Raw genomic sequence first — 72,089 nt, forward strand, 5'->3', positions numbered from 1 at the left:
CCAATTCCTCACAAGTCGGTTATGTCGGGTAAGAGAGAGAAATGTTAGTGAACTACAATGCAATGTAACTAATTCTTCCTGGTTTCAACGATTGAAACTTTAAACGTAAGGATCAAAGTTGGAGAGGAAATTGTTTTAAGTACTTCACAGAATACGTTAAGTCTGAACTGTGTCAAATTTGCAATAGTTAATATTGTCTGTTATTTGATTGAATAATGCTTGGTTTCACGCGCATGGACCTGCTATTATTCATAGGAATGTTATGTTGTGCAAATGGTAAGAAGGGTTATTTATGTGTTGTAGTAATTGTCAATCTATGTTCTGTACTACTGTTTCTGAATCTTTCTACTTTTCCTTCGTTCAGGTTGCGTTCACTGTTTGTTCAGTGAACGCTCTCTGTTCACATATTTGCGTTCACCGTGCGCTCGCCTTCATTGTTCAGAAAAGGATCAGTTTGCACTCTTTGTTCCGATAACTTTGTGTTCACCTTGAGTTCAGCGTTCATTTATCGTTCAGTTTTCATTGTCATTTGGAACTCCGAAATCTTTTTGAAGGTGAGGATTTACAAGTTTTTTTTTAGTTACTAAGATTTCTTGATTGAAGAATCATTATTTCATGTCAAAAATTATATATAGGATATCTATATTTTTATTATTTGAACTTAGCTGTTGATTTTTTAAAATTAAATTTCACTGGAAAATAAATGTTGTAGTAAGCACATTAAGTACCTACATGTATGTACATGTAGAATGATATGAAATATAAAATTTAAATAAGGACAATGTTCAAATACTTCAAGCACTGCAACGTTTTGCTGTTAATTAAAGACGACAAATCGTCAATTGATACATTAAACCTAAGTCTATTATTTAACCAAGTGCAGCACAAATACAAAAAATACTTATGACACGTACTTTCTTTAAGTTATACACAAATACATGTGAGAACTAGTTGTGAGAATCATAAACAGTACTGTGAATATTCAGTTAATTAAATATCTTTAGAGCTAATTAAATTGATAGTGTGTCATTTAAAATCATTTAAATTGTTTAAAATGTAAAATTACATTTCCGATGTCTTTGTCCTAGATAAAATAATAAACAGTTAATGTACGTTATTTCTAAATAAATGTACATGTACTTGTTCATCGATGGGCGTGGTTTTAAAAATTCATGCGGGCGGAAAAAATACAGACAGAAGAAGACCTTGTAGCACGTGGATTTCTGGGATCAAAATCATGTAAATATGATAAATAATCAAAACATTTCGATTTCCTTACGATAGTTAATCAATTGGCTTGCATGCTAATTTTAAGCACCTTATGCAAACTATCACGTAAGCCGCTCGGTTGATCAATCATGAAATCAAAAAATTAAACATATGAGAACTTAAACAGTTATACCTTAACTACATTATACATGTATATACAGCTCAACACACTTTCTAAACTCACACGGGTATTCGCACAAATTAAAGTGACATTTTTCTTGCAATAAAACTTAAAATTATCGAGTTTCAGTACAAGACACAGCCGTTATATTACTAAATATTTCATCTTAAAGGTGCATATTCTTTACTATCATTATCTTTAGTTTTAAACGTCAATATTCGTAAAAAGAATTTGTTTATGAATTGTTTAATGTTAAATGTGTATGATTCTATCATAAGTTTTTACAAATTAATTAATTGGACTTTTTTGATACTATTTGGTTGAAATGTTGAAATTGACTTCTTACAGATGAGTACTTTTCTAGGTATTTTGCACATTTTCCATACCTGCCTTGGTTTTGTCGAAATGCAGCGCCAAAAATGGCAAAACTGCATAAAGAAAACATGTAAAAGGATAGGATAATAAAGTGTTGTTTATCTTTCAACATAATTAATTGTGATTATTGAAAAGAAAATTATTTTACATTTATGGTCTGAAAATTTTAAATTTTGCGTTGGAAAGTATATTTCGAGATTCCGGATTTCAGGAAGTTAACCTGAAAATGCCATCTTTTTAACACGGAAAACAGTCGAACGGATGAAAAATACATACATCATCTTCCGCCTTACTGTCATATTTACGTGCAGAAAATACAGAAGTTAAATGAATTGCATTGTTTTCCTATTAAGGCAAGGCAAAAGTATGCTTTAACATGAACGGATGCAGGCGCGTAGCATCGTTTTTGGAAGTGGGGGGGCCAACCTGAGAAAATTTTTTTTTACTTATCTGAAAAAGTTGACAAGCAAAAAAAAAAAAAAAAGCGAAAAATTAAAACTTGCCCGAAGTCGAAAATCCTATTTCGTGGGGGGGGGTGGTATTGGCTAACTTTTTTCAAGACCAACTATCTTTCAATTCAAACTTTTTGGGGTAAATTTTCTTTATAAAACTACCCTTTGCTGAAATGTGGGGGAGCCAACCTTCCTTTCAGTAAACATTTTCTATAGTAAAGGTCATGTCGGGAGAAAAAGTGGGGGGGCCTGGCCCCCCCTGGCCCCCCTGATACTACGCCCCTGGGATGCAAAGATGGTTGCATTTGACGAGAAACTATTATTACGGGTGAATTATGTTTAAAGTAATGGAATATGATCAATTAAAATTAAGCTATAAATCATTTCTGAAATTTATTTTGTTGTTACACAAGTTACACAATTTTGCATCATAACAATGTGACTTTAATTTGTGCAAAAAACCATGTGAGTTTAAAAAGTTTGTTGAGCTGTATATATTTTATTATTTATATATGTAAAGACTATTATTAAAAAAAAATTTCCTTCATCGTAAAGAGCTATAATGATAATAACCATTATTTATCCAGGATAACACAATTAGCATAAAGCTAGTTTTCATTGTGGTCCTGCATTAAGGATAAATAACACAAACAAACTTTTTTCAGAAATCAGCATTATTTCTCAAAGATTTACATTTAAATTGACAACCTGAATAATGTTGACCAAGTAGAGTGGGAGAATTTTATAAGATTTTGTCATAAAGTTAAAAAATTGTGCAAAATTTTGTATGGAATTATATAGAAGGCAAAACAAAATCTCAAATCTAAGCACCAAGGAAAACCTACGATTTCTTTATATTTCAGGGATTTATTATTTATATCAATATAAATCCGAATCAGTCAAAAAATATATATCAACCCGCGCATCCATTTTTTGTTTGTGGTAAGTACCCTTAAAACATATTTACAATCATATATGGACATATAGAATTAGCATCTTAATATAAACACAAGGTACAAAAGTAAAAACACATACATATATAAACATGAAGAAACATATTTTTTAAAGGGGCTTGGGGGTTGTGGTCATTTTTAGACTATTTTGACTTCCTTTAGAAGAAGAGCTCCATATAAGGATATACAAAAGTGATCAAATTTTAAAAGTAAAATGTATGAATTTTTCTTTGCCAAATAATAGTTTACAGCTTAAGATATCATATCTAAAAATATAAGTAATAATAGTATCTGTTGGTTAAGTTGTGGTTAATTTGTTGACCCCCAGTCTCCTTAAGAATACAAACATAAAATGGTACACTCAAAGATTGGAAAAGAAATCCATTTAAATACTGAGTCTGTTAAAATACTCAGTGAGATACACAAATTTAAAAATATCCACTGACCTAGAAATTAGAACATTTTGTGACAGTTTGTTCCTAAATGAACGTTTGTAATTTTCCGTTTTGGCTCTTGGTAAAAATAATATATTTGACATAAAATCATTCGACGTGATTTGGCGACGACTGACATCTCTTGTATATATTGAAAAACATTCAAAAGATCTTGCATTTGATTGTTTAAAACCTTCAATAGAAAAGTGGCCTGTCTAAACATGAAATAATCCTTGATTTGCATCCAGTTTAAACAGGAAAATAAAAGGCTGGTAGGAGTTAAAATATCTCGAATATTTAAGAGTATCCTAGCTGCCCTCTTTTGAAGTTTAAATAACTTTTCTTAATACATTTAATTTTGCACAAAACAGTGGAACAGTAAGTAAAATGAGGAAATACAATATTAAAAACCTTAATTAATGCATTTGGTGGCAAAAAATAACACTCTCTTTAGCACAGCCAGTTTTCTTTCAATTTTCTTTGAAAAAAAATCGACATGTACATTGTAAGAAAAGGTATTATAAATCAAAAAAAACACCAAGTAATTTGGTCTGCTTCACAATTTCAATGTGCACACCACTAAAATTTATGATAAGATTTCTACATTTTTGCAATATTTTAGATGTGACAATAAGCATGCACTGTGTTTTTTTTTTCGAAATTTCTACCGAGTTTATTTTTAATCATCCATTGAATACCCAACTCGGGATCTTCCTGACGTTTTATCTCACCAAAGCTTGGTTCACTTGGCCCTAGAGTATACCAATGTATTGACTAACACTTTGTGTTTCATTTTAAACATCAAGATAATATAGAGACTTAATAATTTCATTTACTATTAACAATTTTCTCTTAAAAGTTAATGTCTTGGAAACCAGTCCTTATTGACTGGCAATAATGTAGAATGCTAAGGTAAACAGGCATATTGTAGTAATTTTAGAGAAGGAAATTAATATGAGCGTACCCACTGATCTTAAAAAAAATTCTTTATAATCCTCAGAAACATTTCTATCATTTACTCTTTGCATATTTAACATCAAAGTTTGAGCTCTATATCTAATATCATAAAATAACTGTAAAAACTACTGTTTTGTACACTTTTTCTAAATATGATACAATCGAGGCATTTTGTGACGACATAATGCGTTGATTAGTCAGAAATTACCTTTTTTAATAGATATGAAAACACTAAAAACTCTAAATAGTATTTAATATATTGTAAACTTAAACAAAGCAGTATCAGTTTTTCAGAACCCCCCAAAATATAATAAGAAACATAAATTAATAATTTTACTTAATGTGCATGTATCGTCTTCCTTAAAACAATTTTGTAAAAAAGAAAGTTTCACACTGTAATTATTTATTTGATGATTTTCTATTTATTATATATTTATATTATAGCACCTTTGGCGTTCTGTTCGCTTTCTGCGTTTGCTCACCGTTCACTGTTAATGCCTAGGTCACATTTCCCGGCCGGTAGCCGTAGACCGGTGGTAATCGTTGGTAATCCGTGATGTTAACGAAGCCCTAACATCGGTTCACATCGGCCTAGTAGTCCTTACAGAATCAATCACATTATATAGCGATGGGTATTCGATGGGCAACCAATGTCTTTTATGATAAAAATGTCGTGGTTGCCGGCCGGACTTTCAAAGGCCCAGCGAAGCATTGCTAATAATAAAACGATGTTCCAGGATAATCGGCCGATGTATTTTACATCGCTCACACATTGGTGAACATCGTTCGATCATCGGTTGATTACGGGCCAATGTTTGGTCGAACATCGACCGATGATCGGCCGTTATCTGTTGGACACCACTCAACCCTCCGATGACCTCAGATTCAACGGATATTGGACGATGCTCGGTCATACATCGGCCGATCCGTGAAAGATGTGTTAATGATGGATTGCCGATGAGGAGCGATGTGAGGCATCGTTGGAGACATCGCTGAATTTTAACTACGAATTATGTCCTACCGATGACCCCACGGATTCGCAGAATTATCTCAGTCACCTTCCGATCACTAGTGGTGCCCGGCCGGCAACCACGCCATTTTCATCAAAAACGCATCGGTTTCTCATCGTATGCCCCATCGCTGGATAATGTGACTGATACTTAACACATTGTTCAACTAATTGCGTTCAGTTTTCAAAGATCGTTCACTCACCATTCTCTCACTGTTCGTTCAGCGTTCGTTCAGCGTTGAAGCTGGAAAGTAGAACTTTTCAGGGACTGTATTTTCAAGGAAATGTGAAAGAATAACAGAAATATAAAGAAATCAAAACCCAGACAAAATGATGCTAAAATATGAAGTTATCCTAAGTCCTTTTTGGAAATTATTTAGAACTGAACATCAGAGTCTATTTAACGTTCTCTTAACAACAAACTTATCCTCTCCCAATTTTCTAAATAAATTTAGCTCCATCCTGGTCGCTTTTCCTGCTTATAGCTTTATTTCTTTAATCAATTTTGAAATCTTTTCAGATTTTTCTATTCCTTTACTGATTTTTTTTAATTAAGTGACGATTTAAAATGCAGACAATAAAATATACTACCTGCGATGCCAGGTATGCCGAGTTTAATTATTGGAGTTTTAATTTTTCTTTACATGAAAATTAAAATGAAAAAAAAAGAGATATTTCTTCCATTTTAGGACAGACAGTGCGTATATCAGCAGAATTTCTAAATGGAAGGCTGATATTTAAATGGAGCAATATCTCGACAATTCCTAACGATATAGTCATTACAAAGAATTCTAAATCCACTGACTGGATACGGGTTGATGATGACCAATACACAGTGGAGGATGTACTACAGTATAAGTCAGTCAAGATTCAAGTACGGGAATTTAACAACACAGACTTCAGCAAAGGTTACCTAGACTTCGTCAAGACATGCAACAGTAATTATACTTTCAAAAAAGATAATTAAAATTAAATATTTGTTTTTTTAAAAGAAACGTAGTATCTAGAAAGTTTAAGATATGACCAAATTTCACAAAGGACTTTTCCAGATAAACCAAAATAAAAATTCCTAATTAAAAGATAAGCCAATGTAAATCATCCTTTATTATTTGTAGTAGTTAGTAGGTGTACCTGATTTCTCTCTCAATTTTTTATCAGCTATTATGAGCTACGAAAACACTGGTCAACATTCAAAAAACACATTTATTTCATCTTCGGAGTACATTTAAGTCTACGAGAAGGGTTGGGGCCTAATTTGTAGAGGAAATGTTAACTATGACATCGTACTACTAACCTATGGATTCTAAAACACACATAAAGATGAAATTATATGAAAGATAAATCAACACTGACGAGGCGTATTGAAATAACGAATAGTATTCAAGATGAAAAGACCACTAAACAACACAAAATCGGCGCAGACAAACACGGACATCTAAAACATCAGACGTGGGATCCGGTGCCATGGAGTAGTGAGCATTCCCTGCCGACCGGTCACACCCGCCGTGTGCTCCTTGTCATTATTCAAAAAAAAAAAACAACGGAAAAATCCGCCCTCAATTCATTGTATAGAAAACAGACAAACGATTAAAATGAAAATAGTCAGTCAGCATTTGACTCAACGATAAATTGTATTTGCTGACAAGGTAATTGTTCCAACCATAAAAAGTACGAAATAATGATTTAAACGAGACTGAATAACAATTAAATTGAAACGAAACTTATCAAAATTTGCTGTTTAATGATCAGTTAAATCCCGTATAGCACGATATAAACAAATCACTGATCGTCATGCACTTGCCGATATGGTGTCAAATTGTAAATGTTGACGTTTTTTGTATACAGTGAAAGGCAGCGCAAGTAGTTTTTTTTTTCACAACGAAAAAATTATTTAATAAAACTTAAGGACTAACGGTTTGAGACGTTTCTTTTCGAAATAAACCACATTTTTATGTTTTAAAAACCTACAATCGAAGAACAGATTTAAACGAAAAAGAAATCAGTAAATTATGTTTTTTCTACCTTTCTAAGAAATCAGAAAGAATCACATTTTTCTCTTTTTTATTTTTGTGTCATTTTGTATTTTGATTTGACTTCTTTATATGTGTGCCATATGTGAACATCAGAAAAAATAAAGATAAAATATACACATATGATGTATATCAAGGAACTAAGGAAGTAATGGCCAAGGGTAAAAATTTTAAAACTGGGTCAAACTCCAAGATAGAGGTCAAAGGTCTTGCTATCAAATGAAATGTCTTGTCATAAAAATTAAATATATAATTAAGTATACAAAGCACTAGCCCTACCCTGTGAAAAGTACGGACAAGATTTGCTTATTAAAAGTAGGTTAAACTTCAAGGTCAAGGCTCAAATGATCAATATTCTTGGTATTCAATGGTGGCCCTTTCCTCAAGTATCACATTTTTGAAGTATGAAAACCCTATCCCTTACAGTTCAAAAGTTATGACCAAGGTTAAAATTTTTCAAAAGTAAGAAAGGTTTTTTCAAAAGTAAGGAAATCTCTAAGGTCAAAGTCAAAAGGTCAAAATTGTTTGTAAAAATGAAACGTCTTTCAGCAAAGAATACATATAAGAAGTATAAAAGTCCTAGAATTTACTGTTCAAAAGATTTAGCCAAAGGAAAAGTTTGGAATTTTTGTGTGAAAGGAAATTAAACTCCAAGGTCATGGTCAAAAGGTCAAATTTGGTGGTAATTAAAGAAAGGTCTTGTCACATAGAATATGCATGTGAAATATGAAAGTTATAGCTCCACTTAATCAAAAGTTATAGGCAAGGTTAAAGTATTGTGGACAATCAGACAGACAGAGAGACAGAAAGGCAGACGAACGGACACGATAAAAACTATATACTCCCGCAACATCGTTTACAGGGGCACAAAAAGTCAGAAGAATAGAAAACAAAATCGAAAATAAAAAAGCCAATACCAATTTAAGGATATCCGATCCTCAGTCAGGAAGGATAACTCCATAAATTAATATTTAATTCGAAATGTATCAAAATGAAGCTTGAAAATGATTTTTTTTCATGCAACAGTTTTCATTTTATTTATCTTTATAAGATTCAAGGTTTTTGGAAGTTATAGAAAAGGTCTTATAAAAGTTGACATTTGTACCCTATAAAAGGAAAAAAATAATAATACAGTTTTAGAGAAATAAGATTTTCTTGAATCAAGCCTTGGATACCAATGCTTATTAGCATGATATGAAATAAGAAGTGAATTTTGGTGTCTTGCAATAATAACAAAAGCTTTTTACACTATATATCATAGAATACATGACAGAAATATAAGGCAAAAAAAAAACAAAAAAAAAAAAAAAAACAAATAAGCATAAAAATCAGGACAATTTCTCTGAATGCCTGGATACCTATAGTTTTTTTTAACCTAAAATATATTTGTTAATCAAGTTGCAATTGGAAAATGCATGGCTGATATTTTTAATTCGCTTTTTCTGCAAAAATTTAGGAGATTTGACATTTTTCCTTATATAATATGATTAACTTTAATTTTTAACTTTAAAGAAATACTGTGGGTAAATTTACATAACTTTTATGGATTTAGAGATACTTTTATGAGTATTTTAGATTACTTAACTGCTAATTTTATAAACCTGAGGATCGGACTACCTTAAGCTAAATTGTTTATCTTAATATGGTGATATCATATAATAGACCTTATATAGTGAGATAATTTTATGCAAAAAACAAAGGTTTTCTCTTTTGAATTAGAAGAAGAGATCAAATGATTTGAAACGCTATTTTTTTTATTCTTACATGTAATTCAAGAAAGAAAGTGCAATATCTTCTTTTAATTTTACATAATTTTGATACATAAATCCTTATTATCTGATACGTTCGTGCACGAATAGATTTGTTGGTAAGTACGTTGAAGGATAATGTGAGGTTATTACCGATGTGCACGGGCAAGGAATCAAACATTAACATGTAAACATAAACACTTTTGCAAACCTATTTTTGTATTCATTTAAAACAGACTTTGACCAAAAACTTAAAATAGAAATGACATATATTTAGATAGTGAACAGTACTTAACCTCAAAAGTCCATTACACAATACACATTTGAAGCAGAGCAAACACGGACCTCCAAAACATCAGAGCCGGAATCAGGTTCCCCTGCTGACCGAAAACACTTGCTGTGGCCTTCATCTCTCAACATTTAGATATATCGACGACATATTAATAGTAACAAAGATTATTTATATTCTTATGTCGTTAAGATATATCACAAAGAGCTTGAAATAAAAGATAACATAGAGTCTGGCACATCTGTTTAATATTAGAAAATTTTACTAGAAAAGGACGTTAATGATAATCTAACAACCCAAAGTTTGATAAAGGTGATAATTTTTACCTTTCAATGCTCAACTTCTCTTACTTATGCAGTAATAGACCTTCACCACCTGCAGACAGGGTCCATGTCTCAGTTGATTTGATAAATTTAAGTGTGTTCTTCATATGAACAATTTTAAAAACTAGGTAGGTTATTGATAAACAAGTTTATCAAACAAGAATATCAATAGTCTCATTTAAAGGCACCATTGCGTATGTTCTATGGTTATTACAATGACCTTAACGGCAAACAATTTATCATTCAGCCAAATGCTGACTGACGTTTTCATATTAATGGAACAAGAGTTATTTACATATTGAATTGTCGATTTCCCGACCATGACAAAGAGGTGGATGTGAGAATTCGGCAGGTAATGCTCACTATTCCATGGCATCTGATCCCATCTCTAATGTTTTAGAGGCCCATGATTGCTCTCCTCCTAAATTCTTAGTTTGAATACTGTGAGGGTGTGGGTTATACACCCTGATGAACTTACAAAAATCAAAAGAAGAACTTTAAAATTTTAACAAAATTTAATAACAAAATTAAAGAACAAAGTAAACAGAAATTTTATCAAAGAAAATTAACCAAAAAAAAAAAATGTACAAAATAGAATAAATTGAAAATGTCTTTGTTAATTGGTCCTGGTCCACGTCAGTCAGTGCGCATGGCCCTTGGTATGAATAGGTCCCGTTTGTCCTGGTCCTTCCGTAAGTGCGGAAATCCTTTAAGAATAGATTTTTACAGTTTCCTTTTTGTATGGCTGCACGGAACAATGTTAATTAATAACGGGCTGCGTGGCACACTGGGTTCCTCTCGGGTTCCAGAGACAATGGTCCGACGCCAGGCTCAACACTTTGAAATGTCTTTCAATGAAACTAAATATTCAGAATTATTTCCAAATTCACAATAGTTATAATTCTCAAACTTTCACAATGTTTCGTTCATATAATAACTTTAACTCAGATAATGAAATGTTCAGTGAGGGTCACCGCCCGATGATATACTAGTAACTCACAGAACTGGTTTTAGAGATATGTCGTATGGGCCGCCATAGTTCACTCACACGCTACGGTCTCTGTCACACACCATAACATGGAAATGGCTACTCTCAAATAAAGAATTTCAGTACCCGACAGTTTACATACTCTGTAACATTCTGTAGAGAGACTTTAGGCATGAAAATAAGGCATAAGACCCATGTGGTTTTCTACGGACAGGCCCCCTGGTAGCACTAGACGAACACGTCTATCGGCTGATGTTTTTCCCGGGTACTACCCAGAGCACGCTTTAACCTTACTATTTAAAGTAAAACTAGGGGCTCCCCACAGGGCTGCTATGTTACTATGGGAACTAAAGGAATTAAGGGCTCCCCACAGGATTATTAAACAAGTTACCGGAAGGGTGAACCAAGGGGATTTATTTACAATATAATGTAGAATTTCAGTTTGTTACAAATACTATGCAATATCTCTTATATATTTCATTGAACAACATTATTTCTTTTAAAGTACTGCAATTCTTGAACCGAAACCGCAGTTGAACAGCAAATAACCGCACAAATATTTACCAAACAGACATGTAAATGCAAAAAATACAATCTACAGAGCATCGCAGCATTTTTCCTATACTCAGATGGGTTTTTAAAAATATTTTTATATTTAACCTTGAAATTTAACGTGGTTATTTCAAGAATCTACATTTATAATTTATCTTAATACTGCAAGTGTAACGGCTAAAACCAGTGACTGCGACATAAAGTGACGAGTCGAAATAGAAAATATATCCGTCCTTAAATATTTAGTTAACATCCATAATTACATGCATCATATATAGGTAAGATTTTTATAAAGAAATCCATCCTAAAAAAGAATGTCTTTTATTACAAAAGAATCTGATGTTGCCACTGGGCATCTAATTTGTACTGCAGATTGAATCGTTGTATCCTATAACCGATTACAAAAAAAAAAAAAAAAAAAAAAAAGAAAAAAAAACAAAAAAAACTTTAAATAAAATTGTATTCAGCTTTGTAAGACTACTGTTTTTGAGTTCATTGACGTAATAAAAAAATTAGGAGAATATTGATTCTTTCAGATACTTTGTTTTTAATGTAGGGTAAAATACTATTAAGAAATTAATTAACGAGAAAGATTCATGCTGAATTGTCAAAAGATTGTGTTACGTTCATTGCTTTTTAGTTGCAGTAAAAACAGTACATTCAATGGAAGGAGAATCAAAAAACATTTCAATGACTGCTGATTATTTTCCGATAACTGGATTTTACTTTATATTTCATGAATATAACGGTTCAGTGTCAGTTATAATACAGATAGATAATGCCTTTCCAAAGGAGACTGAAAAGTATATATACCATAGCCGACCTTTCAATTCTGTAAACATACTGTTTGAAGTGAGAAATATAACATTGGAAGATGCTGGATATTATGTTGGAAGTCCTTCACGGAGAAGAGATACTGTTTGGAGAAATTCTTGGACAGAAAGCGGAGTTGTTCTCACTGTTTCTGGTAAACCTGTTAAACATCTGATGAAATAGAAATACAAATGTGGTTACCTTTCTTGGGTTTAAAGTAAACGAACATATAACGAAGGAATTCATATTTCTTTAATGTGCTAAATGCACAAGGGAAATAATCTTTTTTACAGAGATTAATTTTGAAACATTAAAAACTATATAGGTTGAATTTTATCGCATTGACTTCAAATAAATATATTAATGTACTACTGCATAAATGTATAAACGAATATGAGGAAATATATTTATACAAAATTTTCTCTTTACCTCATTAAATAAAACAAAATCAATAATTTATTTAGGAAAGCCATTGAAACCTATGATGACAGGAAACAGTAATGTAAAGGTGGGGTATACCGCCTTCTTGAAATGTGAAAGTAGATCTACGTCTGCTCCGTCCTATTACAAGAAGTTCCCGCCATTATCGTATTCATGGTTTGTCAACAACACAAGACTAGAAAGAGAGGTCAGAGAGACTTACAGTTTTATAGTCACCAAAGACGTTAAATACAATCGATATAGCTGTCAGGCAAAAGAGAATCTAGAATCAGAAAGAAGTAAGGAAACTCGAATAAACCCCTTACGTAAGTAGGAATTATTTTAAAAATAAAGTTCGCGTTTTGTGAATGTTGCAGGATAACCTCCATCGAGAAATGTTGTTTGAAAGATAAAAGCCGAGGCTTACCCGAGGTTTTTATATTTCAATCAGCATTTCAAAACAGAGGAGATTATCCTGCATCAATCACGACAACAAGGATTTATTTCTATTCATTTTATTCTACTAAGAGCTCTAAAATACAGCTGATCGTATCCTCTATAGGGAAACGAATAAGGTGACATTGTCTTGTTTTGCTGACGGGAAATGTGTTGATTAACTGCGCATGGAATGCAGACTATTTGGGCTTTTGTTGCATTAAAAATAGCCTTTTATTCATTACAAAGATCTATTTGCGGTATATTGCATATCTTTGCACCCACAAAAGTCAAATTTTGAAAGATTCTTAAAATGTGTTGAATTGTATAAATTGTTTGATAAATATGAATTAACAAAACATATTATAATTTCAAAGTAGGTTATTGACAATTTTTGTTTATATGACGTCACAAACTAGTCTGAATTTGCATTATTATTTTTTAGAAAAAGAATTTAAAGAGCGCAGGTCTGCTCAGGAACAATATTTGTATATTTAATTGATATTATCAATCTTCACATTATATCAAAATATTGACCCTAAGCATACCTGCACTCGGTGATTTTTACTCAAAATATCGACGCAATATTTAAATTTTCTGTAGAAACCATGGAATTTTTAAATTTACGCTACCTTTCTTATGTCATTTCAAACATATGACGACATTGCTAATGAAAATATTCAGTGTTTGAAGTCAGCATGAATCCCCCTGTTTCAGAACATAAATAAATATTACTCCTTTAAAATTTGATTTTGGGGGCAAATATTGGGTATTATCGAATAAAGTCCTTTGTTCCTAACATATTTTGATAAATTCTTTAAAATGAGTATGTAATAACGAACTCATTTTTCTAATCTTTATTAATTAATGATTGCTTAAATAAGGACTAAATTAACGTTGTTTAAATTGTGTAGGGGGTCCGTGGAACAGCTCCACTTAGCTATAAAAACCGTCATTCATCACCAACTTTATGCAATTTACAGTGTTAAGACTGCAGAAGACAACACATCGATGTGGTCTAAACAAGTACATAATTCTCGAGTCAAATATGTATTTGTATATGTATATGTAATTAACATTGAAATTTTCATTTAATAGTGTTTACATTGTATTTGAATTTATTTTATAGATATTTAATACATTGAGCATAGGGGGTGTCGCCGCGGTACAACGGAACGTCATAAAATGTTTTTTTTTTTAGAATGAAAAAGACAAACGCATTAAAAAAGCACTTAATCTTGCAATTTGCAAAGGCACAATTCTCATCATTTTCTAGTCTATTAATTGAAAATTAAATGACGGCATTGGTATTTGTGATCATAAACATTTTTGTTTAACTCTTTTGAATTGAACAAAGGGATTATCCAAATGGGAAAAAACGGCTCGGCCAGTTGTAATGCATTTGTTGCTTCAAAATATGGGAATTATTACAATCGGCAGTAAGGTAAATTAATCTGACTTATAGAAAAAAGAATTTAAATAAGAGACATCTTAATAGATGGTTTCAGCAATTTTGGGCGGGTGATTGTCACTGAATGATCAGCAGAGGACAAAAAGACCAAAAGATAGGCGATCGGACGGGAACGTTCTATGTCGTCTGACGTAAAAAAAAAGACAGACGTGTAGAGTGACATGTATATGTGAATTTCTAAGTTTGTCTTTGCTACCGTTCAAAAATTTTGACATAGGGCATAACTATGAAACCAGTGAGTGTATAATTGTACCAAGAACTCTTAAAGAAAGTGGAATTGGTGAAAGTGTTTGCTAATCACAAATATTTTTTGATGAAAGGAAGGGGGAAACGCTTTTAAAAAAGTATTACGGTGCGTATCCTTCATGTGACGTCAACGGTTAAATTTAGGTGCGGCGACTACCATAAACGTACATTGTTTAAAATCCGATTTTTTTGGAAAGTATAAATCATATTCCTTTAAATTTTTCAGGTCTGATTTGAAATAAATAAAGCTTGCATCATGCATAATTTTGTAGCTTTACATGGATTTGTAGCAATTTTATCAAAGCTGTGACATTACTTTTGGATCAACTCTTGTATTATGTTTTCAATTTCATTAAATTTGATCCTATTAGGGATTGAAGACCTTAATTTTACATTGAAAATGACAGTTTAAATTGTAATTTTTAATCTTGTTTACCTACAAATTATGCCCCAAAACACCTTATTTGACCAAGCTAAACTTATAAAGCATCATTAACCCCTTCACTTCCGTACCGGTCAAATTGACCGGTGGCGCGTTAAAACACGACTTCGCGAAAATAAGATCTCCGTATCTATTTTATGGTAGCACGAAGGTATATAAACCATATATCATCTTTTTGGAAATTTTCTCTACTTTTAGAATATCGAAAAATATTATGTCTTGATTGCCGGTATTTAATCGATTTTACGTTGTGAAGACAAACGTGACTTTTTGAAAATGGCGTTATTTTTCAAAGCAATTGCCGATTTTCCAGACGATTGACATTTTTTTCCTGATTAACTTTATAAAGAAAGCATGGTATATTCTTAAAGCATATTTTCTCTACTTTTAAAATATGTAAAAATTATTGTTATTACTTTAAAGTGTATTTCAAAAACAAGAATGTTCTTGCACATATGTGTTTTTTCTCGATTTTATTCGAAATGTTTAAACAAAGCTCAGTTTTACGTTTATTTCTATGTTGAAATAGGGAAAACAAAATAAAGCTGGTAAAAGTAGAGACAATTTCCTTTCCAACAAGCCCTTACAGGCTTTCTTACGCTCAGTATTTTCTTAATTACGGTAATTTGAATTTGTGACCTTCGCATAGTTTAAATTATTGAAAAATCGGTCAATATTTACATGTAACGTCAAGGTCGATATGGTTGCGTACGTATTACTCGAAACAACAAATTCTTTTAGAAGACTTTTTTTACCATTTAAATATGTTTTTTTTACTGAAATAAATGCATAATACAAAAAAAAAAAAAAGATTTCAAAAACAAATATATACTATCCTTCTGCCTTTTTGTGTGAAGTGAAATGTTAATTTATTCATCTACATGTAATGATGTACAGATGTGTATTTCATGTAGTGATATACAATGTTGAAAAAAATTGTAGATTCCCTAAACGTCGATCTTTACTAAAAAAAATCAGATTTTTAATAGTGTTGTACTGTATACTTGGTTTGCAATTTAATTAGATCCATATAATATTGGCACGAAATTTAAACAATAGATAGTTTTCGATGGCCCCAAATTTAGCAAAAGTTGCCTCCCGTTGGTCGCCATATTGGAGGTCGACACGGTGAGTTTTCCTCTTTGTCTTACCAAGTTTAAGAAAATATAGCAGAAATATTTGGTGGAAAATTTTTATTAAATAATTTTTTCTTAATAAAGGAGGCTTCCAAAAATTTATATACTTCAGAAAAATAATGATTCTTGATTCAAAATCGCAAATATTAAAATTTAAAATTGGTTGAACAATGAAGGGATATGAGCATTTGGACCTCCAGTATGGCGGCCAACGGGAAGTAACTCTTGGTCAATCGAAAACTATCTATACAAAAACTCGCATTTATAAATAAATACGACTCATCACTGTATGAGTTGATACGAATTGAAATAGCCACGTGTTTCCGCTATGGTAGCAGTAAACAAACAACATGATGGTGATCCGAAATCTGAACGTCAATTTTCATGATTATTTCACGACGAAGATCATCACATCAATGAATCAAATAATGCGGACATGCCTTTGGTATTAGCAGGTGAGAATACGTAAATATTAAATGAAAAGTTTAAGTTTAAAACGCAATTAGTTCACGTTCAAAAGAAAACTAAATGTACACATGTACTAGATCTTCATATTTCAGTGTGCGTATTTCGTATTGTTCAGCCAATTTTGTGTTGCTTTTGAACTTCAATGCTTTTGACAATCACTCGAATGTTCAAAGTTGCCATAATAATGGATAGCCTAGTTGTTTTCAGTATGTGTGTACCAGTGTGTACATGTCCCACTTTCACATTGAATTTTTAGGGTGCTGGCACCATATGCAACAATACTTTCATCTGTGAATACCCACTTGCTATGCCCACCATGAACTACGAAGGCCAATTAATATGTAAAGCCTTCATTGAACAGGTAAATTTTTGTTTTGGTATTGAAAATTTCTGTATTTCTAAAATTTCCAAAAATAAAGTCAAATTTCATTTGTGTCATTCTCATGATATTGCATTCATACAAGTTTATAAATATTTGATTTATATTTTGAAAAATAAGTGTTTGAAACACATAATACTTTTGATGCTTGATTATTCATACAAACACATTATTTAAACACATATATCTATTTGAATAAATCCCAAGATATGGAACAAGCTGTTTTCATAGACTGCTGTTGTATTTCCAATCTGCATAAAGTATGTGGTTAGAATTTCCATTTTCTCAATTTTTCAGACACTTTCCAGTTATCGTACATAACATACGAGGGTTGTCCCATAAAATCGTGGACAAAGCGTTTTTCTCGAAAAGTAATGGGCGCACTAAACTGAAATTTTCAGTAAATGTTTATTCATCATATTTAAGTGAATCATAATGTTTTTGATAGTATATATTCAAAAATAAATATTTTATTCTGCTTGGATGTGCACAAGGTACGGTCCTACGGCGCACGGTAAAAATAGCAAGGTTATATTAGAGAAGACATAAGAATTAATTCGTAATAAAAGTTTTCAATTCATAAGATTAGGATGAAAATTATCCTAATTCCAATCCTTAATCAATTCTGTCGTCTTTTTAAAAAATTCAAGGCATTTGGTTAATTTTTGGCAGTTTCTCGAGCATTTGAAATGGGAAAGTAATAAACACAATACACGAAAAATGACGACTTTTTATGACGTTACGGCGCACCGGAGAGCAGTTCAGATAGATTAGGATGTTGTAATGACGCCTTAAGAGACTTTAAATGAATACAGAAGAGAGAAAATATGAAAAATATCACCAGATCTTTAGTATATAAATGAAATGAAAGTTTTCTTAGTGAAGTCTTCGAATTCGTGGTCGGGTCTCCAGATATTACAAAACATATGGACAGACTGCCATTTGTAATAGCAAAGGACGCTGTCACTGTCGACCGTCGATGTGAGATTCTCTTTTAGTTGATTGATGGTGAGAATACTGTCTGTAACTTGCTAATAAATATTTAGAAGATCGCATGAGTGTGCCTTATTGGTTTCTTAACTGGTTAAAGATACTCACATATGTAAATCAATAAAATTTCTAAATTTAAGTGGGGCTTATCCAACTTTAAGTTTAGCAAAGATGAAACGTGACGCTGTTTTAGACACTTTGACGTTATCATCCGTGCGCCGTAGGGCGATACAGTACATAACATAAAATATCACAATTTGTTTACCTATGCATATATCTATTTGAAATTTGCTATGTATATTTATTATTTATCTACTAAAAAGTGGTGAAAATTTCAGAACTCAGTGATGATTATTTTTTAAAGTAGACAACTTGTCCACGATTTTACGGGACAACCCTCGTACATGGGTGGTCAAATTCACTGGATGGTTTATCAAGACAACACTCCCATGCTCACGAACAGCCTTGCCCCAGGAATTTTGCCCTGAAGTTAGAGTTGGGTATTGCGAGTGAAAACCATATTGCGATATATTGCAATATTTTACTTGAATATTGCAATATATTGCGATATATTATAGATTAATTATCATTAATAAATTTGTGCAGAAAGTTTAAAATGCTGTCAAGTTCAAAGACTATTTGAATTTATCTATAAATTTTAAAGGGGGCGGGGGATAAGACATTAATCGCACACATAATTACAATAACTTTTAATCAAATACCAGGTAAAATATCAAAACAAAATGTACTCATTTGATGTATTTTTAAATTTAAAAAAAGTATGCATATTATATTCTTAATACGTTTTTTTTGGGGTGGGGGGTGGGTGGGGGGGGGGGAGGGTTGTTTTATTGAAATAGCATAAAATGTAACTTAATGATTAAAACAATACATACTATATGGAAATTTTATGTGGTCACAGAATAAACTTAAATCCAGAAAGAAATTGTGACCTATTTTCGGGCGTTTGATCTTTTAGTCTGACCCGACCTAATTTCACATTATGGTATACGATCAGGAACTGCATTGGCCTATTTCTATTGTTTTAATATACATGCTCCTGGTATTGCATGAAGATGTTTAAAATGGCATGAAACTTGTTAAAAAATAATAAAAAGCAACACTGTATCAAGTGAAAACATGGATGGCCATTTATTTGTAATATGTATCTTGAACTTAACATTCATCGTCGATCGTGTAGATTCCATGAGATTTTGAGAACCACAGTACACATGATATACACCCTGTAGAAATGTTTTATATATTTTCTTTCTTAATAATTTTATTTAAAAGTCTTTTTATTAATTATTAATTTTATTTTAAAGTGAGATATCTAAAATTGCGACAGTGAATGAAAAGCTTCCTCTCTCTCTCTCTCTAGATCTCTTTTCTCTCTATCTGCTTCTGAAAGCTGACGAAGTATTTTTTAATGAGATTGAAAAGGCCTGGGGAGGTTACAAGTATTATTTCAGCAGTTTCTACAATAAAAGAGGTTTTTATATATTTTTATAAATATCGTGAAATACCGGTGTCTGATTTTCATATCGCGATATATTATCGTGGTGGATAATACCGCAATATACCGATATACCGGTAATATTGCACAGCCCTACCTGAAGTAACATTACAGTCTATTGTCTCCTTTCTTTTTACAACCCTGGCAGCCATGCAGGTATGCAATCTATGAAAGCCATGAAGGGACATAGAATTTTTAAAAATTTATAAAAGTAAACCGAGTTCTCGATTTATACAATCTGTTCTCTCGGATTGACAATCTGTTACAACAAAATGCCAATTCACTCTCACAGTTTATCAATTTGTTCCCTCAAATTACACAATCCGTTATCTCAAATTGTATAATTCATTCTCTTAGTTTAAATGATTCGTTCCCTCGGAATGTAAACCCTTCCCATGATTTCATTAAAATTATTTATCTGTACATATCGGATATGGTAATACATGTTTAAAGAATAAAATACTGTAGTATTTTACATCCTACCTTTTATTACATATTACGGTCCAAAATAAAAAAAAATACATAAACATTTTCAAATCCATATGCTAGTACTGATATTTGTACAACAAAAAATCTTAGAAGTTTTTGTGTTACGTGTATATTAGAATAATTGAAAAAGTGAATATGGGCCCTGTGTAATCATAGTATTTCTAAAATAAATATACGTTGAATTATATACAAAAGAGGTTGGAAATGACCAGTTGCTGAAACAAAATAAATAGAATGCACAAACTGATTAAAATGGTTGGATGTATCTGTGCATATACGTAATGAAATTCAAGAGCACGGATAACAAATCGAGATCTCGAATTATTAATCTGTGAAAACGAATTACCAGTATGTAATTCGAGATCTCAAATTATGAATCAAGGGGGCAAATTAGTAATCTGTAAGATCAGATTGTGTAACTCGATATCTCGAATTATAAATCGAGGGAACGATTTAGTAATCCGTGGGATTGGATTGTCTAATTCGAGATCTCATTTTTTACTTTTTTGAAAAATTGATGTGTCCCCTCATGGCTTTTGTAGCAATTATCTAATGAAAATTAGATCTTCCATCCACTGCCAGAATTTTTTATATGTTGCGATAGCGTAAACAGAGGCTTTAGTCATATTGCCATATATGCTTGTTTTAGTTCACAGTAATTTTACCATGATAGTTTACTACAAGGTTGTTGAATTATCAGTCCTGATACATTGACAGTTCAATATCATTTAACTACCGGTACTTGAATCACATAATAAATGCAATTTTAATTTTAAAAGGAAAATTTAATAAATTTAGTAGTTTTAGCATTCTTAATTTTATTTAATGTAAATTCATATACACAAGGACATGTATCTGTTTCAAAACATTTAAATCTTTTACAGGATAGAGGCTGATCACTTGCACTGGACAGCAAATAATAATAATATCTTGGACAAGTCAAAGAATTTCCTCCAGTCTTACAGAGAAATGACAGTTGATAAAAGAATGGTGGACACAAAGTAAAAGTGCTCTTCAACATTTTGTTGAAGATTTAATCAGTCTGATTTGAAATTCATCTTGCAATATTTCTGGTTTTGTATATTTGGATATAAACGTCACAATTTCAACTTATTGACTAAACAGTTTTGTGTTAAATATTGCCAATGCTATCTAGTATTATTATTTCCCTCCAAGATAACATGTCAAGTCTTTATTGTACCCCTTAAGCTCTGTTATACCAGAAAAATCTTGTAATGAAATCATTTAGTTTAATTATTTTTTCTTGTTAGATTAAATCCATGAAAATAAAGATTATTTTTAATGTCATCAAGAGAATGGATTTTTTTGTTTAACAATAAGATTGTATACATGTTTTGCTAGGAGTTTGTACGAAGCAGACCAGAATTCTTTGCTTGCAAATTTTGTCGTTTACCATTCTTATCACGTCAACTTATTAGATGATTTATCCATGATTGAAGCATTTCAAAATTGATATTTACTTACAATTTAAAGCAGAAATCTGTACTGATATGACCTTGACCCCCTGAAGAACAAGAGTGTCAAGGTCAATTTTTAATACAAAAATGTTCTTTCATCTTCATGGCCCATATCTTGCATACAATATCATGAAATATACAAAAAGTGTCGAGAATGTGTCCAGAATGTGAAATAACAAACATGTATATACTAGCCAAAAACTTTAAAAAGTTGTTGCTTAGCAACCACTTAAAGGTCATTAATTAGATATTCGAACTAAAATGATGCATGGATATTGCAGTTCTGATCCCTTCTTGAGAGTATATTCAGAATTTTCCATTTCAGCATCCATTGTGTAAATTATGGCAAGAATATTGAAAAGTGTTGAAAAAAATTGATGAAACTTTTGCACTTATTTGACCTTTGACCTCCTAAAAATAGTTCTAATGAGGTCAAACTTTAAGACAATTTATCTGTTGTTTGTCGCTTGTAATTTTATGACCTCACATCTAACTTTAATATGTGCTGGGATGCATAAATGTGTCTAGAATGAGTAATACACGAAAATTCTTGCCCGAAAATTAAAAAATTCTGGGTTGCTAAGCAACCGCTTTTAAGTAGTTATTTGCAGAATTGAAGAAAAAGTTTATGTGTTCCATGTAGTACAGTTTCATGCTCTTTTGTGAGTACATCCAAAATTTCCTATTTCAACATACATCATAGTAAATAATTAGCTTGAAGATTAAAAAGTATCAAAAAATTCCATAAAATTTTGCACTTAATTGACCTTTGACCTCCATTTTTACTAATAAGGTCAGTTGTTAAGTATCTGAATAGTCATAAAATATCATCTCTATGACATTCCCTACAAAATGGTATGCAATATACCTAGCTTTCTCCTTGAATAAAAAAGTTTGAAATAATTTAATAATGTCATATCAAAAGGTATCCAAAATCACCTAAAATGTGCCGGAAGAGAAAGGGTTTAAGGAGTTTATTTCTCAAATTTGAAAGTGTAGGCATCTTTCATTTACTAGATCTTGACCTAAAAATTGTATATATGTGAGTGTATTCTAAGTTAATTTATGTAATAATAAAACAACTAACAACAAAATATAAATTTGTTACAAACATGTGTATTTTATTCAACACTTTTTTTATAACACATGGTAAGGAGATAAAATCTCAGGTAGCAAGAAATGTTGGGTTCACATATCCAATAATTGATCTTAATTCACTTGATTAAAGGGGGAATACAGACTAGGTAAATAAGAGGGCGGTGCTTATTATCTACATAAGGATATTGAGATAACAATTTTTGTAATAAGACTCGGCAGTAAATTCAAACAACAAGAGGCAGAAATTATTGATCTAATCGCAATCCATGAAATACTATTGAGTATGTCTATATTGTGTGATTTGATATTGGCTTTCTTTAACGAGTTGGAATTGAGTATATTCACGAGGCTTGTCGAGCAAATATACACCATTTCAATGAGTTGGATAAAGTAAATATCAAATCATACAATTATACATGTAGATGTTCTATCTATCTCATATGATTTTTGAAAAATAAGTTTGAGATAACCTCTTTGAAACTATAAATGATTTCTGTTCAAATTGACAAATCAAAAATTGATGGTGTAGCATTGTTTATGTTTTTTTCGGATCTTTACGATCTGTGTCTTTTAAAATATTTTTGCAATCTGTTGGAGGTTTATTTCAAACTTTTGACTGAAAGTTGTACTGACCGAGGAATCATGTATTTTACGTTGATGTCATTCTTAGAACGGTGCAAGGCTAGACCTCCCTAACCCACTTGTGCATTGAAGATCCTTGGTAACTATAAATTATTATAATGAATAAATAGATAAATGTATGGAAGTGTCAATGGAATTTTGCACCACCATTTTAACTGTTGGGCATAATGTATATCAAGTAAATTCAGGGAGGGGATCAACATCTGTCTTTACAGCTAGTAGCTAGTGCGGATACGTCGATAACATGTGACATTTCGTTGATGTATGCAATTCTTTTTTTCTGCTCTTAACAAAATTCTTGCTCATTATTATTAGAATTTTTACAAATCAAAGTATGATAAATTTAAATCCTGAAGCGAGAAGCGAAGAGGAGGGATCTGTTAAAACCGCAAGTGCTATTGTTAAAGCATATACCATGCATCCGTGGAAAAAGCATAGATTTATCTCAGGGGTAGTATCATACACACGTATGGGATAAATATGCTTATACATAATCTGGAAGAAAAGGAAGTAATCGTTTCGTTTACTGACTGCTGGAAAAAAAACCTTGCAAAAACATTAAAAGCGATAATATTTAAAAATACAGAATTTTCCGCTTACAATTAATTTTGTTACATTTCCTGTCAAATAATCTCTCAGACTGCATTGTTTGAAAACTTAATTAGTTTTAAAAAAAACTAAACAAATTTATTTGTGTTATGAACATGAACTTGATTGCATTTATTGTGTATGATGTTTCCAATAAAGCATAGCGTCATGATATAATCAAAATTTTCTTTTTTTCTCCTATTTTTTTTGTCATTTATCTACTAAAGTATGTAGTTCATGAAGAAATTAATTGTCTATTTTATATATTGGTATTAAGTTGATCCTCGTCTTGATGAGCCCACGTTAGTGAAAACCAACTATTACACCATAATTGGCCCTGATGTTACAATTGCTGTGAATTTGCCTGTTCTTGGAAATCCGCTACCATCTACATCAGGGTTCATTTGGACAGGACCCCCAACTGAACAAATCTTGATTAAAATTTCACAAAGAGATAACGATTTCTACAAACACTGGATCAACAGCACCATTCCTGTTCCTGATCAGAGATCTTTAGGAAATTACACACTCTATTACAAAGGAAAAGTCATCGTGGATATACAAATCAACAATCCAGGTTTTGATTAAAAATATTTGTGGGAATGGATATATATGAATACATTGCCTTGTATTTTATTAGTTCAATTGGTTGCTAATGTTTTTCATTTACAGTTTTTTTTCAGTCTTACTTATTTTATCATTTGGCATCCTGTATCACTATTCTAATTATTGATTTGGTATGTCTTATCTGTATCTATACATATTTAGGAATATGTGTTTTAATCAAGACAAAATTTGTTCGAAATTTCATATGAAAAGACAATAATATTTTCTTTACTTTCAAAGATAAACCTCAACCACCTTTGAACTTTACCGGATTTTATTACAACAGTAAATATATTAACTTTACCTGGGTTGCAAACTTTAATGGAGGAGCAGAACAATTTTTTATCTTAACACTCAAACATGGATCGAGTTGGATAAACGTTACAAATCTGGCAGACCCTGGTGAAGGAAACATAGGATATTATGACCTAGGACCATTATCCCCTGGACACGAATACTCCTATCGTTTGGAGAGCTGTAATGTTATTGGCTGCTCCAAAAGGCCTGCAGAAGAAAAAGTAACTTTTCAAGGTACATGTGTATTAGAAAATGATTAACTCTTCTTTTTATAATTTTATCTGCCTAAGGAAGGAAGAAAAATAAGTTTAAAAAAAATTGCTGAAAAGGACAACTTAATTAATGTTTATATAAGTAAAATGAATAAATTTAACCTAATTGATTTCTATTTTTTTCAGAAGGTTCACAGTAATTGATTAAAAAAAAATAAGAGTTGCATTTATAATGTTCTTGAGCCGAAGGCTTTTCATTGATGTTCCTTTTAATCTTATGAAGTAGAAAAAAATAAAGCCATAATGTAAACTGGCTATCACTTTTCATGGATTCCACGTTTGTATTTGAAAATAATTGCATGTACATATATTATCCTTTTTTGTATCTGTATTCTGTTTTAGTTGTTATTAGTTCGTTCGTATGGAAAGGGTAGTATTAACATGAAGCCAGAAATCATTTTCGTACTTAACTGATGCTGCCATATAATTGCAAATATAAGGTTCTAGTGATTTAGAGAGTAATGTAAATGTCTTCAGAAATAGATATTGTGATCAATGACACATAATAAGTTTTTCAACAGAAGCTCTAGAAGTTTTAAGCTGTCGACTTCGAAACTGAGGCCTGTTTTGCAATATTACGTAGGGAAAGACCAATAACTTCAATCAATTGTCAAATTCTGCAAACTAAATGATATTCTTTCAGATTGCAAGCATTTAAGTATCATTCTACACGCCCTTTGAAATTATCGCTTTTTATGTGATATGAATTTAAAATATTCTTAGCAGAACTATGTTTTAGTCTAAGCCGTTCTATAAAATTCTATATTTGAGACAGTTAAACAACAACAACAACAACAATAACAAAAAAAAAGAAAAAAAATGATCGGCGCTTTTTCTTCAACATATAATACATAGAAACGAGAATCTGTAAAGAATCGCAATGCCCTTTATAAGCTACAATTAGTATGCTCCCCACTGTTGAAATTTATAGGTGATTTAGATATACGTCTGCTTTAAAAACAAGAGAAATAATAATAACTAATTAAAACAATCCAAGGAAAGATCATTTAATCTGTGCCAAGGAAAGAAAACTAAGAAAATTAACTTGATTTTCCGGACAGAAACGGTTAGTAAACCTATTATATCAGAAAATAAAAATGTTGCAGTAAGGGTAAATTCTAATTTTGATTTATTAATTGCTAGCGAGCTTGAAAATTACTTTTTATTGTATATTTAAGTTATCCAAAATGAAACAAATATGCAATAAATTTCAAATTGAACCTTTTCACCGCAAATTTCTAATTTAACCTGATTCGTATATTCTGCTTACTGCTCTCTCATAAAGCTAAAGATAAAAATAATTACAGATGGAAATAAATTCACGATCTCTGCGCCCTCTACGCAGAACATCATTATCGTCGTTGGAGTTCTGGCAGGTGTATCTGTTTTGCTGTTGACAAACTTCGGTGTTTATAAATTTGCTCGCCATAGAGGTAAATCTTTCATTTAATTCCTCATTTCCCTTCTTAGCTGCTGTCAGACCGGTACTCTAGACGTAAAACTCTATGACTTTACATGTATATTGTTTACTATAACAATCGAAGACGAATGCAGTTATATATCATTGAAATCATTCTCATTAACATTAGTATTCTCTTTAAAAAGCAATCAATACATATACAGCAAATGAACCTTTTCCAACGAGTATTAACAGAAATGTGATAATAAAATTTGTTTTGTTTATTACATCTTCTAAGAATGTTTATAGGGGTCAATGAGAAATTTAATTAGAAAAATATTTACTAAAATATTGAGACAGTAAAATATCACCACCCGCCCGGAAATATGATCAATCTAGTTTAGTTAAAAAAAGTTATCTTTTATCTTTCAACTACCCCTTGCATTGACCTAATAAAGGAAACCTAATAAACCAAAGCTTTATTCAGTCACTGCCCTAATAAAGCCTTGTGCATGTATTCTGACGTTTAAAAAGCATTGTGACGTCAGGTAAATTGCAATGTTTACGCCATGGCGTCATAGTTTCAACTGCAGATATGCGCCTAAATCTGTCGAAAAAAGCTTGTTTTTTGACGTTCAATTAAATGTAAAAATATGTTGCAGGATAAACAAAAATAAACATGGTCACTGTCTTGAATTATACGCAATATATGAGGTTGGGTCGAAAACGTAAGAGGACTCGGCAAGCCTCGCACTCTATCACGTTTTCTTACCCTCGCTCAAATATTGTTTATACATGTACTCAAGACAGTAACCATGCTTTTTATATTACGTTTTCCATACAGGAAACTAAAACCGAAGTTTTTGGACAAGTTCCAGATAGCTTCAATCTTCAATCTTCAGATAGCTTCAATCAAGTTTATCTTACACACATTAAAATAAAGCTTTCAAAACTAAATATCATAAAAATCTCTTATTCCATAGCTATTATATCAAACTCTTTCAATCAACAACAATCAACTCATGATCTCAAATCTATGAGCAAAGAATATGACGATGTTGATGACGTCACAAGAAAAGCACAAGGGCCGAGTCTTCCCCCTCAGACGTACGAGGATTTGGCTGAGAACACAGAACAAAATCTAACAGATTATCAGAATAACAGTGGGCATGAGAATAACCAATATGAAGAGTTATGGCCTGATCAAGATAGACATTACTCGCCTCTAAAGGTTGAGTGAAACTCAGAAAAAGGAAATGACTTTCCTCAGTATGAATATCATTTTCTAAAAATATAAGCAATTTGAAAGGTTTAAATAAAATTTTATACGCTATGGAACATAGAAATTATTTGTACTTTACGTATAAAATAGATTTTGATTTCTTAAATTGAATTTTATAAGAGTTAAAAGAGGGGATAAAGCAATACAAAATTGATATATTTATGGATTGATAAGAGCCTTTGATTCTTGAGGAATTTAATTGAGAAATTAGTCATTCTTTTCGTTTTTCTATAGGCGTAAATATTAAGTGAGAAAAAAAATTATTATAGTAAAATTAGTGAGAAAAACATTATTATGCTAGAAATGCATGCGAGTTTCATGAAGTTAAATCCATACCTGTTATGAATTATTATGTGTGTTTTCCTCACTCGTCCATGTCACGTGATCCCACCTCTGATGTTTTGGAGGTCCGTGTTTGCTTTTCTCATATTTTGTATTGTTTTAAAGACCTTTGATCTTGAATATTGCACGTCAAATCCATACGTTTACTCATTATACCAGAAGGTAAAAAAGTATTATTTAGTATTCCATTATATTTTTTTACGTCTTATTTCGCATTGGGTGTGCTATTATAAACAGGAATTGTTTTATAATTTTGTAATATGTATATACTTATCTTTATCTAATTATTTTTTTCGTTTCGTCATGAAGATGTACAAAAGTTTACTTTCCTGGATCGGGTAATTTAAACAATTGTCATATAAATACCCACAATGCTTACATGTCTGGTTTACTGTTAATGATGCATGTGTTTAAAATGTGTATGTTTTAAATGTCGTTTTGACAATTCATAAAGGGGTGTGAAGCAAAATAGGGAATTGTTTTTTAAATATATGATATATAAATTGTGTACATAATGATATTCCTTATATGTCGATGTCAAGAAATACATATTCTTTTTGTATTATAATTGTCATTCCAACTTCATATATTCAGTTGATTAAACAAATTATTTCAGTAAATATAAAACTTTTAAATGTTCTTCAAAACTTAATTAAGAAGACATTAAGTCTGTAGGGAAGACAGTCTGACAACTAAAATACATGTTTTTTTTCTTAAAACAAATATACATGTTAGAAGAGAAACTTCCTATTTTTATAACTTTTATATAAAAATAAGGAATATATTTAAATCCCGTATCAAATTAAACATTCAGAGCAAGAGATTGAATCATTTAGTACCTTGTACATTGATTGATAATGAAATTTTCTTCTTTATATAGGAGATTTTATATTGTGAATATACTTTTTCTGTAAATACTTTTTGATTCAGTTAATATTATCACAATAATTAATTGAGCATGTTTATCGGAAATGCAGCGTAATTTATCTATACTGACTTCACATTCAAGATATTTAAATGCTGTCATTATGGTTTAGTAATTTTCATTTTAAAAATAAATCTTGTTTACATACATATATAATCAGTTTCCTTGTTTATGGCTTACTGAGAGGGCCTGATCTAAACGTTGATTGTAAATATCCCATCTAACACGTGTAAGCTTGGATAAACATTTCAAGGAGAAAAGGAAAATGACGGATTTCCCTCGCTTTGTACGGATACATAATGTTACAGCCATATTATTTTTTTCATTCAGACAGCTTAAAGTTTTATATGGCTTACTTTGATGAGAACACCAACTATTTAAAGTTGTTAGAACTTTTATACTTCAACTTGCAACTTATGAATTTAGTAAATTTTTGTAATGATTCGGCAAATGTTTTATAATTATTCTCATCAGAGTATAACAGGTGGAGACGTATATTTACATTTTATAATTAGGCTTTCTTGTATTGATTGGAAAGGGAGTAGACGGATCAGAATTTGAATTAATTTATTAAACTTAATAATATGTAACGTTGATATATCGGAAAAATCATGCATAAAACCTTTGCTATCATTATGGATTATATACACTTCAATGGGACTTGTACTACAGAAAGCACTGCACCACGACGTCACCACTTGACGTCTATAATTAGAAAATATGCCATAATGAAAAAGTGAAAAGTTCAACACTGCCCTGGATATACTGTAGATCACTTAATTTTCGCGACACCTTATTTTTGCGAGATTGTAATTGACTCTTGATAAGCGAGACAAAATTTTCACGAATTGTGGTTATTGCTCTATATAATCTTAAGGAATACTATTAAACACGAGAATTAAATTTTCGCGAGCACACTGTATCGCGTAATTACGCGAAAATAATGTTCTCGCGAATAAAAAGTGATTTACAGTAATTAACTTCAATATGTAATACTAGTTATGTAAAAACATCTATGTACCATGAGAAGTGCTGCTAGAATCCTACTGTCCTATCACAGAAAAAATTATAGAACACTTTTGGACGAAACTTTCCCATTTTTTTTTTTGGATTTTGTTCGTTAGATTGAAAAAATGCATTCTCCGAGTAAAAGTACGTGAGGCTAAATTTCCATTACATTAAATTTTATAAATGTGCAGATTTGCAGAATTTTCTGCTAAATATCCTTCCACCAAAAGAAATAGTCCCTCATAAATCTTGCTTCTTTGTAGATTTTTGAGCAGTTTTTTCATTGATTGTTAAAAAATTTACATTGTTGAATTTAAATATGTTACAAAAATTGAATTTTAAAAAGTAGTTTTGAAGTACCCGGTAAAAGCTTCTGCGTGAACTTTTCTAAAAAGCTGACGAGTGACTTACCTTAACATACCTGCGTGGTCGACGACCTTGTTAGAAAATGCAGCCTTTCGTTTAGTCAAATGCGGACTGACTTTTTTATACTTAGTGTTAGACCATTATTTTTATTTACACACTGAATTCTCGACAGATATACTCACCGTCAATAGAAACGCAACACACTAATTTAAGGGGTGAAAATTATGTACGGGATATAACAATGTACCAAAAAAGTTAGGGCATCTTTTACTTTGCCAAATCAGTTATTTAACGGTTGAATGATTTTCATTCCATTACCGGAAGTTGATTTTTAGCCCCCTGAACAGAAATAAAAAATTAGCATTTTTAATAAAATTATTGACAATATTTTGGGTTTTCAAGGTTTTGTACCTGTTAATCATAAGTCTTGTACTAAAAGTCCGGAAAAATATCCTTCTTTCTTTTCCGGATGTGAGGCCTGTATTTCTTCAAAGTAACTGAAAGCACGGATTTTCATTGCTTATGTTGGGAATTCTCAAAATAAAGGAAAGCGAGAGATACAGATGCAAATATACACTATTAAACGATTTTTCGGGCCCATGTGTTTCAAAAGCATGAATGACAGTTCCTTGACCGGAAGTCCAAGGGTTACTACACTACGCCAAGTTAGCAAAAATTCGACCTCAGTATCTTAAAAACAGACATTTAAAGATGCACAAAAATATTTATTTTGCTCATGTTAAGACATTGATAAACCTACTGCATGGTAGAATTCGGGATGTGTCTGTTGTACCTGGCGGACTAGGACGTTTTAATTGAATGGTCGGAAGGGGGATGTTTTAGAGTTATGTGTTACTTTATAAGGTTTAAAGATAAGATTAAAAATGAATACATAAATGTAAAAAGTAAATTTACAGAACAATGATACTTCATTTAAACTTTAAATGTTATCTTTAGACCTTAAAAAGTAACACATAACTTTAAGAACATCCCCCCTTCCGACCATTCAATTAAAACGTCCTAGTCCGCCAGGTACAACAAACGCAGCCCGAATTCTATCATGCAGTAGGTTAATCAATGTCTTAACCTGAGCGAAATAAAAATTCTTGTGCATCTTTATATGCCTGTTTTTCAGAAACTGAGGTCGAATTTTTGCTAACTTGGCGTAGTGTAGAAACCCTTGGACTTCCGGTCAAGGAACTGTCTTTCATGCTTTTGAAACACATGGGCCCGAAAAGTCGTTATGTAGTGTATATTTGCATCTGTAGCTCTCGCTTTCCTTTATTTTGAGAATTCCCAACATAAGCAATGAAAATGCGTGCTTTCAGTTACTTTGAAGAAATACAGGCATCACATTCGGAAGAGAAAGAAGGATTTTTTTTCCGGACTTTCAGTACAAGACTTATGATTAACAGGTACAAAACCTTGAAAACCCAAAATATTGTCAATAATTTTATTAAAAATGCTAATTTTTTATTTCTGTTCAGGGGGCTAAAAATCAACTTCCGGTAATGGAATGAAAATCATTCAACCGTTAAATAACTGATTTGGCAAAGTAAAAGATGTCCTAACTTTTTTGGTACATAGTTATATCCCGTACATAATTTTCACCCCTTAAATTAGTGTGTTGCGTTTCTATTGACGGTGAGTATATATTTCGATCATGATATATGGAGGACACGACGGGTGTGACTGGTCGGCAGGAGATGCCCACTCCTCCCTGGCACCTGGTTCAAACTCTGATATTTTAGAGGTCTGTGTTAAGATATAAAAATGCCACCTTGTCGGTGTTCTTTCATGTAGCCTATGTTTTGGAAAGCATCTGATTCCCTATCAAAATTTACACATGTTATCTTATGCAGGATCCCAACATATGTATTAAACGCAATTGAAGTGTCCTCAAACGATGAACTGTTCATTGCCACCGGTAAAAACATTAAGAATGTATGTCATTAAAATACGAATACCTAGGGCATACTTCTTTAAATTATAACAACACTTTAAAAGCAGTTATTTCAAAAATGCAATTTCGAATTTTTGTTTTCTCTAATTTCGTATAGTTATGAAAAGTAATTCAAGGTAACATGTTTTTCACTTTCAACAGGCACGTTTCAGTGTTAATGAAAAGAAGGGTAAGTGGTAACTAAAAAAAAGTTCGAAGGTACATTCCCCCTCTACCCACACAACATAGGATTTTCAAATTGGTCAAATTCTCCTCTTTTTGTCAAGTTTTTTTTTTCAGGTTGATGTTACAACCCTGTTGCGCTTCTTAGCGTCAACCAAAGATTTAATATTTAAGCAAATATCATGGGTTTCTGAAGAACATTATTTTTATTATTTTTTTTTTTTACAAGAATGGAAAACTAACACCCTAACGAATATAATTTGGATTCTATGCATATTTTATGTGCTTCAAAAACATATATGACTGTAAATCAAAAAAACCTTCGCTAAAAAGGCCCGATTTTCACGTGGATTTCAGCTTCTTATTCTCACACGCACAGTGATTTTCTAAAATTTCTAGCCAATATTGTCAGTTTTTTGTAGTAAATTCACACTTCAATGCAGTTTTCTCCCGGATTTTCAATACGCACGAGGTTTTTGATTTTTTTATAGTGAAAACAACAAAGTTCTCGTTTATGGCAATGCTTTTTCTTCCGCTAGGGAAGGATAATCGCGCTTTAGCGAGATGATCTCGCTAAAGGGGATGTGTTCCCAACCTGTTAAATAAGATTTTAGTCCTTTTAATCGTTAACCTCTAGAGCGTTGTATGTTGTATCGATATATACGATAAACATTTTAGAGGATGTTTATGCAGGAATTTATTATAAATATTTGAACACTTTGCTTCTGATACATGTATATTGCATTTTCCCGTAAAGGATAACGTAAGATTTACCTAATGAGTTGTGCATAATAAACGCACTCGTTTAATTCACTGCTTCTTTGAAATTCTGCAGTGATATAAATTTTTATCACTTAAGAAATAAGAATACTTAAATACGTTCATGCTGATTTCATTTCCTAGAGCATAATAATCGCACTTCCTTAATTTACATCACTTTAATAATACATATAACCCAAATATAATTATGATTGCTTATTTTCTTACAATCAATGAATGCCACATCAGTCTTTATGACAGAATAATGATTTTTATTTAAACCTTATCCCTACTTTGTCCACAACGGTCAAAATGAGTTTGAAGTTTTTTTTTGACAAAGCGTATTCATTATCAAGAAAAATGCAAAACGATGAGATGTTTTAATTGAATATAAAGGATAGCACCGCTCCTTTTTAATCATAAAAGCATCATATTGCAATAAGACAAACGTTTTACATGGTATTAACACATACTTTTGTAGATGCACTGAAAAATCAATATATACTGCTTCATGCCTTTAACTTCTATTAAATTTAACGTAAATCTGCTTCTTACCCTGTACAGAATATGATACTCCAGCTGAAACTAAGCACACTAACCCGAACTCAATCATCACAAATGTCAATATAAATTTCTTAAAAATAGTTATTGTTTTTTTTTTTTTAATTTTCTCTCTATTTTGCTACTTCAATCGCATTAAAGTATTTAAGTTAGGTCCCTACTCGTGGAATTAATTGGTTAACAGTGCAATTTTTGTCCTGATTTACATTAAGAGATACTTTATCTACTTCAAAAGCACAAAAAGTATATAGATAATCTATATATTTAATGAGATAGGGTGTGAAACACTCATGTACCCTCTTGTACCAAAAACAAAATCACGACTGTTATAAAGACGGTCTACATTTTATGTCACAGCACACGGCAAATAAATTCTTTTGAACATAAATCACAAGGATAAGGATATTATTGAATAATTTCAGGCTGCAGTACACATTACTGGTTGAAACTTACAAATATTGTAGAATTAATCTCATTTTCCTAATAAAGTAACTCAGCTCAAAACTCAAATAAAGCTCTCTACTAGAATAATTAATTTGTTTACCCTGATTTTTTTGTCTTTATATATGTCAACTGATGCTTGAAGTATCTTTTAGGCATGATGAATGTATTGGTAATCTGTCTTTTCACCGAGATATGGGGTAAAACATACAGGTACCCCCCTCGCAGTTCAATAGCTAAAGTCTTTTTTGTCAACAAAAATATTTATAAATCAGCTAAAAAGTGAAATATACTTTTTAAAAACAATTTTATCATTTACCCGTTCCTAATCATAAACATAAATTTTATTCTCACATTTAATTCTGAATATTTTATATACAGGGGGGGGGGCATGTCCATTTCTAATGATACGACTTTCCTAGATGCCTATTACTACTTACAAAAGATTATAAGCAAGATATACAATGCCTTGCAAGCAAAATTATGTCTAAAATTTCATATACAAGATCAGTACCCTGTGTTGATTTTTTTATTACATGTGTATGCCTGCGTACCTTCATTCGTATGTAGAAAATTTGCCGTCAAAACGAAAGTAGGAAAATCCCATCTGCATATCATACCAGTTGTGAACAAATAAAAACAATAAACGAGAAGTAATATTTAATGACATAAGAGCAAATTATTTGCTACGTTTTCTGTAAATAGGTATCAGAAATATTGGAGTTGTACCAATGCAATCATAAACGTATAGTATCAATATAACATCCTGGGTAAAATATATCTGAAATGACTGGCATTCGACCTCGCGCTTGTTTTTATACTGTATAAATCTCAATCCTTGCACACAAAATACCCTAAATCAGCTTTATACACCCCTCCAACACTTCTGTAGACATTGTTTACGTTCTTGCTAATATTACATGAACCATAATATTAAAACCGAAAACGGCTAATTCCGGCTTCCGGTTTACCACGAGTAGGCCCCTACTTTAATTCAAAAAATCTTGTGATAAACAAATTTTCTTTTCCAATCAAATTTTTCCACATGAAAGGTTTTAGAGAATAAAAAAGGCTTTTGCTGCTTTATGTGAACCCTAAATGCCGAGTGTTGATTTCCTCGTTAAAAGTTCAAGTTATAGAGCATATACTCTTACTTCCAAACACAGATATTACTATGATATAATCAAATAAACATTGCCAAGAGTAATATCTAAATAAGTAAGTCACTCATGGCTGTTTGGACGAGAATATCTTCCTTGTGTCAGAGGAATCTCTCTCTCCATATATCCTCTTTCTGTCCATATATTGAAAAAAAAAACCACAATGAAAACTTCTTAAAAGAAAGTCCAGTGAAACCCTAAAACTCTGAAACGGTTTTAACTGTAGAATGTTTTTAACTATCACATCAATTACATATCTTAATATAGAATTTATAGGTAATTGTGTACTTTTTGGGATGACAGTTTGACTTATAAAGGAGGGCTGACAGATTTTCGAGAAAAAAAAATTATTCAAGTTGAAAATAATTTATCTTCGACCGGCAAGAAAAACAAAATTCTGTCTTTTTTCACAAAGTGCATTATCTCTCATCCCACGAAATAGAAATCTGGATTGTGGAAGGTTTTCCTTCCTTGCGTGTCAAAATTCTCATTGACAGGCATTAAATAAATAACAGCTTGACTCGAAAAATGTTGCTAACGGCCCTCTATCATGTTGTAAATTTTGAATTTACTAGGGGCCTTAGTAAATTCAAAATTTACAACATGATACCTCCTTCAGAATTAATGTTTTTCTTCTTTAATATACATTTAGATTCCTTTGCAATTTTTCTTTGCCTACAGTTTTTGTTATTGTTAATAAAAAATAAGACAATATTAAAGCTCTTTGTGTTTTACATTGTACATTTGCTTGAAAAATAGTTTTTTTTTTGTTTATAAACTGTTTCAAGATGATACTTTATAAAGTACTTTGTTCTTATTTTTAGCATGTATGTTTATATCCACGTACAAAACTTTTCGTATGAGGAAGTAAACATAAGAGTGATGTAATTAATATTTGTCAAAAGAAAACCCCTTCCGTTTGTACTTTGGTGCCCTCCTAAGTGTTTTGAAAAATTCGAATGGCTATCAATTCAGTTAAATTAGAGAAAAATAATGAAGAAGTACACTTGTTTAAATGATATTTATTTCAATTCGCTTATTTTAAAAACTCTGCTTTTAAATAATCAAAAAGTGATTTAATGGGAGATGAAGTGCTGAAATTACAATAATAAAAGAACAGAAGAAAAGTATATATAAAATTATATGAATATACCTATGGCCGTTCCTTGTTCAATAAGATTATAGAATTTACAGAACACCACGGTCATTCACCTCCATGTTAAAATAGTAAATAGAAGAAGTGTATGAATGCGTCAATTCTAATCATTTAAGACACATATTATTATTCAGAGTCAGATTTTAAACCATAATACATGTATTATTTTTTGCCTTAAAAAAAAAGCTGACATAAATATATTCAAACATTGACAAAATTAATGTGTAAATTACATATTTCAAAAACATTAAAGAAGTACGTGATCTTGTGACTATGTCAAGTTAGAAACGAATTCAAAGGATTGAAAATGAAGAAAAAAAAAAAGAAATCAAAATACATAATTTTTTTATTTTCAAGCAAATAAAGAAGCAAATCCTTTATACAGAACTGCGAATTTATTCTCTATTTTATAATAATTTGTGCCACTTGGTAGGAAAGAAGTCCTCATGAACAGCCTGTATGTTCTGAGATCCAAAGAAGTGAATGAGTTAGAAAGGCCAAGACCCTATGTTCATCTAAAAAAAAAATAACCTGTGTCAGTTTGAAACATTCTCTATGAAAACTTTCACCATATTAAAACATCTGCTGAAAGTACAGTGTAATTACTGCATGCATAAAATCAAACTTATTTTTAATATTTTTTTCTTGCTGAATTTACCATTGAGATTGGGAGGACAGAGAACTTATGCTGCATGTATCATTTTCTAGATTTCGACTTTTAAAATCTGCGAGCGCCGTAGCAAGTTTTACTTTGTACAGATAGCATAAATAAATTTACAGTAAATAGAGGAGTTATATGGCTGTATAATTTTAAATTATAATTACATTAACATTTTAAAATTGTAACGGTAATGATTCGCACCAAAAGCACATGATAAAAAAAAATGAAACAAGCGAGCAACGCCGTCAAATAGTTTTATAATCAATATACACTTTAAAACATCACGCCATATTCTCTAGAACCCTTATTTATCATACTGGATACATATTCATATAAATCTTGAAGAATTCTATTCTATTAAATAGAAATTGGAAAATAAACAGTTTCTTCTTTTTGCATTCTCTTAACGATATTTACATAATATACGTACGTAACACTGCCATGGAGATGCCTTTTAATGATTACCTGCGAGTCTACTAGTAGCAGCACTTATACCAAAGTAGCCACTGTCTGGTAGATTAACATTCTCCTGTCTCAGACACAGCTCAAAGTCATCCTTGTTATTGGTCAGACCATTGTTCACAAATACCTGGCAGAAGGTAAATAGAGTTATCTTTTCTTTGTACAGACATTTTGGATATAAATACATGTATAAACAACTGAAGAGTAGATCATTGATTTTGTTTTTCAGACGGACTATCATTTCAGTGTTTTCAAATGTTTTCAACTTCAAATAAAATGTGAAAAAGTATAATTTAGTAATGATGATAAGGGAATGTAGTATTCTTTTCAGAATTATTTACAGGATACTTAGACATATTTCAATAGAATAAATCGCTCTATATTTCGATAAAATAAATTGCTCTGAATCAAGTCTTAAATATGTATTTGAGCAAAATAAAGAAAAAAAAAGAAAAGAAAAGAAATTAAAAGTAAAATCACTGAAATACATTTGAATGAAATGTATCAAATCATTATTGCCCGGTACTTGGTAAGTATAATAAATGAATACATACTGTAAGGATTTTACTGTAGTACTCTATCTTCACTCTGATTGGGTACGGTTTGTTTCTGAAATCACGTAGACATCCACCAAGCTGTTGCTGGGAACCATCACTGTATAGCAAAGAACAATAAAGTATTAATAATATGGTCACTGTTTATTGAAGCCCCATTATAAAGAATATACTCAAGACGATTCAAACATATTTTGAGTGTTTATTGACATGTAAAAGTTAACCCAGGCATGACTTTGAGTTAATGAAAATACACCAGATATTGGTTAATTTCAACAAGAATTAATTTCACTTAAGGTATTCAATGTATAACGAAGGGATTTTGACTGATTTTAAATAATTTTAAACTAGTTAAAAGCACACAGCTAGAAAAGATAAAAGTGAAATAAACCAAATTCACAAGACTTTTAACATGTAAGGAGACGGTCATTTTGCACATTTACAGTTTTTGAAAAGTTATCTGCCCTTGATGAAAAGAAGAAAATTTTTGATTTCACAAAATTTCTGCGGTAAATAATTTATTTTACTTTATATTTTAATAAAGAGGGAGTTTATGCATATTTTCACCAAGAGATTTCTTTGAAATTCAAATTCAAATTACTTTTTACAATATCTTATTAAAACATTCACTTCCCATAGACTTCAATGTAAAATTCAAAGTGATATTAATTGGACAATAATCAAAATTTTGTAAATTCCTTTGGTGGAGCATTTTCATTTGATAATATCTTCAAATTGCTACCATGATTAAAAATATTGGACCGTTCATTTATTAGGTACAAAAGATGGTCGTTATACATTGAATACCTTAAGCATAAAAATATTTTACTTTTTCTTAAAAATCATTTAGGTCATGAAATATGTTCTCACAATTTGAAGATTTTAGGACTAATTTTTTCTCAAGGAGGAACAAAATAACATAAAAAACAACAAATTTTCTTCTTTCATAGAAAACAACTATTTAGATATACTTTAGTTTACAATTAATCTTTTGTGTTTAATTGTCATATCAAACTAAACCCTCACCTCTGGTGGTCATACTGTTGTGTTCCGCCGTTAACCATTGCCATAATGTATGGATTGTTATGCTAAAATAAAATAAAGAATTTAGTATTCCAATATGTTAAGATCATTCGCCAATTTCAAAACAAACAAGAAATCTGTGAGCAAATGCTCACTAGTAATACCCCCGCTCTAATGTAAATAAGCACTATCATTTTAATATACACAAATTCAATTACAGGCAGATGCACAGAAAAATATGAAGTTGACATCAGATTCATATCAAAATTAATCCCACCATATGGCATGCCTAAACAAAGAGTGTAATAAAATTTGAAGCATCCGCTATGAATAGCTAATGAGAAAACTGCAACGAAAATTTGTTATTTGTGAAACAGACAGACGCACAGACAAACAAGAAGTTGACATCCGATTTGAAAAAAGAATGTATCCCACCATATGGCATGTCTCAGAGAGATGAGCATTTACAATAAATAGTTGCTGAGTAAACTGCGACAAAAATTTGTTATGTATGAAACGGACAGACGCACAGACAAACAGGAAGTTGACATCGGATTTGTGCTAAAATGTATCCCACCATATGGCATGTCTCAGAAAAGATTGTATTAAAATTTCAAGCATCTACGATGAGTAGTTGCTGAGAAAACTGCGACGAAAATTTGTGATGTATGAAACAGACAGATGCACAGACAAACAGGAAGTTGACATCGGATTTAAGCGAAAATGTATCCCACCATATGGCATGTCTCAGAGAAAATTGTGTTAAAATATCAAGCATCTGTAATGAGCAGTTGCTGAGAAAACTGCGACAAAAATTTGTGATGTATGAAACGGACAGACGCACAGACGAACATGAAGTTGATATCGGATTTAAGCGAAAATGTATCCCACCATATGGCATGCCTCAGAGAAAATTGTGTTAAAATTTCAAGCATCTACAATGAGTAGTTGCTGAGAAAACTGCGACGAAAATTTGTGATGTATGAAACAGACAGACGCACAGACAAACAGGAAGTTGATATTGGATTTAAGCGAAAATGTATCCCACCATATGGCATGCCTCAGAGAAGATTGTGTTAAAATTTCAAGCATCTACGATGAATAGTTGCTGAGAAAACTGCGACGAAAATTTGTTTCGGACGGACACACAGACAGACAGACAGACGGACAGACGGACAGACAGACGGACAGACACACAAGGGTAAAACAGTATACCCCCCTCTCCTTCGGAGCGGGGGTATAAATATTCATCACATTTGTTCTTCTTTGTATATGATGTACACGTGCATATACAGATGCTCGTAACAATTAAGATTACCTGTCCATCATTATCAGAGGAGTCCATAAACACACCCAGTCCCCTCCACATAACCTGGTTCTCAAAAACTGGTCCGACCTGACCTTTGTCCTCTGTAAACCACACAGCCTGTCAACATACACGAACAAAATAACAGAATTCAACAGTCTGTGAAAAAAGTAAAAAAAAAAAAAACAAAAACAAATACGATACAACACTAATTTAGCATTCTGTCCAAAATAGTCGCTGAACACAAACAAGCATCAAACGAAGTTGTCAATCAAATGTAAGTTACATAGGTAATTAATCTGAATCATATAGTTCATGTAGTAATTTTAAAAAGCTCCAAGACTTTTCTTCCATTTGGATAGGTTTGAATAAAATATTTTTGATGCGTAAAACACTTGGTAAAAGAAAAATATATCAACAATATGCCCTATCTACTTAATGAAATGTATAATCTGCGAGAGCTTTTAATTTATAAAAGTGATTTTTGTGTGTTTTGTAATAGATGTCAAAGCAAGAAAATATTTGAAAGAAAATATGATTTTTACCAGTCCATGTGCACCGACACGACCCCGTCCTGTGACTTTGAAAACACATTCCACAAACCACTGGTTAAAGCTTGTTTTTAGAGTGCTCAAGACCCAACCTTTCAGGAAAAAAAAATTGCGACTTGAAATTGATACAATGACATATGTGTCAAGTCACATGAAATATTTTTATGCTTCAAAATAAAATTACTAGTATAATCATCAAACAGCAACAACAACAACAAACAAACGAACAAACAAACAAAAAAGATAAACAAACAGCAAGCTCTAGCTATGAAACGAATAAGGAAATGTTGTGAATATAGATATAGCAGTGAATCATTGAGACTTACAAAAATTTTGGAATTCATGTAGCCTTACCCTCTCTCAATTATAAAAGCACATTGTTTACATTAGTTAAATCTGAAACTTGTATCTGAATTCTATTTAAATGACATGTATAACAATATAATTACCTCTTTTGTTCCTTCTATGGGGAGTTAATCTGATATAATCATCGAACGCGATAGCATCTAAAAATATCAAAATAAATCAGTGATAAAGAATTATACACCACTGCAAACGCTGATGTTCTATTTATCAACGTAAAGGAAAGCTGAGGAGTTCCGAAATCAACTGCAAATGGTGTAAATTTATTCGTATTCATTTGATACGAAAAAGCATGCTATATTTCAAAAAAGGCAGGCTTCTGATCAAAAATAAAGCTGATGAATTTTCAGAAAATAGGTATATATATTTCTACCTCTCATAATATTTCTCAATTCGCTTCATTTCCATTATAAATGATATGCTTAGGCGAATATTTATTTCATGGTTTATTGGAAGGACATTGAACCCTCTTAATGTTGTATTTTGCAATTAAACCCATCAAGTAGATGCTGTAAAATTAATATCCTACAGATTTGCCAATTAAAATGTAACAGCTGAGTTAATTCGTCAAGTATTTTTTTTCTACATGCATTATTTTATTGAAATGGAAATGTATCAGAATTTTGACTCTGTCTCGCTTAAATGTGGGCTAAGAGCTCCACTTACTAATGTTACTACTGCGCAAATACTGTGTAAATACATTGTGCAATTAGGCGATGATCTCATGTCAAATATGAACTTTTATATACGTAGCTGTAATACTCAACTCAAGCTATCACCTTTTTTTATCAACAATATATTAATTAATTACTTTAATTCAGCATAAAAGTATTCTAACATGTTCCGGAATATATTATCGTTAACAAGGTAACAGCTAATCAGAACGCGCTAAGTGTAACTTAGGGAAAACAATCTTACCTCCTCCGTAATCCCAGAATGGGATGCTTTTGTTGCTCTGGGTCAAATGGGGGCCTTTAAAGCTGTATTTGTATTCAAAACTGACCGCTTGCTGCAACCCATATGCTAGATTTATGAAAAAACACACAAGAATCACTTGGGGCCACATAGTGCTTTTTATGTTCTTCCAAAAAAGTAAGTCACCCTTTCGTTGAAAATGGCTTTTAAATATATACTCACCGTCAATGAAAACGCAACACTCTAATTTTAGGGTGAAAAGTATATACGGGTTATATCTATATACCAAACAAGTTAGGACATCTTTTACTTTGCCAAATCAGTTATTTAATGGTTGAATGGTTTTCATTTCATTACCGAAAGCTGATTTTTTAGCCCTCTTAACAGATAACATTTAAATAAAACACCCCCCCCCTTCCGACCATTTAATCAAAACATGCTAGTCCGCTATGAAAATTATACATGTACGCAGTCCGATTTCTACCACCCATTAGGTTTATCAATGTCTTTATCTGAGCGAAATAAATATTCTTGGGCATTTTTAAATGCCTGTTGTTCAGATACTGCGGTCGAATTTTCTCTAACATGGCGTAGTGTAGTAACTCTTGGGCTTCCGGTCAAGAAAATGTTATTTATGCTATTGAAACACATGAGCCTGATGAGTTGTGATGTAGTGTACATTTGCATCTGCAGCTCTTTTTTTCTTTATTTTAAGAATTTCCAGCATTAGCAATGAAAATCAATCATTTTGAGGAAATATAGGCATCACATCCGGTAAAGAAAGAAGGATTTTTTTCCCGGCCTTTTAGTACAATACTTATGATTAACAGTTTCAAAACGTTGAAAACCCAAAATATTGTTTAAAATTTTATTAAAAATGCAAAAATTTTATTTCTGTTAAGAGGGCTAAAAAGCAACTTCCGGTAGAGGAAGGAAATTCATTCAACCGTTAAATAATTGATTTGGCAAAGTAAAAGATGTCCTAACTTTTTTTGTACATAGTTATAACCCGTATATACTTTTCACCCTAAAATTAGAGTGTTGCGTTTTCATTGACGGTGAGTATATATTTTCCATATAATCGTTTTCGTCCCATTAAAAATGATAAATTCATCAGATATTATCTAACAGGTCAACAAACTTCAGTTAATTCAACGCTTTGATAGTTAAATTGATTTTTGGATGACTGGCCTCCTTTATGAAAATAGATTATTTCTAGAAGACTCTTTATTCTACGTCGGTCATGGTAACAGACACATACTAAATGTACTAGAATGTATACATCAAGATAACGCATAATATAATGATTACATTTATTCCAAATAGAAATTGTTCAAAATAATACAAAAAGGGTCCTAATTCAGAATTTGTTTGTTTTGTTGAAAGAACACAATACTGATATTTCAGAGATTACTTACTAATAACAAATCATTTTGTCTTTTCACAAACTGTACTCGTAAATGGAAATTTGACTGTATATTCTTTTTAGCGCTTTTGGTGGAACGGAACAACCACTAAATCAAGTACAAAGCTAAAGACACATTAACACGAAGATAAAATATGAAGAAATGCCCTAAAGCAAATCTACGCCAACACATTTAATAACCAACTTCCACCAAATATTGCACACGCTAAATAGAATACATTTACATTTTTAAAATTTTGATAAATCTACTTATGTTTAACTAGATCTACAAACTTCGTAGGTTGGCGCTTAGTGTAAGAAAGATAACTCTTGCATACTGAGTTATTGTTCTTTTCAGATCTTGCAATTTCTCCATTCTGTAAATGCTTCTTATCATTTCTGAAGCTTATAACAATTTGATAAAAAACTTAAAACATTTCTTGGCTTGTGCTTCTTTGTTAGATCTGAAATAAACAAAATTAAATAAAAACAATAAATCAAAGCTTACAGTGATTTTTTAAAGTAAAAGTTTTATTTAATTAGCTTTTTTTGAATTGTGTGTCTTTTATGCAATTTCAAGTTGCTTTGTTTCAAATTTTTGATGCACAGTTTTTGATCTGCAGGTGACCACTTTAAATTTCCTCACACCATTAAGTCAAAAAAATTCTAACCCTAAAGATAATCAATTGCTTACCTATATACCATATATCCCACTATAAATAGAAGTTGTAAACCTATAGCCAAGAAAAATAGCATGGGAGACACACAGTTAGCCTGGACTTCTGGGCAGTTCATCTGTCCCTGCAAAACACATTAGTTATCAAGTTATTGGTGGGAATAAATTAAATTGCATTTAAGTACTTAACCCCCTTCCCCGCAGTCACGCATTTTAACGCATATACCATTTCCTATCTCTAACGCAAAATCACGCATTTACCGTTACCCCACGATCACGCATTTTCACGCACTTTAAAACTTCATTTAATCTTTATTTTATTGCCTAATTCCTTCTATTTTATGCTTGGTAAAGTCTAATAAAATAAGAAAAGTTATTTTCTTATTAAAATATAACGTCATAATATTATTTACGCTAAACCTTAGAGAAACTTGTGCCACGCTATAAAGTGCTTGCAGGGAAAAGGTAATGTCATATTTCTATAACGTAAACATTAAATGTATGTTGTATAACAATTCAGGAAGTTGTCAAGAGTTAATATTGAATATTTATGTGTGTACTTTGGGTTCGCTCTTCAGAAATAAAAACAAAAGTATATTATATATGTTAGGGACAAACAAAAGCTTTGTTGAGACAGACTGTCTCTCAATGTAGGTTGAAATATTGTAAAAATAATGAAACTTAAATTCAGAAAAATATTTATCTTTTCACACTCAAATAAAGACTTTCTAAGAATTAAATTAAATTAAATTGGACTTTATTCGGAAATCACCAAAAATTTGCCCCCCTCCCCCCAATGAAACTTAGTTAATAAATATGTATAAGAAAACAAGACCAAAGTACTTATTAATCCCTCTCTGTCCCCCAAAATAACATTTATCAGTAAAATGTCCACATTCCTGCTTCCCTTTCCTTCGCAGGAATGAGATGGGGTATCTGAAGTATACTATCTAGAATATGATCAGGTTTCACAATAAATGTCAATGAATGAATTTATTTTTTATTTTAATACAAATAGGGCGGAGACGTAAATCTACTTCATGAGAGATTTTGAATGTTTGAAGTATTTCTTTTTCCTATATGCCTATACAGTGTCGGTAGAAACTACTTTCTATATACTTTCTGTCTGTAATGGAAATTCCTAGCGCGTGCGCAGGATTTCATCTAGTTTTAAGAAAAAAAAAACAGCGATTTTCTATCAACCGTTCTATTCTTTATTTATGTTTTACTGTTTAAACCATTGACATTGTGAACACTTGATTTATTGTAATCATTACTAAATACGCTGCTCTAGTTTTCGAAATTACAATTGCTAATTTTTTTAACCATACTTTCGAAACATTCGTGTGAAATCACCTCCTTTATGCATTAATGGACGTTTGCAATAAAGAAGTTGGAAGAAATTATTAATACTGTGAATTTTTCTCAGATACATGTTAAAATCTCGCACAAGTATCCCTCTGCTCTTAATATTTCATATAAGAAAAAAGAAAATAAAAGATAAATTACACGATCAATGTTTACATGTACTGGTATTTGTGGACAAAGCTAATACAAAAAGGTCAGCTATTAACGTGCGCAAACAGGTATCAACAAAGTTTTTGGTTGTAAGACTCACTATTGGAGTTGTATTTAAGAGAAACTGGAATTAATTCTACAGGCTGTAATCCAACTTATACGCTTACTTTTTCCATTTCAAATGAGGTAATTCTACAAATTCATATGTCGATCAGTTTTGATACTGTCGACAATCAAACAGAAATTTCTACATGCATATGTTTCCAAATCTTGGAAACAAAGATGCATAGCGTATTCCAGTAAATATTCAAGTAAGCCTCTTTCATTACTCCTGACTAAAATATTAACATTAGGAAAGGAGAAAGGTTTGGAGTACTTTACAAAAATGTATTCGAGATGTGGAGTAAATCAGATACATGTATGAATGCCTATATATTCGAAATTTTGGAAAATTAAAATCACAGAATTTTGTTAAATTCAAGAACATCAAAACTAATGACTTTCAATTTTATATATAGTGTACATGAAGAACATTGCCCCACGATAAATTAAATTTTATGTTTTTGATATTATTGACTGGAGCTATTTTTCAATACGAATGGAACTCGTTGATTCACTTACCCAGCCATTAATCTTTTGCAAAATTTTTTCTGTAATAAACATTCTGATTGTACAACACAAGTACTCTAAAGTTGATATTAAAAAAGCCGCTTGAGTTCCGATTGACAATATCTATTGAATATTTGGGTAACAGGTCTTCTAAACATCTTTTGGAAATCCCATGATTAGCAATTTTGTCTGTTATTAGCTGACCTATTCTTGTATTCATATGAAGCAGAATTTGTTCTAAATGTTCTATGAGAAAAAAAGAAACTTGTTGTGGCGTTCAACTCAGCATTTATATGTACAGAAGACTTCATTTTACGACGGTTATCTCCACTCTAAAAGAATGTAAATTAATATATATTTATCAACAAAGGAGTTTAACAATATGACAGCATATGTTCATAGTTTCTATTTTCTTCACTACTTTATAATTTTAGAAAGATCGTTGTTAACTTCCTGGTATATATAATAAGATGTAAGAACAAAACAAGAGTACAGTACATTGTTTTTAATATATCGGAAATAACGATGTTCATATAATTTTAAGGAGGAGTAAAATTGCCCTCCTCTACAAACTGAAGATGTTTGAATTCATCCGTCATGTCTTGTGAATAAGGTTGTTTTCTTCTCTCAAAGATCAGATGAATTACTTATTTACTTTTTAAAAATAATTTGTGTAAGAAAATAGTATTCTATGTGAAAAATAAACATGATGTAGATGTATGTTGCAGGTGTCATAACAGTATTACACTTTGGTTCACGTCAAATCATGGCTGACGCAAAATAATCCCGGAATCTTCCCTTCCGATTCGGGCATTTTGATACGAGACTGGAGCTGAATTTTTTATGAGATGAAAAACAACATGTAAATTTCCTGTATTGACCAGATTTATTAAAATTTAGGGCGTGCTGATCTTTCTATATACTGTCAAGAGTGGGGAGTGATTAGACCCTGGACTAGATTTTCAAGCACCTGCTCGACTTCGACCGAAACAAACTTGCGTGCCTTGCTGGATGCCCATGTATTTTTTGGTACTAAAATCTTTATAAAGAATGGTTTTACAAGATCTGAAAAGGAAATTTCTCAGAAGTTTGTTTTGAATTAGTTACATGTACTCAAACTTGCGCATTTTTGGTAAGAATATATAGCAGAAATTAAAACTATTGTGACACCTGTTGTGCGAATTATTTGAAGCTGTGAAGTAACATAAAAGTTCTAAATCTAGAAACACCAGATTCACGTCAGATAAACAGGCAATTATTTACTTATTCAATTGTATAGATTGATAAATACGTACATATTAAGACGCTGCATGTAAATTTACTTCTTTTTTATCATTAATTTTTGTGGGGAGGAGATAAATATAGCATAATTTTTACACCACTGAAAACTGCCTAATGTACTAAGTTTAACGTTTTTGTTGGGAGACGTGTAATATTGATTCACAGGATGCAGAAAGAGAGTACATGACTGGGTTATCGGTGCATTACGTTATTGAGTGTTTGTTTATTTTTGACGTCAGGGTAGCATGGCGACCTTAAAACAAATCTTGCTTTTTGTGAACAGGAGAAACTTACTCTATCTAAGCACCTGACCTCTCTTCTAGAACCCCGAGGGGTCTCTGTTCTATGCACTATTTACGAATTTTCTTTGTATGTATTTAAAAATTCATTGTTCGTTATTTTAACGTATTTGATTTAACTATAAGAATGCAACCAGTAACAAAATATTCAGAAAGTTGTTCCTTTGTTTAACATTGTTTTTAGTACAATTCTTCATCTAAACTTTAATTAATTGAGTAAAGTGCTGACAGACGTTCTTCATTTCTTTTGTACATGAACACGGAGTTGACGACGGCTGTTTTCAGTGATTTCCCCTTTGTGAGCACTCCGGTTGGTGGGTGTAACAGGTCGGTACGGATGCTCATATCTCTATGGCACCTGATACCATCTCTGATGTTTTGGAGGTAAGTGCTTGTTCTGCTCCTATTTTGTATTGTTTTATAGACTTTTGATGTTTTAAACTGTACGTTATCTACATATTTTTTTTTCATTTCATTTCGTTAAAAGCAGAAATATGGTAATACTTAAACAAAATAACAAATGATAATTACATATACAAATGTTTACCTAAAATGAGTATAACATTACCACAATGTATATTTATAGTTATATTTTTCTCCATCACTTTAGTTAAGTAGTAGTGAACTTCCTGGTATATACCATAAGAGGTCAGAACTGAACAAGAGAGTTAGAGTACATGTTTTTTTTATCAATGCGTCGCAGAGGATAATGTTCACATTATTTAAAGAAGAGTACAATTGTCCTCCTCTACAAACTGATGATGCTTGAACCCACCCGTCTGAGTCTTTTGTTATTTGGAGTGTTATATTCTGTCCATGGTTAGTAAAAAACATTATTTTCAAATTTTTAAGCCAAAAAAAAATATTTGAAACGATATCAGATTGAAATATGTAACAGAAATGCATGTTCAGGGTTGTGTGGAGGATTTGAAGTTGTGAATTCGTGTAGAAATTAAAAAAAAATACACCAATCTAACAAAACATCTCATTTCAACTAGTAATTATGCACTTATTTAATTGTATGGTCTATGTAGAAAAATGCTTTATGTACATTTACTTCCCTTTTTACAGTTATGCATTATTCACATTAATTTTATTTCGAGAGAGAAGTTGGAGCACAGTTAGGGGTTACCGTGGTACTATTGAACTGATACGATCAGATTAAAACTATGTAGTTCGTGTTTAAAACAATTAAGAAACATAAAACAACAAAATGAAATTAAAGAATTGTTGAAAATTATAGCATGAAACGTCCATAATTTGCCAAATTATCTCAAAATATAAACTTAGGACATTCTTCAAAATTACTTATCAGTCTTATACTAGTTCTAGTAAATGTTGAACCAGGCCTCTTTCTTTACTCCTCACAAAGATCATAGCATTAGCGTGGGAGAAACTTGACGAGTACTGTTCAACAATATATTCGAGAAGTGGTGTTAATCTCTGAGTATACTGAAAAAATCCAAGGAACATTTGGAATTTCTGAAATCACAGAATTTTTACCAAGATAAAAAACAAAAGACCTGGCGACTTTTCAACTATATATATTGTTCTTTATCTCCATATCCTTCAAACAAAAATTCCCCATGATAAATGACAATACAGGTTTTCTGATATAATTGACAGGTCTTCCAACAATCTATTGGAATAATCGTAGGTAATAATTGCGCCCCCGTTATAAGCAAATTTAAAAAAAAATCTTTTAAGTGAAAAGAAGAAAAGACTTGCTGCGTCTTTCAACTCCACTTTTAGATTTATCGACGATGTATTGTTAATTCACAATAAAACATACCACAGCGTCTGACAGGTCTGTTTCATATCTGGATCTTTTACTAGAAAATACGTTAATGGTTATCTTACAACTAATCTTTCTGGTAAAATCTGACTTAAATTAACTTCTCAATCGTCAACTTTTCTTACTTATGCAGCAATATGCCTTCATCACCTGCATACGGAGTTTATATATTTCAGTTGATGCAATACGGGAGAGAATGATTAATTTCTTAATGTAGGATTCTTCGCATATTTTCTGTATAAAAAAATCAATGAAATTTTCACATAATCAAGAAGACAATATCACTAAGGATAGTATCAGTGAGATAAAATATGACCGTTTTATATAAAAGGCAAGGTCAGGTCAAGGTCATTACCTTCCCTGGATATTGAGAATTAAAAAAAATACTGTTGCACATCATGCGATGTCTATTCGGTTTTCAAAGGATTGAATGTAGTTCTTTTCGCATAAAGCGATAGGACTACATAGGACATATTATACAATTATGGGCTCTTTTGGTGTTGAATACCAAAAGAGTCCATAATTGTTTTAATATATAGTCGGGATTTGAATAGATAAGACATTGAAGGCTGTATGACGACACCATTTTCAATTGCAATCTTCCATTGTTGAAAAAAAAAAAATATCTCCAGATTACTGTTTATAACATCCGTGTTTTCCTTTCCAAGTTTCGCTATGTGTAAGACGTCCAAATATAAAAAAATAATCCCGAAATAGGTTTGAATAATTGTTTTCCTGCTCAGATACGTAGCTCACTGCGGTCGTTGCAACCATTGTTTACAACGTTGTTCGATGTATTGATTGTGACGTCACAATGCCGTTGCACGCTCATTGACTCTCCGGTAATACGGCCTAAAATCCGGTGAATATGTAGCGTTATGAACTGTTTTCGTTTGTGTAGATTACATAGGGACTATAAATAGACTACATGTATATCATAAAAGATGATATTACCAAATTGACATAAATAATTTAACTAAAATAGATATTGGCTAATAAGAATTTTCTCTACTTTTCTAAAATTTTAAGGATTTATTATTTATTTTATATGCTTATTTTTTTTTTATATTTACACATGGTAAAGTTTTCATGTAGAATACAAATTGATACAAAAACAAAAAGTTCTGATCGGTTATTAAGAGAACATACTTTTTACGGATATTTGGCTAAAATCTGTACTTAGATTGGAAGCGTAAGATCTATGGTCGATATAATTACCTTTTCAGCAAATACAATTTTACATTCTGTCAAATTTTTTAGACGTTTTTCATACTATCTGTTAAGCCATCATATACATAAAGAATAATACATACCCTTTTCCACATCACATCCTTTATCAGCTCAAAACACTTCGGCTCTAGCTCTGGCTGATATTGGTTGAAGGCTGAAAGGATAACGTGTGGAAAAGGGTATGTTTTAATATGTTTCTTACACAGTTGGTAAGAAAACCTACAGTACACATTAAGTTGAGGAGAAAAAAAGTAAATAACCATGACTTCTTACAATTACACCATCTATTGTCTCGCCTGGTTTGGCTTTGTTTCTACTTCTAATTTCAAATGTACCCGATCCATAATTTGAAAATTATTTTTTATTTGTCAACAAGGTTATCCTTTCAATCAAAAAGTTAGAATTAAGGGAGTATGTACTCCCAAAATATGTGTATGATCAGAATGACTGTTTCTTAAGGTTTAATTTACGAAAGGTGTGATATTGATCCGTATTAGCCACGCAAATCCATATCAGCCCTGAAGGGCTGATACGGCTATTGTGACGTCAGGCATATTGCATATGCAAATATCCTGTATTTATTACTAAGTCTGTAATTGTAGACGAATTGATTCCGTTATTTCCCGATCACGACAAAGAACACACGACGGAAACAGGTCAGCAAGGGATGTTCATTTCTCCATGTCATCTGAGCCCACCTCTGATATTTTGGAGGTCTGTGCTTGCTCTTTCATATGTGTGTAACATGCAAGGGACTTTTGAGCTTGAATACTGTTTGTTATCTCCATATACGAGGTTGTCTGGAAAAAAGCGTTTTTCTTGAATAATTATGGGCGCACTAAGCTGAAATTTTCAGTAAATGTTTATCAATCATATTAAAGTGCATCATATGTTTTTAGATAAAATACAAAGTAAATACAAACAAAAATAAAGATGGCATTATGCTTGAATGTGCGTAGAGTATGTCCTACGGCGCACGCGCTGTCAAAACGCCAAAGTTTTATCAAAGAAAACAAGAATATTAATTTGAAATAAAAGTTTAATAGGTAAGATTGAGGTAAAAATTACGATAATTCGATTCCATAATCCATTTTCACGTCTTTTAAAAAAATTCAAGGCATTTGGTAAATTTTTGACATTTTACCGAGCATTCGAAATGGGAAGGTGATAAACACAACACACGAAAAAACGCCACGTTTGATGACGTTACGGCGCACCGGAGAGCAGTTCATTGAGTTAAGATGTTGTAATGACACCTTAGGGGACTTTAAATAAATACAGAAGAACAAAAAAATAAAAACAACACAAGATCTTTAGTAAAAAAATGGAACGAGAGTTATCTTAGCGAAGTCTTTTTTGATCGAGTCCCCGAGTAGTGAACATTTTCGGAATCTCAGACACCTGACATCGTACTACGGACAGCGGACTGTAAACAAATGAGTACTTTCGGGGACCGTTTAGAAATACGTTTTGAAGCATGTTTATCGTATAGATAATTTATTCTCGTTATACGATTTTACACTACTAGACATGTCTTCAAGGAAAGAGACGACACATTCCATGCAATGTATTTGTTGATATAACTCGTGCAAATGAAAAGGAAATTTTAGTATCGAGTTCAATGAAATATAAACGTAACATTCTAATTATTTATTTTGACATGCTCCCTAAAATGAAAAGTCCGCAGTCCGCTGTAAGTTGTCAGGTGTCCGAGATTCCGAAAATGTTCAGTACAAACCATACGGACAAACTGCTATTGTTACAGCAAAAGTCGCTGTCACTGTCAACCGTGGATATAAGATTGTCAATTCTGTTGAATATGATGAGGATTTTGTCCGTAACTTACAAATAAATCTTCAGAAGATCGCATGTGTGCGCCGAATTGGTTCCTCAACTGTTAATGGAGACTCAAGTATGTGAATCAATGAAATTTCTAAATTGTAGAGGGAACCCAAAATGACTTCACCACACCCGAGAATTTGCAATATCCGTGTTCGTTCTAAACGAGTTTTACTGAAATTTATTGATTTGTATTTTTCATAAGACTTTTCTCCTTGTGTTGGAGAAAATTCCTACAATTTGATCATTCCATCGCGACCGAGTAGCACGGTAGTGTAGGATATACGTCTACACCCGTCTGACCTCTACGGCGAAATACATTTACAAGATCTGCTCCTTATAAAGGGATTGAAAGGAATTGCGTCGATGAATGGGAAACATGGTGGATTATGCTTTTAACGAGTAGTGTTCAGGTAAAAAAGGCAACAATTTGTTGGATCTACTAAAGGAACATTAAGTCAGACATTACGAAACTAAAACCTTCCTTACTTTTGTTTGGTTCACCCCCTCCACACCTTCCAACCCCATGAAAATAAACAACAACATCTTACGGAAATTAATACACATACATGTACATGTATATCTATTTACTTCAGGTCAAGGTTTTAGGATATCGTCAAAATTTATGAATGGACAGTTGATATTTACATGGAGCAATATATCAACAACCCGCAATGCTATAATAATCACTAAGGATTCTCAATCCAGTGGTTGGATACGGGTTAATGATGACCAGTACACTGTGGAAGATGTTATGCTATGGAAAACTGTAACGATCGTGGTACGGGAGTGGAACACATCACAAAATTATGTGGACTACATGAAGACATTCAACGGTAAGTTTATTTTAAGGGAAAATATTCAATATTAAAGGTGATTTTTTAGAAAGGCAAAACAAAAAAAGTTTTCAATTTTCCGCACATTGAAATCAAAAAGGTAGATTGCTCAATCACGTGACTCTAAAATCTAGTGGTCAAAATATTTCAATACAGAATGTTTCACTAAAATCCAGGACATAGCTGCCACGAGAGACTTGGTGTATATGACAGACATTAGCTATTAAGTACTGTATATTTTGTATAGTTAGTATCTGTCATTCAGCAAAACTTGCCCTTCTCCTTTATATTTTAGTATATTTAAATCAAGGATCATGTTATCTTCAATTTAAAATCATGCATGATACCATCTGCTTCCATGAATCAAATAAACAAATAACACAGTTATAGATAATAAGCAACCAGGAATCAATACATTCAAGGGGTTCTTGTGATTTCTTGTTAAATGTTTATATTTCCCCAAAAATCTAGAGTTTTACCCAGAGCTTGAGACCATAAACTAAACACAGACTGAAGTCAAAATTTTGATTTTGAATAGCTTGTCATTTTTAATACATGCATATCAAAAATATGCAGGTTTGTAAAATATTTCAATATAAACAAAAGTTCTGTTTTGATATCAAAATTATTTCAAAAGTTATTTAGGGAATGTTTTAAGTTTAGTGTGAGTTATTGGTGTGCAAGTCACACAGACTTGTCATGTTGGCATTTCTCATGAAGCGTCATATATCGTTTTCTCTGTAGCCTCTTTGTGACGTCAGGTAAGCGCACCTTTCTGCATGTATATTTCTACGTTGAATATACAATATACATGAAAATGATTTTCAAATTAATTTCACCGTTGGCTTGCTAGAAAAACACAGTTAATGTACATAGATTGATTTGAATTTTAAACTAAATTATGTATATTCCAAGTTTATGATATTTTGGCCTGATAACCTAATAAATTTTAGTTAATTTTTTCCCGACAGTGTTTTATGCTTGTATTGTTGTTCAATCCTTTTCTTAATCTAGAGTTCCCATGGGTCAATTGTGCCCCGTTATAAGCAGACCAATTTTTATTCATTTGAAACAAAATTTATACAAAATACCATGTGTGAAAAGAAAACTGTGACCTTCAACTCTAGATTTAGATATATCGACAACATATTGTTAATTTACCATTTTAATTTCCATCCTTATGTGAAGAAATATATACCGGTGAGCTTCAGATAAAAGATACCACAGAGCAAGACACACCTGTATCATATTTGGATATTTTGCTTATATATGACGTTCATGGTAATCTTACAAGCAAGCTTTATATTAAACGTGATGAGTTTAATTTTGCTATCGTTAACTCCCCTTACTTAGGCAGCACACCCATTCTCAGAATAAGTTCATTTACGTATAAAAAGGAATTTATGTGATGTAAATGCGTACAAAATTGCGTATTTTTATTAATCACTATTTTGTGTGAATCCATGGGTCCTGAAGGGATTTTCCGGGTTTTATACTTAAGAGCCCTCTAGTTACGCTATTAGCCTTATCCTTATCAAAATAACATTTGGCTCCGAAAATGTGGTTTACAAATTTGAACAGAATTTTTCATCAGTTTCAGTATTTAAGAGCACACAACTTGATATTTTCAAGCAGAGTTTGTGAAAAAAAATTTGTTGTTTATCTTTAAGATTCTGGTTTTATTTTATAACTTTGTATTTCACCTGTTTGTTCACACGGGTAAAATAAATGTAAAAGATATGAATCTATAAGTAAAATCCATCAAAATTACAGGTAAATTACGTTGCCACATTTACATTAACGATAAACCTGAGAATTTTTCATAAGAATTAATAAAAATAAAAATAAAGAAACTGTGTATTTTGTAATAAATTGAACTACTTTCCTTCGGAAAATGTCCTAAACTTAATCAATTTAAAGTATTTATAATAATACAAATCAAATTATTTATGATACCACAAATCAATTAATGTATAACACCAATTGTTCATTACAAAAACTCTTTTTTCGCTCATCTTTTAAGTTAAAACAGAACTTTGAGTTTCATCATTATTAGGAACTGAATAAATGAAAAGTTAATTTTAATCGTATTCAATGTAATACCAAATACACAGATTTGTTAAAGCTAACATCAAAAGAGAAACACCGAATATCAATACTGTAACGTCGATTACAGGGGACACAGCGTAGATACTATGGTGGCATATTTAATGACATCCCCATAATTTTAGTCAACATCGCATTTCAAGCCAAGTCACGATAACTATCTTGTCAAGTCATCATGGTTTGTGGACAAAATCCGACTTTATATCTTGTCAAGTCAAAATAAGCTATCACGTTTTCTTGCAAAAGCTGTCTTGACATGACGAGATAAAATTTAATCGCGAAACAAGATAAATTATCTGGTTTTGGCGAGATAGCTATCGTAAAATTACGATACATGTAGCTTATCTTGACTGTTCAAGATAAAAGTCGGTGTTTGACGAAAAACCAGATAGTTATCATGACTTGACGAGAAAGTTATCTTGATTTGACATGATATGCTATGTTAGCAAAAAGTTATGTGGATGGCATAAATATGCCACCATAATTGACTACCCAAGTTAGCCATAAAATACTTAAACTTTTGAATATATGAATGATTTTTGATAGAAAAAAGACTCCAACTAGGAAAATTTAAAAATACTTCCCTGTATTTTGTCTAAATTTATGTTTTTGATATCTATTTTATCTGAGATAAAACGTAAGCTAACATATGATCTAGAGCATTTGAATTAAAACAAAATTTATTTTAAAGATATAACTACATGAACTTTTAACCTTTAAAATTGGATTAGGACTGATATTTTATAGTTTTTTTCGACGTTGAAATCCGTAGTTGAACAGCTTTAGCAGGCATGCCGTTCAGTCAGAAGCGGTAGATGGTCATATACAGTTCAAAAACATACCGTATATACTCGCCTATAAGTCGGTATTTTGGGAGTTGAATATTGGACTAAAACTCTATATCCGACTTATAGGCGAGCCATAAAGGGATTGGTATTATTCTGGAGGTGTGAAAGTTGTATTTTATCTGCATTTCCAACGATTGTCGAAGAAAATGTCGGGATATATATGATAAGATGTGTATTCTTAAATTCTACATATAAAGTACAAGTATTTATATATCTTGATAAATTTATTTGTATTTTGAGTGAGCGTTGCCTTTTTGTTAAATAATTAAATCTTTAAAATCAGTGTCATTTCGAAAATATTGATTGAAACCACCTAAAAAATCTATGGATTTGCTTGAAATTGGCACCGATTTTGACCAAAAAATTGTACCGACTTATAAGCGGGTCACTAGCAAATCCCATCAAAACAACGTCAAAAAATGAAACCGACTTATAAGCGGACCGACTTATAGGCGAGTATATACGGTAACATAAAATCAATTAATTTCATAAAAAGAATCTATACTGCTTGACTCTTACATTTTATCAATAGGACGTCAACATAGATTACGCAACGTAAATTACATCCTGTCTATTAGTAGGTAGAATAATACATTTTGTACTGGCAATAGTAATTGTTCGATCTGGAAATAACTATACACACAATGTATTATAAACAGAAATCTAGATATACGAGGGTTGTCCCGTAAATGGTCAAAGCGTTTTTCTCGAAAAATAATAGGCACACTAAGCTGAATATTTCAGTAAATGTTTTTATTTATCATATTTAAGTGCATTATAATTTTTTTGATAAAATATAGGCAAAAATAAAAATTTTATTATGCTTGAATGTGCACGGAGTATTGCCCTACGGCGCACGGTAAAAAAAGTTTTATTTAAGAAATAAGGTATCGTTTTTAAACATCTATCGGGATATACCTAAATACGTATTGGTCACGAGATTAAATTCCATAGAGTCCGAAGGGCTTTATGATGAATTTTATCTCGATAAAATGATAAAATGATACCTTATTATTTATATTTACATTTGTGAATTATTCATACTTTAAATTTGGCTGATTGTGACTTTTAACGTGTGAAATGCATTATTTTTCAAACCCAACGGCATGTATATTATCCTCTCGACGCACGTCGACATTTTATGACGTCACTGAGAAATTACTTTGAACGATTATCTATACGCACATCTATGACCTCTTGATCCCGTACCTGTATTTATACAGTTATAGATACGCATTGCTTCGCAGGTAGGTTAAGGTAATAACCAAATATTCTACTTGCCTATATGATATGACGTCATAGTAAGCTATATGACGTGAGGTTAAGAGATGACAATTTTTTAAAATCGATATCTTAGATTGATTTGAGGTCGTAAAAATGAATCAAAATATGCATAGGCATAATGTAAACGGAAATTTGTCGTTTCTGGGCCTCTGTAGTTATCACAGGGGTTAAATACCAAACCCGTGACGTCATAACTGTTGATCATGCAGTAGCAGAGTGAAAAGGAAACGTTACGAAAATTAATTTAAACAAACACTAGAAATCGGAGTTTAAAAGCATTAAGAAGGAATATCATGTGTGATTAATGTGGGAATAAAGCTTATGAATAAGGTATGTTAATATAATTCTTCAATTTCTTCGTAAAATTAAAGCAGGGAGGGTCTTTACTTGCCGATCAGCCTTTCCTCTGTCGTTTGTAACAAAAAGATGCAAAAGTTCAACATTACGCCGCATACCATGAAACTTAATTTTGTTTACATCTAAAGTTCTTATTCTATTGTTTTTGGAAAGTGCTGCTAGAATCGTATGGTTTACGGGAATTGATGCATTTTTTTCGATGTTATGATCAAAATGTAAAAATTTTGGGAAAGTTTCGTCCGAAAGTGTTTAATAATTATTTCTGTGATAAGACAGTAGGATTCTAGCAGCACTCTTCATGGTACAGAGGTGTTTTTACATAACTATTATTACAAATTAAAACTTAATATCCCCGGGGTAGTGTTGAATTTTTCACTTTTTCATTAAGGCATATTTTCTAATTATAGACAACACGTGGTGACGTCATGGTGAAGTGCTTACTGTAGTATAAGTTCCATTGAAGTCTATAGAGTGCATAATTATAGCAAAAGTTTTTTCCTTGACTTTTCCGATTTATTAGTGTTACATAATTATAAAGAAGTGTTAAATTGCCGAATTGTGATCCATGTGCTGCCTTAACATACCCACGTTTAAGAAGTGTTATATAAATGAAAACATTTGCAAATGTAAATATTAAAGAATAAACAAGTTTGAATTCAAAATAAAAGTTTTAAATACATAAGATTTGGATTAAAATTATCCTAATTCAATTCCACAAACAATGTTTTAGTCTTTGTAAAAACTTTAAGGCATTTTGGTTAATTTTTGACATTTTCTAAAGCATTCGAAATGGGAAAGTGGTAAACACAACACACGAAAAATGGCGACTCTTTATGACGTTAGAGTGCACCGGAGAACAGTTCAGTTTTATTTCGATGTTGTAATGACATCTTTAGAGACTTGAAATGATCATAGAAGAAAAAAGAATATAAAAATATCATCATATCTTAATTATACAAAAGAAATGGGAGTTTTCTTAGCGAAATCTTTTTTGATATAGTCACTGGGGAGTACAAAATGTACGGACAAACTCTTAATGTAAAAGCAAAAGCCGCCGTCAAAGTAACTTACTTATAAATCTTCAGAAGATCGCAAGAGGTTGTCAATTGGTTTTTCGACTGTTTATGGAGACTAAAGAATGTGTATCAATGAAATTCCTAAATTTAAGTCGGACTCATCCAACTTCATTTTCAGCAAAGATAAAACGTGACGCTGTTTTAGACACGTTGACGTTTTAATCCGTGCGCCGTAAGGTGATACAATACATGGCATAAAACCTCATAATTTGTGTATTTATGCATATATTTATAGGAAAGAACTATATGCGGTATTAACCAACATTTGCCCCCCAAAATCAAACTTTGATGGAGTAATATTTAATTAAGTCCTTAAACAGGGGAGTATATGCTGACTTCAAAGCACTGAATAATTTCATAAGTAATGACGTCATATGTACGTAATGACGTCACAAACATGACGTAAATTTCAGTTTTTTATGAATTTTGCAGAAAAATGTACATATTTCGTCGATATTTTAAATAAAAGTCACCGAGCGCATGTGTGTTCAGGATAAATATTTTCATATAATGTGTAGAATGATAATATCAATGAAATATGTCAATATTGTTCCTGAACACACATGCGCTCTATAAATTTTAAAGCTTAAATTGTTGAAATTTTGTCCATTTTGTCCTCTTTCTGAAAAAGGATATAAAATCGGACTAGTTTGTGACGTCATAAAAACAGAAATTGTGAATACACTGCTCTGGAACTATAATATTTTCTGTTAACTTATATTTCTCGTACAATTTATTGAATTCAGCACATTTCAGGAAGTTTTCAAAATTTGACTTTTGTGGGGGCAAACATATGCAATATACCGCATATAGTTCTTTGCTATGTATATTACTAAAATATATACTAAATAATAGTGAAAATTTCAGAACGCAGTGATGTTTATTTCTCGTCTAGTAACTTGTCCACGATTTTACGGGACAACCCTCGTATATTTACCATAATATTTTTTTCCTTATCACGTAGCCTACACTCTTCAAACGACGGATCAAAGATATTTTGTCCCCAGTGTGTATTGATTCAAATTTCATTTGACAGATTTATAAATTCGGTTAATTTTTGTATGCTTATATGCGAGATACATTGTAAAATGTATTTAAGACTGAAAAAAGACACATTTATAATCGGCAACGTAGCTTGCATACGTTAAAGCGACATTAAGTGGTTGAAAAATGAATTAGGAATATGGTCGTTAAAATTTAAGTACTCATTTAAAACAATAGTCTGCATATGTGTCATGAAAGTAAGATGTAAATAAGAGCTCTAGAAACATACAGATGATTTTATAAATGCGGAAACTTAAGATACCCTACTGGCGACACGCAAAAATTGAAATAAATGATAAGTTTTCTGCTTTGTATTGAAAATATCGATTTCTGAAGGGGTTTTTGTTCTCAGCCTGTGTGTATAGTTACATCTGAATAAAAAATATCACATAAAACTTTTTAAATACCTCAAATTTTTCAAATAGTGCGCGGAGACATGCATTTTGTCAAAATGACCACTATTTCTGAGAATGGGTGAGCAATATACCTTCATCACCCGCATCCGGATTTCATTTATCTCCGTTGATTCGATACGCAAGAACATGCTCTACGTATAAACAATTTCTAAAACGAGGTGAATAATTGACAAACAAGTTGATGAAACAAGAATATCAGCAATCTTGTTTACAGACATTATTTCGTAAGTTATATGGTTGATACAATCACCTTGTAAGCAAAAACAAATTAACATTGCGTTAAACGCTGTCTATTGTGTTCAATACTAATTATTACAAGGTCAAGTCTGCGGACAGATGTGAACAGGTGTGGCTTGCAGTAATTTTCGTTTTTCAGCAAGTATTAGGGTGCTGTTTGGATTGAAACCCAGTATATAGGTTTGTACACGTGCACTTCACACCTAGACAATTTATTTTTTTGAAGGAAATGATAATATCTTTTTTTTTTTTTTTTTATTTACATTTCCATTGTATATAAACAAAATTCCATACAAATTGCTTGCTACATAGTGGTATATATACAAAGGATTTTAAACTCACACACACACACACCCTCCCTTACATTCACTCACACATATCGGATTTAAATGGAATTATACGGAAAAAAAATTAAGGCTGCTTTTATAATTCCCTACTTCAATTGTTCACCAATCATAAAAAGCGATTATCAAAAGCAAACATACTTAAAGACATTTAAATTATAATCAGATCAAAATAAACATGTCAATTTGATTCAAACATTTTCTTCCAGGAGTCCCATTTTTTATCAAAAAATGACAGTTTAGAGTTATTAATTGATACACACCTCTCAATATTATATTTCAATTTTAAATGATTTATCAAACCAAGAAAGTTTGGTTTTTTACATTGTAATAAGCAAGTAAAAATATATTGCTTAGTATATAATATAAAAAAGTTTATAATTATGTTATCTTTACACCCAAAATAATATTTTTGAAATTAAAACCAATTCTTTTAGTAGTTGTTCTATAGATATGCATACTCAGATTTCTCCATAAATTCACTACATCATAACAAGTTACAAATACATGTTGAATAGTTTCAGTATCCTCTTTACAAAAGCTACATGAATCAGATGTTTTTATATTAATTTTCTTAAGATAGTACCCGACAGGTAGAATTCTATGAAGAAGTCGGTATTGAAGCCATTGTACTGAAGAATCATTTGTTGTCTTGAAACACACTCGAAAAACATCTTGAGTGCATATCTCATTCACTCCATGAGAAGACAACTCTTAATTCCACTTTGAAATTGCTGTAGGCTTTAAACAATTTTTGTTTATGACATTGTAAATAATTTTTGAACATTTTGTATTCGAAAAAATATATTCAAAATAAAAAGGTAAATAAGGTAGACAACTTTAGTTCAATACTGTTCTCTTAATAGCCATATTTTTAAAACATTTTGCAATGGCACTAATAACACTATTGTACTGCATTACATTTACAGTAGGAAGATTAAATTTTTTTTGGAAAGCAGACTTTGAAAGAAAAATGCATTCTTCAGACAGAAAATCTCCAACAGTTTTGACACCTTTCTGATACCAATTTTCTATAAAGATACTCTTATTTTCAATCTTAATGTTTGAGTTGTACCATATTGGAATATTACAAGCCTTAGTTTTTATGTCCATATCATGTTCTACCTTTTTCATAACATATTTCCAAGAACTAAAAACATCCAACCAAAAAGGGTTATTCTTTGACATTATGACATTAGAAATATATTCATCTCCATAATCTAAAATTTGTTTTATAACATCATTTCCATTAATTGCCAGGAATATATCAATTCATGGTTTGTTTGTTGCAGTCAGCAGTCTTTTGACCCAAGTGCATTTCAAGGATTTCATAAAATTGTCAATATTTACCATCTTTAAACCTCCAGACAGATTATCCTTAGTAACTATTGTTCTCTTAATCTTATCACATTTTGATTTCCATACAAATTGAAAAATATCTTTATTTAATGAGGAAATTTTGTCAATGCTAGGCGCAGGAAGAGAAATAAATAAAAGATTCAGTTTTGGTAATATTAGGGTTTTAACAACAGTAACTCGACCAATGGGTGTTAATGATAATATCTTGCTGTTTAGAGACAATTCATGTATGTGTTAAACCTGTTTAACTGTTCCGCCTGTGTGAATACCTGAGCGAGCACGTATATTGTGATTATAAACTCACCAAGGTTGATACATAGAGGCGATTAAAGGGACATTAGGAGATCATTTTGAAAATGGGTGGAAAAGGAAAAGGCAAAGAAAAACAATCAAAAAAACGAAAAAAGAAAAAAAGTGAAGATACAAGTAAAACAACAGATAATGAACAATTAGATCAATCAGATTGTGACTCATTACCTTTGAGTGAAGTGCAGGCCGAAAGAGTCCTATATGGAGACAGTGCTAAAATATCACCCCCAGGCCCAGCCACATCCACCCCTGCCGGAAATTTGGATTACGTTTTTAGAGAATCAAATGACAAAATAATGTAGCAAATCAGAGATACTAATAGAAAACTAGACACTGTGATCAAAAAGTTGTCTAAGCTTGATTCAATCGAAAAAACGCTATTTTCTCTAGATTCAAGACTATCACAGGTTGAAACGAAGGTGGAAACTATTGAAAATAGGGCTACTGTAGCAGACAAAAAATTGTTAAATGTAGAAGAAAAAACTACGGAAGTAGAAAAATGTGCTGGTTTCGTATCCAATAAAGTAGACGATTTTCAGAAGGTACTACGGGAAATGAAGAACAATATGTTACAAGCTGAAAAAATCCAAAAAGAACTATTTGATGAAGTAAGAGAACCGTTAAACAATTACAAACTGAAAAAGAAGATATAGGGCAGCTTAAAGACAAAGTGGTGGACCTTCAGTGGCGTTCTATGAAATACAATTTAGTGTTCACTGGTTTAGGTGGAAAATCGAAAGATGAATATACCGAGACTAAACTACGAGAATTCATCTATTATGAATTAGGGAATGACTGGAGGCTGGAATTTGGTAATGTGCACCGTTTCGGGAGGTTTCAACAGAATAAAAACAGACCAATTGTAGCAAAATTTCTATACGAAAATGAACGCGTCAGATCAGTATTTTGGAAAGGGCGTACAGATTAAAAGATCGGGATATGGTATCTATGAACAATTCCCCAGCGCTATTGAGGGACGTAGGAAACAAATTTACCCAATCATGAAGCAGTTACGAAACCAAGGACATAGAACAAACCTTGTTAAAGATCGGCTATCTGTAAATGGTAAACCATATAGAACCGACAATAATGTCAACTTTGGGCAAGCACAGCTAAAGGGAGGACATTCTACGCAACTACAACAAAGAAACGAAGTCGTACGACCTACTGACACAAACGCTCAGGCACTGAACAGACACTCGCATTCAACGGATACAAATATGCGACCCATGGAAACACACTAACAAGGTACGGACAGACATATTCATCCTATTGAAACACGTGCGCCAGCTACAGATAGGCAGACGCGCCCGATGGATACACATCCAACAGCATTAGACAGTTATGCGCGACCGAAGGAAACAAATCCACCATATATGAATGTACAAGGACGATCTTATGAAGCACGTGTGCAGAGATATTCTCAGCCCCAAAGAGATACGCATCAGCATCCATATATTGGAGAGGTACATAACACGCAAAGCACAAGTCATTATGACGGCGGACAGCAGCCTTACAGCGGTAGTCATACTCAGTATTCGGATCAAGGTAGAGCGTACAGCTCTGTGGTATCGAGCGCGAATGCAGCTGGTGGGCATCCTGGTTACTAGAACAGGTCCGGGAGTAGAATTTCTAACTTATCTGTTATAGCCTGGAATGTTAATAAAGGTTTAAAAACTAAGTTGGACGATCTTGAAGTTGTTGATATTATAAAAGCGTATGATATAATCATTTTGTTAGAATGTTGGATAACAAATAATGATCATTTAGAATTACAATGTTATGATAGTTACACTTTTCCAAGAACAAGTGGAAAAGGAGGTGGTGTTGTAATTTTTGTTAAAAGCATTTTTGATATAAATATATCGGTAGTTGATCAATTTTGTAACTCTGTGGTGTGGATACAAGTTGAAAATAAGTTGAACGTGCATTGTAAACCAGTCTTTATTGTTGCATGTTACATACCGCCAGAAAACAGTGTATTCTATAAAAAAAAATGTTGAATTTTTTCAATATCTGGAAGAATCTTATTCTGATTTTTATAATAAAGATTGCGTATATGTCACAGGCGATTTTAACGCTAGATGTGGAAATCTAGAAGATTTTATTCTTAAAGATGTATTGGAAGAATCGTTAGTGAATAACATACAGTTTTTGGTAAATTACGACACTACGCATGCAAATGAAACTGGTAGATTTAGTGTGGATAAAGGAATTAATAACTTTGGTAAAAAATTGGAAAACTTATTCAAAAATGTTATATATTCATTTATACCCTGCTTGGTGACAGAGGAACACTTGAAAATTAAATACCCCGCCCCCACCCCCCTTCCCTCCATTATGAGTTGAATGAGTTCATATAATTTATAAATGCCTTACAATACAGTGTATATTTTGGTTTTAATAGAACTGTAAAATTATATTTAAGACTGAAAAATGAATTATCAGTAAATGTGAAATTTTGTTTGGAAGGGGGATTGGATTGGGGGGGGGGGAGGGGGGTATACATAAAATTCTCAACAGACAAATTAAAAAAAAAACGTGTACGTGTACGTCAAAATATATACAAGTACACGTACGCGTACAAGTTTAAGATCTCAAACTCTCTATTTATTCCAAATATATGTATTTACTACAGGTTTCGCATATATTATTAGGTTTAAAATGTTTAAGTTGCTGGTGACACTTTTTTGTTGTTTTTATTTTTCGCAAAAATTCCTTGCTTGGTAAAGAATGTAGCATTAAAAAAATAGATCACAGCTTCCTTGTATCTTCATTTTTCTGACAATTGCTCGTGTTGTATGTATGATTCTCACAGTAAGCGAAAAGAATATGGAGGGCTAATGTACAATACAATACAGACGAGTATTTCCTGTATTTAAAGAATATACTATACATGTGATATATGTATTGTTCAGTAGTCCCTATCCCCAAGCATACCTTTTCTTGATTTTAAGGCATTGATGTAATATATAGTGAGCAAAAAAAAAAAACACCAACTATCTGCAATCCCCATTCCCGGGAAGCACAGGCCTTTCATAAATTGCAAGGCCCATGACCCCCCCCCCCCCGCCATAAATAGGTATTTCCCTTTCTGAGAGTGTTAAAACTTGTTATTATAGAAAAAAAAATTGAGTTGCGAGCTTTATGTAATTCCTTTGTATGTCCCAATTCACACCATACCGTTTTCTCTCGTACAAAATGCATAATGTTATGAAGTGGTGGCATTTATATTACATAAAAACATGTACAAATATTTGGTAAAGATAGTGGAAGTATAAAAAGTAGATTCGACTTTTTCTACGTACATGTACATGAACTTCGTGATCACAAATTAAGGAATGTGATTGTGTATGCTATTGGACATTACGGATATACCTGGATTTAGGTTTTGAAATACCCATATCTGTGTACATCAATTCAAAACACTTATTTTATTGCTGACGATTTGCAAAGAGGATCTGCTTTCCTTCGTAACAAAGATTCGGGAGGGTTTTGTAAAACTTGTTTTGTTTCATCTGTATGACTCTCTACTAATCCGATAATAAAGGGAGGGGAGCCTTTAGCTTGATCAGATAAGTCAAAAGCTGCTGGATGTCGCTGACCATTGTAAAATTTTCAGAATTCCACTAGCATGGGTACAAGTCTTTCTTTCTTTCTTTTTTTTTTTTTTTTTTTTACCAAATTAGCACCCCCCTTTCCGGGTGTTGCTAAAACGCGGATCGAAACGGAAAATATGATTTCAGCTAGATTAAATCCCTTAAATTACACAAATTTTATCATAAACGGTATATCTTATGCATATTTAATCCCTCATTATTAAATACAAGTTGATTTAGTTATGTCCTGTCTCTTATTCACGAACATCGCCGACATAGCAGTGACTTACGGCAAGTATTTTGCTTTTGAGAGGGGCGGGGGTAGAATATAATAAACTTACCCTGAAAGATCCAAACGGTTTGATTTGGAAGGGGGATTAATCAAGTTCAAACTTATCTTCCCTCAGTACGTTTTTTATTACATAACTTACAACTTTAGGCTGCCCGAAGTTCGTATACCGTGCACGGAGGTCTCGGAGAAATTGGCATGATTACAAATATTGACCGTATTTTAATGAGTAAATGCTCATTTCTTCGAAGATTTCGTTTGTTTAATTTTTCCCTTCCTCCCTCGTAGGTTTTGAAGTTTATAGGTAACATCAAACGTACGATTACTTCCAGTCAGCCTTAATCACATTAACAAAAAGTATGTGTAGGGCAGTGGGGGGTCAATGACAATTATTGAGTTAAAAGCGTATACCGTGTCTGAAAAAAGTGATGGCAAAATTTTGATATCTAAATGATCCATGGTGAGAAAACTGAAATCTAAAAAAAATTTTGAAGATTATGATTAGAGGCAACCATAACAGGATAACTTTGGTACACACCTGGAATGGAACAATGATGTAAAAATTTTATACTAAGGTCGCTTCAATTAAAGAAAAAAATTATATGTTTTGAATTAATTTGCAAGAATTTTCTTTAATGTTTCAGCTATTTATATTTGAATTTCTTGATATGCATATATCATGCCACTGCAAAGCTGGCGGATTTAAGGGGGGGGGGTTGTGTCCAAAATATACATTAGATTTAATAAATCAATTTTTTGGTGTGGTTGTGGGCCCCTGCCCCGATCCAAAACTGCCCTCCTTTCTACAAGATTCCTGGATTCTTCACTACATACATGTACATGTCTGCATCAGCTGAATGTCAAACATGCCCGGGGTATGTCTTTACAGATACATGTACATGTATACACACACCAAGAGCCTTTTTCCTTCCGCTTTTTTCAAAACCATATTTCTTTTTATGAACGCGCTTTAAAAAATAGACAAATTTTCATTATATATGACTTTTATATCAAGAAAATTGCTTTTTTGTGATTTATTCAGAATGTAGTATATTTGCTTGACACTAATTTTCCGCTCCGTTTTCCATTCCACGTTTTAGCAAGACCCACCCCCCCCCCCTTCCCGATCTACCACTAGCTTCAAAATATCGATTTGTGTAAACATGTAATCTATAACTTTGGATGATGCTGCATGAAATATTTGCCAAAAAAATTTACATGTAATAAAATAAACATTTGTATTTGTATGTGCTATTTCGGACTAATAATGTGCATACTATCTATAAAGTATTCGGCAACTTTTTTACGTGTATTGTTTTGTTGAACTCCTATCAACTATACTGCAGATTTATTATTATCATGAATATTATAATATTTATTTTTCACAATAAAAGGCTTTAAAACATATTTAATGTTGGACCATGCTTTTAATGTTACAGATTAAAAGGTTATCGTATTCGATGCATGTACATTTCATTGTATTTTTATGGTTGTCATATTATTGTTCGGAGGTCACACTATGACTATAGTAAGACTATACACATGTACATTGATGAAGACTCGTAGAAAATATAAATATACAGAGGTATTTCCGATTTTTTTGTTTAAATTAATCTTTTAATAAATTAAAAAAAAAATCATTGTCTATTTCTGAGGTCTAGGATATTTTAGTACTGTTGTTCAATACTATATGTACAACCAACGGACACTACAGTCTATACACTTGTGCAGAATATGTACAAACAGCATAAGTATACAAGCGGCATCTTTAGGTACCATTTATTCTTTGTTTTCAAAATATTGTATTCATATTCATAGGTATTAATAGTGTACAATATCCAGTGATGGCACTTAAAATAAGAAAATCTCATTCTGTATCAATTATGCGTCATTAATATCGATATCAGGAAAACTGTGTCGGTAAAATATCTTTTTTCCGAATGTTAACTTTTGCAAAATTCATATTGATCACAGGTGACAACCATCACTATTTTAATAGTGTAACTGCGATATGTAATGATGGACTTATATGCGGAGTATAAAAGTGGTTGTTGCATGTGAAAGGGTCTAATTTCAGCAAAGATTACTCATTTTTCAATATAATTTAACGATTTTACACGACCATTCCATGTTTAGCGCGCATTAGTGACGTCATAGTTAAAAATTACGTCATGTTTGTGCCTGTAGAATTTAGTTCGCATCTTCCTTACTTCAAAGCATATCATCAAAAAATTGTACAAAGAAGATTAAAATATCGTGTTATTTTCGGCGAATTACTGCTAATACCGCACTTTGTTTTTTGTGTCAAACTACAGGATTACGCATTGCTAATGGTAGAAAGGAAAATGATTGTAATGGCAATATTACTTTTTTTAATGCAAACGGTACAAGCACTATAGATTATTTATTGACGGACATGAATACATTAGATACTGTTTTTAATCTCTAAACGGGGAAATTTAACATTTTTTCTGACCATGCACCTCTTACTTTTGTCATAAAAACTAATTTCTTAAATACAAGTGTCGAGTATACTGAAAATACCAAAATAGGCAATGAATATGAATCTAGGATTTTATGTAAATCAGTCAAATGGAAAGAAGGGTCTGATCTTGATGCTATTAGTACAATAAGAGAAATTCAGGATGTTTTTCTTTCATATGTCGATAAATCATTTAATACACAAGAGGAAGTAGATATTTCTGTGGAGAATTTCAGTAGGACATTGTGTGATATCATGACACCTTTTTGTAAAGTCACTGACGGTCTTGTACAAACAGAGCGGAAAATAAGTAATGATAAACCCTGGTTTAATGATATCTGTAAGTCTAAATATAACGACTATAAAGAAAGTCTACACATATTTAATACTAATAAATGTTCTGTGAACAGAAACTCACTTTGTGATAAGAGACGTGATTTTAAAAAATCTGCAAAGAAATAAAGTTATAGCTATGAAAGATACCAGGGAAATAACATGGAATATTTGAGAAAGCATAATCCAAGACAATTTTTTAAGTTATTTAAGGATTAGAAAAAACTAGATAATGATATAACAGCAGATCAATTTTTTGAACATTTTAAGAGTGTTTTTGAGAACAAGAACGAATCTAACGTTGCTGACAGTGTTGAACACCACTCAGCTTCGTGTTATGAGGAACTAGATACGTATATATCGGAATTAGAAGTCGAGAAAGCAATTTTGAAACTCAAATGTAACAAGAGTAACGCAGATGATGGTGTAATTAATGAATTTTTTATTAAATGTAAAGAAGTTAGGATTCCTATTTTATGTAAACTATTTAATAATATTTTTGATTCTGGTATGTATCCAGATAGCTGGTCAAAGGGATGTATTGTACCAATTTTCAAAAAGGGCGAATTACATGACCCAAATAATTACAGAGGCATAACTTTGGTTAGCTGTCTAGCGAAACTATTTACATGTATTTTGAATAAAAGATTGTTAGAATGGGACCAAAAATATAATATTAATACAGACGATCAGTTTGGTTTTAAGCCAGGTGCAAGTACAATTGATGCTATTTTTAGTTTACAAAGTTTAATTAACAAGACATTGAGAAACAAAAAGAGATTATATTGTTGTTTTGTAGATTACTCAAAAGCTTTTGATTTAATTGACAGATCAAAGTTATGGTACAAGATACAAACAGAGGGTACTCAAGGAAAAAATATTATGTATTAAGTCGTTATATAAGAATGTTAGAGCCTGTATAAAACATCAAGGTACATTGACTGATACATTTCTTATATCTGCGGGTGTTCTGCAGGGGGAAATATTATCGCCTGTACTATTTTCCATGTATCTAAATGATTTTGAACGGCATTTTATTGAACATAATTGTGCTTCAGTTGAACTTCAAATGATTAATTTGTTCCTAATAATGTACGCAGATGATACAGTTTTAATAGCGGAATCAGTTGAAAGTTAACAAGAAATGTTAAACACTCTGTATAGCTATACAAAAGAATGGAATTTAACTGTAAATGTACAAAAAACGAAAATTGTAGTTTTTAGAAATGGAAAGTATGTAAGCGATGAAGAAAATAGGACAAATAATGGTAAAAATGTGGAAGTTGTAAATCAATTTAACTATTTAGGATTATTATTTAACTATAATGGTAAATTCTTGTCTACACAGAAGCACTGTGCAACACAAGGTAACAAAGCATTGTTTAGTATTTATAGTAAAATGAAAGATTTAAATTTTAATGTTGAGACTCAGATCAATGTTTTTGATACTTATGTTAAAAATGTGTTATGCTAGCTGAAATTTGGGGTTTTCATAAAAGCCTCAGATGTTGAAAAAGTAATTTTTGTAAAAGAATACTTGGTGTAAGAAAAAATACCTGTAATAGTGCTGTTTATTTTGAGTTAGATAGACTACCACTATATATATACAGAAAGCGCAGAATATTAAAATATTGGTTAAAATTGGTTACAATTATGAAAAAGTAATAATTGTATTTTGAGTGCATGTTATCAAGATATGGTAGAGAATAAAGATCCCTGGGTTATGAGTATAAAAAATGAAATGTACACTCTAGGTTTAGCTGACTTGTTTCATAGTAATCAAAAAGATAGTATTTGATTAGATATAACATACAACAGAATGTGTGACGTTTTTAAACAGAAGGCTATATCTGATATATGTAAGTCACCAAAA

General features: G+C 31.7%; 3 protein-coding genes across 5 annotated transcripts in view; 2 read left to right on the plus strand and 1 right to left on the minus strand.

Moving 5' to 3' along the window:
- The first annotated feature begins 216 nt into the window (after window positions 1–216).
- LOC134261079 (uncharacterized) lies at window positions 217–28,767 on the plus strand. The gene is made up of 8 exons (XM_062743553.1): window positions 217–276; window positions 6,260–6,508; window positions 12,147–12,467; window positions 12,778–13,059; window positions 24,389–24,688; window positions 24,958–25,248; window positions 26,594–26,719; window positions 27,669–28,767. The coding sequence occupies exons 1-8, from the start codon at window positions 234–236 to the stop codon at window positions 27,923–27,925; spliced, it is 1,869 nt and encodes a 622-aa protein (XP_062599537.1). The 5' UTR covers window positions 217–233; the 3' UTR covers window positions 27,926–28,767.
- Window positions 28,768–37,925: 9,158 nt separating this feature from the next.
- LOC134261072 (protein ERGIC-53-like) lies at window positions 37,926–42,796 on the minus strand. Its single transcript, XM_062743547.1, has 7 exons — window positions 42,649–42,796; window positions 41,817–41,873; window positions 41,362–41,459; window positions 40,829–40,936; window positions 39,514–39,575; window positions 38,488–38,587; window positions 37,926–38,060 (listed from the first exon to the last, which is right to left on the minus strand). Exons 1-7 carry the CDS (start codon window positions 42,794–42,796, stop codon window positions 37,926–37,928), a joined length of 708 nt encoding a protein of 235 aa, XP_062599531.1.
- A 6,263-nt stretch (window positions 42,797–49,059) lies between these two features.
- LOC134261078 (uncharacterized) overlaps window positions 49,060–72,089 on the plus strand; it is an 80,655-nt gene continuing 57,625 nt past the window's right edge. For all 3 annotated transcript variants that reach the window (XM_062743551.1, XM_062743550.1, XM_062743552.1), the window contains exons 1-2: window positions 49,060–49,252; window positions 53,894–54,133. In XM_062743551.1, coding sequence (XP_062599535.1) covers window positions 49,192–49,252; window positions 53,894–54,133 — 301 coding nt within the window. In that variant the 5' untranslated portion in view covers window positions 49,060–49,191. The remainder of the gene's footprint in view (window positions 49,253–53,893; window positions 54,134–72,089) is intronic.

Source organism: Saccostrea cucullata, unplaced genomic scaffold (assembly GCF_032062105.1).
Source record: "Saccostrea cucullata isolate Sc308-1 unplaced genomic scaffold, CSIRO_AGI_Scuc_v1 ctg1312, whole genome shotgun sequence".
Classification (NCBI taxonomy): Eukaryota; Metazoa; Mollusca; class Bivalvia; order Ostreida; family Ostreidae; genus Saccostrea; species Saccostrea cuccullata.

Bases quoted from the DNA above. Each gene is read 5' to 3' on its own strand.
- LOC134261079 (XM_062743553.1), top strand. From the start codon at position 234: ATGGACCTGCTATTATTCATAGGAATGTTATGTTGTGCAAATG. The intron at 13,060-24,388 runs GTAAGTAGGAAT...ATTGGTATTAAG, and splicing joins AACTCGAATAAACCCCTTAC to TTGATCCTCGTCTTGATGAG. The intron at 26,720-27,668 runs GTAAATCTTTCA...CTTATTCCATAG, and splicing joins TAAATTTGCTCGCCATAGAG to CTATTATATCAAACTCTTTC.
- LOC134261072 (XM_062743547.1), bottom strand. From the start codon at position 42,796: ATGTGGCCCCAAGTGATTCTTGTGTGTTTTTTCATAAATCTAGCATAT. The intron at 41,460-41,816 runs GTAATTATATTG...TTTTCCTGAAAG, and splicing joins CCATAGAAGGAACAAAAGAG to GTTGGGTCTTGAGCACTCTA. The intron at 38,061-38,487 runs GTATGTATTCAT...ACCTTCTGCCAG, and splicing joins ACTACAGTAAAATCCTTACA to GTATTTGTGAACAATGGTCT.